Below are 69750 nucleotides of genomic sequence, written 5' to 3' on the forward strand. Positions count from 1 at the left end.
TTCAGCATCACAAGGACAGCGCGAGCGTCGGAGACGACATTTCCGGACGGCCGTGGCCCCGACGCTCCCGCGTACCGCACACGCGCTGTCACCCTCGGAGGCGCCACCATCCTGGCGAGGTCCCCACGAGGTCGCGGGGGCCGGGGGTGGGGGCGGGGAGGCAAACAGGACCCCTCCGCCGGGGATGCCGGGGCTTTCTGCAGGGGCCACACCTCCTCCTGACCCCTCGCGTCAGGCCCACGGAGAAGCCGCCCCGTTACTCAGACCCGCGGGACGAGCCCGTAGCTAAGGTCACGCTGAGCACACTGCCCTTGGCCCTCGCCCCGCGGTGCTGACGCCCGCGATGGGGAGGCCGGCGCCGCGTCGGGCTCCACACGCTCCAGCCCGACCCGGTCCGGGCGCCCAGGCCGCACAGCAGCAGAGGGTTCGGACGACACCAGAGCCTCAGCTCTCGACCCCGCTCTGAACGCCCTCCTCGCGGATTTCGGGGGGCGGTCACCTCCGCGCCACGTAGGAGGACGGCGGGTGGGGCCCAGCTCACGGCCAATCCTGTTCTTCCGGAAAGATCCGGGCTTACCTTCCCGTCTGCCCTGCAGGCCCCTCAGTGGCCCCGCCCCCCCGCTGATGCCCATTGATCTCAACAGGCCCAGAGGAGCCTGGGGGGAGCAAAGACCCTCAAGGCCCAGGGCCTTCTGTGAAGACGGGATGTGATGTCTCATATCTGGACGCGGGGCGCCTGGAGGGGTGACCCCAGGCCACCCCCACGCCAGCTGGGGCTTCCTAAAGGCTCGGTCCACCTGGGGGGTCAGCCCTGGGTTCTCCGCTCCCTGAACGCTGCCCCTCTTCCGGTGTTTGAGACGCTTCCTGTGACAAGAGCATAGGTGATTCTCCAAGTACCAATGGACGAGTACCCTAGGGAACCCCCCAGCCTGTAGGTCCCAAACCTGAGGGACTACAAACCCATTCCCCAAGCTGCAGATCAGACCATGGAGCAGGCAGGGTAGTTAGGTGGTTGTCCCTTCGCGGAACTATCAGTGACAAAGACTTGCCATCCACAGGTACCCACCCCCTCCTCAGGAACTGAACCCCCCGGAGAAGCCTCCACCTTCTACAGCAAGCATCGCCCTGACTGGTAGCTGGAACCTCGGCCCCTGGGGAGCATCACTGAAGGCAAGAAGGTGTTTATTACAGACAGGCTGGCCATCTCCACCCGACAGGTGGCTCAAGAGGTAGGTTTTTAGGACTCTGTGTGAAAGTGTGCGATTTCTTACTTGAACTAAAACAGTAGATGAGAAATATCCATCCATCCATCTACCTTGCCACCATACTTTCCATCCATCCATCCATCCACCCTACTGTCCACTCAGCCATCCATCCCCCTATCCATTCATCCACTCATCCAACCCACCCTACCGCCCACCCACCTACCAGCCACCAATTCATCCATCCATCCATCCATCCATCCACCCTACTGTCCACTCAGCCATCCATCCCCCTATCCATTCATCCACTCATCCAACCCACCCTACCGCCCACCCACCTACCAGCCACCAATTCATCCATCCATCCATCCATCCATCCACCCTACTGTCCACTCAGCCATCCATCCACCTATCCATTCATCCACTCATCCAACCCACCCTACCACCCACCCACCTACCAACCACCAATTCACCCACCCATCCATCCATCCATCCATCCACCCTACTGTCCACTCAGCCATCCATCCACCTATCCATTCATCCATTCATCCAACCCACCCACCTACCAACCACCAATTCACCTATCCATCCATCCATCCATCCATCCATCCATCCATCCACCCTACTGTCCACTCATCCATCATCCACCTATCCATTCACCCACTCATCCAACCCACCCTACCACCCACCCACCTACCAACCACCAATTCACCCATCCATCCATCCATCCACCCTACTGTCCACTCATCCATCATCCACCTATCCATTCACCCACTCATCCAACCCACCCTACCACCCACCCACCTACCAGGCACCAATTCACCTATCCATCTGTCCGTCCATCCATCCATCCATCCAACCATCCATCCATCCATCCATCCATCCACCCATCCGCCCTACTGTCCACTCAGCCATCCATCCCCCTATCCATTCACCCACTCATCCAACCCACCCTACCACCCACCCACCTACCAACCACCAATTCACCCATCTATCCATCCATCCATCCACCCTACTGTCCACTCAGCCGTCCATCCACCTATCCATTCATCCACTCATCCAACCCACCCACCTACCAACCACCAATTCACCTATCCATCCATCCATCCATCCATCCATCCATCCACCCTACTGTCCACTCATCCATCATCCACCTATCCATTCACCCACTCATCCAACCCACCCTACCACCCACCCACCTACCAACCACCAATTCACCCATCCATCCATCCATCCACCCTACTGTCCACTCATCCATCATCCACCTATCCATTCACCCACTCATCCAACCCACCCTACCACCCACCCACCTACCAGGCACCAATTCACCTATCCATCTGTCCGTCCATCCATCCATCCATCCAACCATCCATCCATCCATCCATCCACCCATCCACCCTACTGTCCACTCAGCCATCCATCCCCCTATCCATTCACCCACTCATCCAACCCACCCTACCACCCACCCACCTACCAACCACCAATTCACCCATCTATCCATCCATCCATCCACCCTACTGTCCACTCAGCCGTCCATCCACCTATCCATTCATCCACTCATCCAACCCACCCACCTACCAACCAGTTCACCTATCCATCCATCCATCCATCCATCCATCCAACAATCTATCGTTCTACCCATTTGCTCTTTTGGAATTCACTCAGCACCCCCAGTGTGTCTTATTATCCACTAGTCCCATAGGGTACAGATGCACCAACCTAGTGCCTGCTGATGACAGACAGACACAAAAACAAACTCTGATAAAACATGGTCGGAGGGGACGGGCATTCCCCATTGGTGGAACTTATCCGAAGGGACTACATGCGAGGTTGTGCACTGTCCCTGCACCACCTCATCAGGGGCTTCCTGAGGAGAGCCCCTTTGCAGCCCACCCTGACGCTTCGGACCCCCTTACTTTTGCATGTGCTAGAAGTAATACCCTGCCCTTTTGTCTGAATATTCAAATCCTACCCATCCTCAAGGCACAGCTCAAAGGCAAATTTCCCTGCGCTCCTGTGCTCCCGCCAAGGCGCTTGTCACACCGCATCCAAACAGCCTCATATGTCTGTGCTCCTCTAGACTGGGGGCTCCTTGGAGGGGCAGAGACTGGGTTCTGTTCACAGCCGCATCTGGGACAGAGTCTATCCAAGAACTGATGCTTTAGAGAAATGTTTCTGGGAGGGAGGGAGGGAGAAATGGCCAGAGCCCCCTTTGTGACCCACCCATCAGTGTCCTCAGGCTGCTCGTCCTTTGGGTCGGGAGAGCTGCCTTCCCTCCCCTCTGTGGACCCACTCGGGAAAACTGCTGCCTGCCTTGAAGACCACCCTCCTAGGCTTGGGAAAGATGCCCATGCTGCCCCAGCCCCCGGCCCAGCCGGTCCCCCTGTCCTCCCGTTCACCCCCAGGCCAGTCCCCCGGGTTGGCACTGAGCTAAGCCTTCCTGGGAAGGGGGCCTGCCAGGCTCGGCTTCTGGAATTTGAGGAGCCTTTGGAAAGCCCCTGGTCTAGCCCTACCCAGCCAGCTCCCCACCCCAGAGCTTCCTGCCCACCAGAGGCATTTGGGAATTTCTTGGAGGGACTGGCCCATTTCTGGGGCCCATCAGAGATCCCAGGAGACGGGGCTGCACGGCCATCACCTCTCAGAGAGGGTCACTTAGAGAGCCTGCCTGTCAGAGAACCCTAAAGCCCAGACCAACGGCCACAGCCTTGACCACCAGCCCTGGGCACGAAAGACCGAGTTGCCCAGCATACACACCCTGCTTAATGTTTAACTTCCTGAGAGATTTTTCACCCACTAATGACACGACATCAACTTTGCACAGATAAGAATGTTCCGAGGAGCCTACCTGAAAATCCACCAGGCATCAGCCAACGTGCCACACGCCCTCCGGCCACGAGGCTCTCGTCTTGCCCGGTCCGGGGACTGGCGGTAAAGGGCCGTGCTGGGTCGAGGGTGCGGCGGGGATCTCAGGGGCACAGAGCCCCCTTCTGACTTCCCCTTCCTCAGTTGTTTCTAGCCTGCACTCAAAGCGTGGCTCCCCTCCCAGCTTGCACGGGCATCAGCACTTGCTGAGTTGGTCCCTGGGTACTGCCCTGTGGCCGTCGCCCTCCTGCGGGCCTGGGTGATAGATCAGCAACCGTCTTTCTGAGCCAGGCCCCCCTTAAAGCAGATCTGGGGACAGTCGAGGATGTAGGCGCAAGCACGTTACCAGGAGCGCAGTGGGGAGTGCCGAAGACAGGCAGGAAGAGGGCCGTCACGAGTGGGTTTCTGTGCAGGTGCTGAGGGCTGGGCTCCCCGGGGGCTCTGAGAGACTGCAGGTGCCCTGAGAGGGGGGCACCTACCCCTATCCTCCAACACCCTGGCTGAGGGGCATCTGTGGCATTAACCCCTCGGCACCGCTAGCCGGCCTCACCTGCAACCAAAGTTACGGGACGACCCCCCCACCCCCGCCACTGTGGACCCTCCACAGGCCAGCCTCCGTGCAGGTGAACCCGCACGCCCCCCGCTCCTGGGTTCGCCCTGCCAACTCGGGATAGTTCTGCCAGGAGAGGTGACCATCCCCGTTTTAGAGATTGGGACACAGAGGCCCAGACTGGTCACGTGGCCCTGTCAGGTGGCCCGGCCAGTGGGTGGTGGGGCTGGGTTTGCACAGGGTGCTCTGAACCTGTGGGCCACGCTCCCTGAATCTCCAGCCACGCAAGCCCGGCCGCGTGCAGGCCTCGGGGCTCAGAGTCAGGAAGAAGCCCAAGGTGGCCGCCTTCTCCTGAGCTGCGTCCAAGGAGGCCACCCGTGGGGGCGGGAGACCTGGCGTGGCCAGCCCTCCCTCCGCCGCCGTGGGACCTCAGCCGACACGGAAACCCTCCCTTTTTCCATCCGTAAACGGAGGGAGGGGGCTGGGGGCTGATGAATGCAGGCACAAACCCACATGGAAATTCTGAGAACATTCCTGAGGACGGCCAGGCTGACCAGGTTCTCTGGAGAGTCTCGGACAGAAAGTCCAGCGCTTTACCGAGTGCCGGTGATGAGGCCAAAACACGCTCAGAGTAACTGGCAGGGAGGCCGGGAGCCCAGGGCCCTGCCTGCCAACCAGACTCGGTTCCCTCTCTTCCCGCCAGGCTCCTGGACTTGGCCCGACGGAGCCCGGGAGAGAAAACGCCCCCCAGAGGCGTTACCGTCCTTCACCCCTCGGCTGCACCACCATGGGGGCCGAGCGTGCAGCGTGAAAACGAGCCCTCCTTCCCTCTCCTGGCTCTCGGCCACCCGCAGTCATTTCTGGAGCGACGCCCAGCTCCCCAGCCCTCCGTGTCGCCTGGCCCAGAGCTTGCAGAAGCCCCCGGAAAAGGGGAGCGGGCGGGGGGGCGGGGTGCGCAGAAGCTGGAGTGTAGACTGCAGACCCTCTCACTCAGAGTCGTGATGTGACGGGCGGGGCTCCCGGAGACGGTGACTTTTGCGCAGGAACCTCGACGTCAGCCCGTCCGGCTTCGTGGAGCACCTGGGGTGCCAGCCAGGCACGAGGACACCCTCGGAGGCGAGGCCGCCACTGTGCTAAGCAGCTCCCGACATGCGCTTGTGGTCCGCGGGGGGGGCGACACAGACACGGGCCCTTCCCCAGTTCCCACGGGGGTCTCCGAGACTGTCCCCGGGCCCTCAGGGCTCAGCGTCCAGTCAGAGGGGAAGCGGACAGCCAGGGTCAACGCCGCACATGCCGAGGGTCCCGAGCCAGCTTCCTCCACGCGGAAGGAGATGGGGTTCTTTCAGGCTGTTTGAGGCTCATCTCCACGGACGGACACCTTGCTTGTCCGCGCTCGGCTCTGGCCACGCGGGGTGGCTGCGACGCGTGCTTCTACATCGAGGTGGCTTCTCGGCAGAGCCCCACCCCTGCCTGGGCCTCCACCGGCAGCCACACACCCAGGAGGGGCCAGCTTCACCCCCACCTGCCAGGGCACTGGCAGCTGCCAGCCTTGATTCCTTCTAGACTCAGAGGCCAGCCGTGCTCTCTCCCAGACGCTGGATTCCAGGATCAGAACGACAGGATTAAAATCCCAATCCCGACAACTTACTTAGTGTGCGCCCGGACACTAAGGCGGCTGAGGCTGTCAGTTTTTGTCTGGAAGAAGGAGATGCTAAATCGGACTTTGCGGTGAGACGCGCCCAGGGAAGGCAGGTGCCGTGCCCGGCGTGGCCAGCAAGAGTCGCGGTCAGTAGCGTCGTTTTAAGTTTTGTGTTTTTCATTGTGCGTCTCTCCAGCAGCCCGGCTGAGCACGCGGGATTCCCGGAGCCACCACCGTGGCCTTCCAGAACTCCCCGTGGCTTTGGTCTCTGCCCCACGGCGGGGGCGGGAACTGTCCCTCTAGGAGGGTCCTCAGGCGGTGCTTTGACCTCTGGCCCAGCCTGTTTGCCTGGGTCAAGGCGGTGCCCCAGTGGCCGGCTCACCTGGGGCGGTGGGGACCGCCAAGCGAGAGCCAGGGCGGGGTGGGGGCCTGGGGACGGCAGAGCCAGCGGCGGCCAGGACCAAGGTGGGGCTCTTTTGCCTCCTCCGGGCTGGCCCCCGGACTGTACCCCAGCCCCCTTCCGCAGATGGGAACACTGGGGCCTGGAGATGGGGCACCGGTACCCCTCACCGCCCAGCGGAAGCGGGGCCAGGGACGGAAGCCAGGTCTCCTGCCGGCTAAGGAAGCCTGAGGCTGGGGGGCCTGTCCTCCAACTACACGCCGACCTGGCCCCACTTCACCCACAACTCAAGGTCTAGCGGCTGTTGTCCAAACAGCTCTGGAGGGAGACTTGGTTCAATACCATGGTGGTTCTGCCACGAGCTTCCTCTCCGCTAGGCACCGTGCTAGACCCTCCAGAAACTTCCGGGGAAACGGAGACCCAGGCCAGCCCCTCTGGCCACCACGGGGTGGGGGTGAGGGGTGCACATGGGCTCACAAATGGCTCTAATTCCAGAGGAATTCATGTGGTTTGTGGCAGAGGGACGAGCCCAGTGCCCCGGAGAGAGGACCCTCTCCCCTCCCCACCGAGCCAGGAGGGGCTGGCCCAGCCTCCCGCACTGCTCGTCGCCCGCTGAAGACGGCTGTGGAATCTGGGGCGAGCTGGGGCCCCGGTTGCCAGGTGGCAGGGGAAGTGAAGGCCTGGCCTACAAGATGGCCCGAGCCCACCCCGCCCCACCTGACCGGTATTCACACGCCAGGCACCTGCAGCCCGTGCCTCAGCTCAGGGGAGGCACAGCCCCCGAGCGCCCCACGTCCACCCTCCTAGGCTCTCAGACCAACAGGGACCCTGTCCTCTCGTCTTGACCCGCCCAGCCAGACGCAGGGCCTGCGTGGGTCCTGCCCTGGAGGCTGCTGTCTGCTCTGAGTCCACGTGGGATTCCACAGCCGGGAAGTCGAGGCATCTGCTCAGCTACACCCACACCCCGCAGAAAAGCCTCAGCCTCTGTTGTGGACCCACGGGACAAAAAGCCCTTCGAAGGCATGGACCACACTCGTCCTCTTCCCTAAGGAGACATCTGACAAAGCAACCCCCCACTCTCCTCCAGGAAAACCAGTCCCCCAGGGGAGCGCTCTCTCACATTGGTCAGAACTGCAAACTCACCGGGCTTTCTCTTCTTGCAGTGGCTGCTAGGAAGCTCGGGCTCACGTTAACTGACGCGCAACACGTTCTCGGGTTCCCGAGGTGATGCTCTTTCCCCTCCCTTCTAGATTATCCCTGAGCCTTTTCTTTCATTTCTGTGTTTAAGTTCTGTTTCAGTATTGTTTTTTCTAGAAGATTCCCAACTTAGGTGCAGAAAATGTCTAATTGTGAACTGTAGCCAGCCACCTGACCCTGTGTAATACATACATATAATAACACACAGATGCGCGCAAGCCTCAGAGCCCTCCCCACAGCCCTCTGTCCTGGACGCACCACACCCTAAAGGCTCAACGTGTGAACACGCTGGTGTGTGAACAGTCGCGTAGTGCTCGTGCCCAGGGCCACGCAGCGCAGTCAAGAAGACCGGCGTAAGGGAGGGAGGGAGGGAAGGACAGAGCCCCTGCTGAGTGGCTTCTCCAGGACTGGAGGACGCTCCAGGGCAGGGGACAGGTGGGGTGGGACAGGGAAGCGCTGGGGCGAGCTGGGATCCAGAGAGGGAAGAGAGAGGCAGCACTGCCCTCTGTTATAACAGCCCCTCCGTGTCTGCGGACGCGGGCGGGTTAGGGCCCCTCACCCAGGGAAGCGGCGGCCGCCCCTGTTCCGCCCACAGAGGACGAAACTGAGGCCCAAACAGGCCTTCAACAGACTGGTGGACCCCCCAGAAGGCAGGACCTCCTCCCAGGTGCCCCAGCCCCACCACGTCGCTCCCCGGCCAGCACGCCTTGTAAGTATTAACGCAGGTCCTCTCATCCCCGGGGAGGCTGGCCACCCTGCTCTCAATGCACACATCCTCTGCACGCTGCCGGGGCTCGGGCCTGGCAGACAGAGGCCCGGGGCCTGCTTTGCCCTGAGAACGTGCAGACTTAAGGGGTCTCTTCCCGGCCCCCGGTTGTGGACCTGGAAGACGGGAGTTAGTGACTGTTGCTCTCAGAGAGGAGAGAGGGGGCACAGAAACGACCCAGGGGCATGGCCTGTGGCAGGTGCTATCACTTCCCTGCCTCTGGGATCCCACCCTGTGGACTCCGACCCCCACGAAGAGCAGGCCGAGCCAGACGCCTCACTCCGGGAACCGTGAGGGACCCACACCGGCCATTCCCTCCTTTTCCCTCCACACTCACGGCTCATCGAAGGGCTGGGGCCTGCCCTTCACCCCACGGGCAAACCCCGCACCGGGAGACATCGGCGCCGTGGGACTGGCCCGACCCCGTGCCCCTCACGGCACCCCGACCCAAGCCCCCGAGGTCACGGGCTCCCCTGCCCACAACCTGTGCGGCTGAAGAGCCCGCTCACGTGGGGACCGTGACGGGGAGCCAGACCTCGGCAAGTTCCCACCGAGGACGGAGGGGCCGCAGGCGTCCGGCCACACAGCCCGCACGTCCTACGTGCCCCGGGAAAGCTGCCCGCGCGGCACTGTGGAGCCCCCTCGGCTAAGCCTCAAAAACAATGCATCCCCACTGCAGAGGGCAATAAAGAAAGGATAATCAGTGTTAATATTACTTATTGTTATTGATTTCAGCTTTAAAGAATTGATTTCCAGTCTGGGCCCCTTTAATGAGGTTCTTTGCAGAAGACGCATGGACGTGGCCGCCACCGTTTGTGGGGGCCTGCCGTCCCTGCTCGCCAGGCGGGGGCTGCAAACCCCACGCCCTCGCCGAGGGGAAAGCGGGGACACCGGGAAAGTGACACGTCCCTGCTCTGTCCTCCACCGGGTGCCAACATCAGGGCCTGGGAGGACCCTCGCTCGTCCAGGGACCACCTGCCCTTTCTCTGCACTCACCCCCCTCGGGACCGTCCGTAAGATTTGTGGAGGCTGATGGCCCTGAAAATGAACCTTGCTTCCTGGGCCCTCTGCTGAGCTCTCCCCAGCCAGACGCCCTCCCCCGCCCACCCAGACCCTCCGGTGTGCACCACCCCCCCCACCCCGTTTCTTCTGGAATCTTCAGGGACCGTGGAGGTGCTGGTCCAGCCTCCCAGGGCTCCGGGGCTCCTGCCCCCCACAGCCCCGCCGAGCACCCACGGAGAAGCCTGGGTCTCACTCGACGTTGCCCACAGGCACGTGCTCCGAACCTGGCTACGGCACACGCGGGTTTGTTGAGTGACTGCAGGACCACAAGCGCTCCTGAGCACCAGCTACGTGCCCAGTCGTAGGATCCTAGAACATCAGATTTTAAAAAAACTTTTTTTTACAGAGACAGAGCCCAGTGGGGGAGGGGCAGAGAGAGAAGAGAGAGAGGGAGACACGGAACCCGAAGCAGGCTCCAGGCTCCGAGCCGTCAGCACAGAAGCCCGACGCGGGGCTCGAACTCACAAACCGTGAGATGGTGCCCTGAGCCGAAGTCGGACGCTTAACCGACGGAGCCACCCAGGTGCCCCTAGAACGTCAGATTTAGAGGACAACGTGACAATTTAGAGACAAGTTCGAGATGGGGAGATGGAACCAGGAGGGGAAGGGGCTTTCCCGAAGCCACTTGGCCCCTCACGGGTGCTCTCCGGGCAGACCACTCTGTTCTGCCAGAGGCAGGGGCAGGAGCGAGACCGAGAGCCCGTCTTCACGTGGGATCTTTTTATCTATGAGCAAAGCTCTCCCTCCCAGCCGCCTGCCCGCTCTCCCCCCAGGCTGGCCTCCTGGGAGGGACGAGGAGCTCTCTCTCTCTCTCTCTCTCTCTCCCCCTCCCCAGCATCAACTGCTCGAGGTTCAGGAAAAGCCAAGAACTCAGACTTCTGGTTGTCTCCAAAGAACTATTTCTTGCAAGTGATGTAACACCAGGAGCCCCTCCCTCCAGGATTCGCTTACTTGCTCAAGTGTTTACCGGGCACCGGCACCAGGAATCGCCAACAAAGGCCAAGATGCTAAACCGGACAAACCCAGGCATTTTAGAAAGATGTTGCAGGAAGAAGAGCACAGCCCTGAGCAGGTGTAGAGCAGGGCGGGAGCCTTCGAGCCCCGCAGAGGCGCAGTGAAGCGGGCCATTCGTGTACGTGCTGCCCCGGTGCGCGTAGGTCCCCCCGGGGTGCAGATTCCAGGAACCACTTTGGGGGGCGAGGTCCCCGGGGGGTGCCAGGCACCCAGCCCACCCCAAGCCCGCCCTCGGCCCTGGCGATGCCCTCGTCTCTGTGACCACCAGGCCCTGTGAGAATCTGGCGGAACCCCCCGAGTCCCCTCGGAAGTTGTGGGAGATGTCGGGGGCTGGGGACCCTGCAGCCCTCCCGCTGCCCTCCGGGGGGTTCAGGCACAGGCGGGCGCCCCTCCTGCATGCCCCCAGCATGGCCTGCGGAAGTTTCCAGAGATTCTCGAGTTGCAGCGCTGGAGGCAAAGCTGGAACCCGCCCCGGCTGATTTCAAAGCTCAGATCCTTCCCCAGCGAGGCCGCATCCCCCTGGCCAGGCCCCCAGAGACGGTGCTGGGCCTGGGGGGGGGGGGGTGGTGGTGGACATTTAAGGGCTCCCGGCATGCCGTGCAGGTGTTCTCCAGACACGGAGCAGACAGCTTCCCCTTCGCCCCGGCAATGTCCCGTGACACCCCATCCACCAGACCCCCTCCTCCACCCCTGTGCCCTCCTTCCGGTTTCCAGGCCACTCCGTGAGCTGTCTCAGAATCGACCCCAGGGGAGATAAAGAGGCCCAGGGACAGTTGCCAGCCTGACCGAGGTGGGACGCCTCGGTGCTGTTGTGCGTGGGTCTCCAAGGTGACAGTGACCGTCCCCTTCCCGCCACGGCTGAGCCACAAAGACAGACTAAGCTGCCTCCACTCCCCAACCCCCCTGCGTTTCACCCAATGCACCGTCCCCGCCCAGGAGCGGGGTGGGGGGTGCGGCCAGACATCCTCCCCTGCCCCTCGGGCCTCGGAACCTCGCCTCCCGAGTGGCCAAGGAACTCTGGCCTGACTCAGTTAGCGACAGGCCGGCGGGACCAGCTGCTGTCCTCCGCGGGTGCCCACCCTGATCGGGACCCACGTGCTTCCGCCAACCTGGGGCCGCGAGGAGCCGGCATGGGGCAACGACGACGGCCTGGGGGTGTGGAGAGCGGGGCTGACCGCTGGTGAGGCCAGGGGCCCCAGGGGAGCAGCTGGTGATAAAATGGGCCTCCTTATAATTATTATCTCGATTCCTCCCTAAAAGCTACACAGGGCAAAATGACTCTAAATATTGTTTTAGCCTATTACCGGCCTATAAATTAATCGCTCACGGCACACAGAGGCATCGTGACGGGCGGCGGGGAGAGTGATTCCGCACGAGGCGGGAAAGTCCCCCGAAGAGGCACATTTTACACTTAAATTATAATTAAATTCAGAGAAATCCCCTCCACCCAGCGCACAGATAGAATCCGCGTCAGCCTCCCTGAGAAGCTGCGACTCTAAACAGTGTATTTATTTGCCGTGGGAAGAGGCGGAGTCCCTAGCCCTCGGGTCTGCACATCACTGACAGGCTTGGGACAAATGCGGGACGAGGCCCCTGCAGAAACTCCCCGGACCCAGTCGCGGTTATTAACCCTGAAGGTCCAGCACCCAGCCCGCCGCCCGCAGGGGGAGAGCACGGCGGTCCTGCCGGGCGCTGGGCCTGGGAGCCAAGCGCTGGGCACTTCTGGGGTCGGGACCAGCGAGGGTCTGCGAGCGGGAGGTAGAAGGCCCAGCGGGCAGGTGAGGCAAGGGGGCTGGCAGCCCGCCCCCCACCCGGAGCAGGCAGGACTCCACCCAGGAAGGTCCGCGGACATGCCCAGCCCAGCCGAGAGCCCGGAACGTCCCGCCAGGGTCAGCCCTGCGCCTCACAGCTCTCCTTGCGATGGTTTTTGCTGCCTCCCCCAAGATGTGCCAGTGACCCATTTGAGAGCAGGGAGCAGAAGACAGTGCATCATTTCTTCCCCCCTTCAGACCCCGGGGCATTGCGGCCGGTTTCAAGCCCGGACGGTGACACGTGCTGCCTCGGTCCTCTGTCACGAGTCTAGACTCCTCCCTCCTAAACCAGCCCCTCTGCTGGTCTGGGAGGCTCCCCTGTGGGCTGAGCCGGCCCCCCATCCCTGACGGTCCTGAGCCCCTGCTCAGGCTGTGGCTGTTGCTTGCTGGGCTTACTGAGAACTGGGCAGAGAGACACCAACAGACGCCTCCAGTGGATAATCCAGGGGCCGGAAGTGCCCCCTGCTAGAATGTCGCGGCAGCCCTGCTGTCTCCTGATGCTCCGGGCCAACTACCCCTGCCAGGGTGGCCTCGGGACCAAAAGTAGCCTCAAGCGGCCGGCTGACAGGTGCGAGTTCACGTTTAATGGGGTTCTCACGGTGTCCCCTGGGGGAAGTGTCCCCTTCTGGGAGGCAGGACCTCTGGACCACAGAGCCCAGAGTCGTGGGATGGAGAATACAAGTTTCCCGAGTGGGCCACCCGGCGTGATGGTGAGCGGGACCGCTCCTACAGGATCCTGACCCCCACCGCCCCGTCCCGAGCAGAGCATCCGACGCCCGAGAAAATGGCGCCACATGGTCCCTGGTGGCATCTCCAAGCCAGCGTGCTGGCACCACCTTCACAAGGCCGCTCGGTGCAGCGGCTACAGCACGTGACACGATTACGGATGCCCACCGCCACCCCTCCTCTGCTGTCATGTTTGTTCTCCTGTTTCTAGTCTCGCTGAGGTTTCCTTTCTTTTCGGAGGCGCGCACTGACCGCCATAAATCCTGCCCCGAGCGCCCCACTCATTGCACCCCTCGTCCTGGGTCTTCATCCTCCTCAAACCTTCTAGTGTCCCTTGTGTCCCTTGTGTTTTGACCCACTGGCTCCATCGCAGCGTGGTGTTAAGTTCCCGTATTTGAATTTCCAAATTCCCTCTAAATTAGAATGAATTTCCAATTTCATTAGCTTGTGGCCAGAGAACACATTTTGTATGATTTCAATCTTTTAAAAAAAATTTAATGTTTATTTATTTTTGAGAGGGAGAGACAGCAAGAGTGAGGGAGGGCGGAGAGAGGGAGACACAGAATCCGAAGTAGGTTCCAGGCTCTGAGCTGTCAGCACAGAGCCCTGCACAGGCCTCGAACCCACGAATCGCAAGATCATGAACTGAGCCAAAGTCGGACGCTTAACCAACTGAGGCACCCAGGCACCCCCGATTTCAATCTTTTTAAATGTGCTGAGACTTGTTTTATGCTGTAACATATGGTCTATGCCAGAGAATATTCCACAAGTACCGCAGAAGAATGTGTGTTCTGCTGCTGCTGGATGGAATGTTCTATAGATATCTGTTCCATCTCATTGGTAGTTTTGCTTGAAGTTTTAGGTTTCCTTACTCATTTTCTGTCTGTCATGTCCATTACTGAAATGGGACATTAAAGTCACCAACCATTAGAGTTGAATTATCTAGATCTTCTTTCAAGTCTGTCATTTTTTTTTTTTTTTTTTGCTTCATGTATTTTCAGGCTCTATTGTTAGTTGCATATGTGTTTATAATTGTTAGATCTTCTTGATGGATTGGCCCTTTTAGCATTATAATCTTCTTGGTTTCTAATAACACTTTTTGTACTAAAGTCTATTTTGTCTGATGTTAGTAGAGCCACGCCAGCTCTCTTCTGAGTACAATTTGCATGCAATAACATTTTCCATTCTTTTACTTTCAACCTAGTGTGTCTTTGGTTCTAAAGTAAGTCTACTATAGGGGCGCTGCACTGGCTGACCCAGTCAGTAGAGTGTGTGACTCTTGATCTCAGAATTGTGAGTTTAAGCCCCATAGCGGGTGTGGAGACTACTTAAAAATAAAATCTTAAATAAAATAAGATAAACTGAGTCTGTTGTAAACAGCGTATCATCGGGTCAAGTTGTTTTATCTAACCTGCTAATTTCTGGCTTTTAATTAAAGAGTTTAATCTATTTACACTTACTATATTTATAAGAAAGAACTTCTGTCATTTTGCTATTTATTTTGTGTAGATGTTTTTTCCTCTTCTGTCCCTCCATTACTGCCTACTTTTGTATCAAATAGGTATTTTCTAGTGCACCATTTTAATACCATTGTAATTTCCTTTACCATACATTTTTTTAGTTATTTTCTTGCAGTTGCAATTAGAACTAACATCTTAATTCATAACAATGTAGTTCAGATTAATACCAATTTAATTCATTTAAAAAACATTTTTTTAATGTTTATTTATTTCTGAGAGAGAGAGAGAGAAAGAGACGGAGTGCAAGTGGAGACACAGAATCTGAAGCAGGCTCAAGGCTGTGAGCCATCAACACAGAGCCCAAGTCAGGGCTCAAACTAACAAGCTGTGAGATCACAACCTGAGCCAAAGTCCGAGGCTCCACTGACTGAGCCAGCCAGGCACTCCTGACATGGACTTTTTTTTTTAATGTTTATTTATTTTTGAGAGAGAGAGACACAGAGTACAAGTGGGGGAGGGGCAGAGTAGAGAGGGAGACACGGAATCCGAAGCAAGCTCCAGGAGCCGAGCTGTCGGCACAGAGCCCGACGCGGGGCTCGAACTCACAAACTGCGAGATCATGGCCCGAGCCAGAGTTGGACACTTGGCAGACTTGAGTCACCTAGGCACCCCAGTACCAATTTAGTTTCAATGGTATATAAAAACTCTGCCCCTGGGGGCGCCTGGGTGGCTCAGTCGGTTGAGCGTCCGACTTCGGCTCAGGTCATGATCTCGCGGTCTGTGAGTTCGAGCCCCGCGTCGGGCCCTGTGCTGACGGCTCGGAGCCCGGAGCCCGCTTCGGAATCTGTGTCTCCCTCTGTCTCTGCCCCTCCCCCACTTACGCTCTGCTCTGTCTCTCAAAATATGAATAAACGTTAAAAAAACTTAAAATAAAACAAAAAAAAAAACAAAATAAAATAGAACTTTGCCCCTGTGTATCTCCATCCTACCATTACGCAATTATTGTCATCCAACCTACATCTCGATACATTGTGTGCCCATCAACCTAGGCTTATAATGGCTACTTTATGCAGCTTTTCTTAATTATTAAAGCATAATTAGCACTGCTGTATCAGTTTCAGGTGTGCATACATCGCTGCAATGATTCTATACATCACACAGGGCTCGTTGACGTAGTGTAGCCACTGTCTGTCCCCGTGCAAGGCCATTACAATATCACTGACTATATTCCCTGTGCTGTGCCTTCCGTCTCCTTGACTTATTTATTTTAGAATCGGTAGTTTGGATCTCCTAATCCCCTTTATTTATTTATATGCACTTGTCTTTTAAATCAGATATTTTTGTAAAGGGAGTTACAAACTAAAAGCACATCATCTGTTAAGGGTATTGAAGATTGCCTGTGCACTCAGGTCACTGCTCTCTCGCTCGCTGCTTTCGAGATCGTCACTTTGTCTTCGCCATTTGACGGTTTGATTGTGATGTTTCTAGGTGTGAATCTCTGAGTCCTTTGAGCCTCCTCGATGTGGACATTAATATTTCTCATCAAATTGGGGACGTTTGGGGCCGCTATTTCCTCTGATCGGCCTTCTTTCCTTTCCTTTCGCTCCTCTCCTTCTGGAACTCCCACGACATGTATTTTGATGCGTCTGCTGCTATCCCACAGACTTCTGAGGCTCTGTTCATTTCTCTTCATTCCTTTTTCTATTTCTGAGACTGGATCATTTTCTTTTTTGCATTTATTTATTATTGAGAGACAGAGCGTGAACAGGGGAGGGACAGAGAGAGATAGAGACACAGAATCCAAAGCAGGCTCCCGGCTCCAAGCTGTCAGCACAGAGCCCGACGTGGGGCTCGAACTCACAAACCGTGAGATCGTGACCCGAGCCAAAGCTGGACGCTCAACTGACTAAGCCACCCAGGCGCCCCAAGACTGGATCATCTTAACTGACTTACCTTCAAGTTTGCTGACTCCACTCCCTCAAATCTGCTGTTGAACTGCTCTAGGGACTTTCTTTTTTTTTTTTTTTTTTCATGTCAGTTACTGTGCTTTTCAATTCCAAAATTTCTATTTCTTTGTTATACTTTCTGTCTCTCTCGATATCCTCAGTTGGATGAAACCTTCAGTTCTTTTGACAAAGTATCCTTAGCTCACTGAACATATTTAAAGTTGTTGGTTTACAGCCTTTTCTAGAAAGTCCAATGTCTGGACTTCTTTGGGGACAGTTTCTACTGGTTTCTCTTTCTCTTGGATAGAGCCCACGCTTTCTCGTTTCTTTGCGTGCCTTGCAACTTTTCGTTGGAAACCGGGCATTTTGAATATGATCATGTGGCGATCCTGAAGACCAGAGTCTCCCTCCTCCCCGGGATCTGTTTTTGCTGTAACTCTTGGGTTCTTTGCTGTTGTCGTTGTCGTCGTTTTTGGCGATTTCCCTGAACGAAATCTGTAAAGGGTATTCTGTGTCATGTATGTCCCCAAAGCCTCTGTTTTGTTAGCTTATGGTCCGCTCCTGATTGGACAGAGACTGCCTTAAAGGCTTAGTGCCAAAAAGAAATCTTCCAGTCTTTGCCAAGAGGCTCTGTGTACATTTGCAGCAAACCTTCAACACTCAGCTGGCAGTTTCCAGCTCTGCCTTAGTCTTCATTTCCTGCTTCTTCTAAGCCTCAAGGTCAGCGGAAGGTGAGAGCTGAGGGCCCTCTCGGCCTTCCCTGAGCGTGCGTTCTTGAATGTGCACTTGACCTAGGAGTAACTCAGAGCTTTCCAAAGCCCTTCAGGACCCCTCGGTCCCCAGCCTTTCCTCCCAAACTCGATCAGTCCGTGGCTTGCCACAACTCTTGACCAGCAGCACTGGCAGCAGCCAGCAGAGGGTTTTAACAAGTGCCCTGGGTGTGCGTCTTTAGCACGAGGCCAGTTCTGAGTTAGGTGAGACGGAAACGAATCTTTCAGGCTGGTCTTCCAGAGACCACAAGACAAGTCAGGACAATGAATTAGGATGCCTTGTGAGCGAGGTCTGTTCTGCCTCCTCTGGCATTGCAGGCAGGCTGTTATTGTCACAGCTACTGCTGAGCTGAAGAGCGGCGAGGGGACTGGGGTGGTTAAAATGCCATAAAGCCCGCCGTTCTCACTGGGAATCCGCCGCGTTTCTTGAGCGAGCCCTCCCCGGGTTGCAGGGAGCCTCCGGTTAATTTCCAGAGTGTGGCGGGGCGCAGCGCGGGGGAGGACATACCAACAGCTTCTGCCCATTTTTCTCTCTGTTGTATAGAGGGGCAGAGTTTGGAGTCCACGATTTTTGCTGACATCTCCCCGCCCTTGATCTTAAATTGCCGAATAGGCGTGCTCGGGCTTTCGCTGTGCTTTCCCCGTCCACCGATGACACCCGAGGCCACGCGTCGTCTTGGCGATGACCGCTTCTCCCCCAAACAGCGAACGCCTGAGAGATCGCCTTCCCTTCTACCAGTCCGCCGTCCCGGTCCAGCACTGGATACGGTGCTAACAGTCACGCCGCCGTCACCTACCGGGTACGGTCACCACCTCACGTACGACCCAAACCCCACTTTAGAACTTGCTTCCTGGAGCCACGTCCAACTTCCCTCCGTCAGATCCTCCGGGGACCAGACTCTGAAGTGGACATCCGCGTGCAGGTGGCTTCCCGGCGGGCAGCACCCATCGCGGGGGAGGGGTACAGGACTGGCCAGAGCGAAGCCCGCGGCAGCCAAGGCTCTGAGGCCGCGATGGCCCCTCGCCGTTAAGGGGGCTGAGACTCTGTGCCCCACACCCGCCGGTCTGGGATGCAGGCTGCGCTTGCGTGAGGCGGCCGCCCTCCACCCAGGCGATTCCTGGAAAAGGACTCAGCTGCGAGCTGTCGGCAGGTGGCCCGCCCAGCAGCTGGGAGAACGGGTACCTCCGTCCCGGAGCGGGGATTTGGGCTGCGTGTCTCAGCGGCCACCTCTGTGGTTCAGCCCCTGCCAGGGGCCCCTTCTTCCACGGGGGACCATGGAACACCCTTGGCCCCCCGAGTGCTCGTCTCTAGGCGCCTCCCATCTGGCCTCTCCAGCGCCTTTCGGACAGTTCTGCACACTAAACTCTCTCTGTTGATCCTCCTGACGTGGGCTCTGGTGTCCTTCGTGGCCCCTGGCTCACAACTAGGTGACTGCTAAGGTGACCGATGCTCTCACCTGGGGTTGCCCAGTGAGTGGGTGGCAGGGCGGAGATGAAAAGCCAGACCAACCGGCTCCCAGCCCGGGTGCTCTCTCACGGTCGGGGCGGGACCCACATCTGCTCGGCCCCTAAGCGGGGTCACCACCCCTGACCTGCATGGACCACTGGGACACCCGATGGCCGGGGAGGTGCAAAACCTAAAAGCCCTCGAGACGAGGGGCGACCTGGACGGCTCCGTCGGTTAAGCGTCCGACTTCAGCTCAGGTCGTGATCTCGTGTTCGTGGGTTCGAGCCCCGCGTCGGGCTCCGTGCCGACGGCTTGGGGCCTGGAGCCTGCTTGGGACGCTGTGTCTCCCTCGCTCTCTGCCCCTCCCCCGCTGGCACTCTGTGTGTGCGGATCGAGAAGAACTGATCCCACAGGCAGATGTTGTTCTCTCCCTCTGAGATGGGTGTGTGGGAACCCGGCCCTCCCGCCCTCACGCCCCAGAGAGGCTGCGCGGGCAGCCGGGATAAAGATGCCCGGCTTGGGTTCCACGCTTCCGCCAAGAACAGAAATTCTGGGGCTGGGCTTCTGAAACCCTCCTCCTACAGGGGGAGATGGAAAGCGGGCACGTCCGAGAGCGAGGGGGGCCCCGGGGTCTTTCTCCGTCCTTTCCGCAACCCAACTAGCTTTGCTGATGATAAAGGCAACACGTGCTCGCTGCAGAAACGTAAATACTACATCGGAGCCAGACGTGACGTGTGAGTGACAGCGTGTCACCGCCCCACCGGCCCCCAGCCCTGGGGAGGGCCCGGGGGACACTGGCACGTGGCCACCAGGGTTTTCAGGGCGTCTGCAAAGGTGCCGTTTCGGCAGCCGTCCTTCCCCACCGGCAGGGACGGGGAGAGCTGGCGGAGCGCCGGGCTTTCCAGTGAGGAGACCTGGCCGGGACTCCCGGCCCTGTCACCCTGTCACCGGCGCACCTCGGGCCTCTCACAGCCGCGGGACGGAGACAGCAGCACTCGCCTCCTCGGGCAGCAAAATCCGATGTGAGCGCGCAGGTAGGACGCTAAGCAGCGAACCAGGCACTGGCCAGCGTCCCCGTGACGTTCGAGCTCAAGTCCCTCTGCCTCTGCTTCCCGAGCTCTGCCTTTCGTTTCCAAGGGGCTCGGGGCGCACCGGCCAGCCTCGCCCAGGGGAGGGCAGGGGCGAAGCGGGGGTCCGGCTGCCGAGTCAGGAAAGAGGGGTGTCCATCAGGATCCGCCCCCTGCTTTCACCCTTCCGTGGCTCCCCATCGCCCCAGGCAGGACACGCCCAGATTCCTCACGGCCTGCGGTGATGAGGCCTCCCCGCCGTCCCCTGCTGTGCCTTCTGTGGGGACACCCCAAGGTACCAGCAGCTGCCTCGGGGAACCCCAAACCTCCACCACGCGAACGATTCTCACTGCGGTCTTTTTAAGCTTTTATTTAGTCTTGAGAGAGAGCGCGAGCGTGAGCGGGGAAGGCGCAGAGAGACAGAAGAGAGAGGATCCCAAGCAGGCTCCGCACCGTCGGCAGCTGTCGGCATCCAGCCCAACGCGGGGCTTGAACACACGAACCGTGAGATCCCGAGCCGAACCAAAACCAAGAGTCGGCGTTTCGCCAACCGAGCCCCCCAGGCGCCCCGCTCACCGCCGTGCCCACCAAAGGGCTGGGCTTCCAGAATGGGACACAGCCACGAGGGCTCAGCCCAGCTTTGGGGCCGCGCCACTGCGGGTGCGTTAAATGGCTACGCCTCGTCCAGATGAGGAAACTGAGGCCTGGTGCGCGGGCCCAGCAAGGGCACACAGCCCAGAGTGGCCAGGCGGGCTCCGCGGAGGCCCCGAAGCCACCAGCCCGGGCTCCAGGCCCCCAACCTGCACTGTGCGCCCCCTCCCTGCCCCCGCCCTCCGTCTTCTGAACCCAGAGGTGAGCTTTAAGAGAGATGGCCGGGGGCCCGTCCTCTGGCTTTTCTTCTGGCAGGATTCTCAGCTTCCTGTTTGCCAGATGAAAGACGCGAGTCCAGGCCGTCAGACGGGGGGCAAAGTCCTTCTGAGGAGCTTTGTGTGAATAGAAACCAGGTGGAGAAGCCCCTACCGTCCTGACACCCCGGCATGAAAACGCAGGGAAACGTGTTAAGGACAAAACTCCAGGGCCCGCAAAGTTCCCAGGCCCCAGCGAGTTCTGGGGACCCAGCAGCGTGTGGGGCGGAGGCAGGACGGGGCGCAGCCAGCTTGGCCCGTGGTGCCCATCGGATGAGTCGCCCTCAGAGACAACCCCAGCAGGCCGCAGCCCAGAGCCACTCTCTGAGTCCCCCCGGGCCTCGGTTCACCTGCCTGTCAGATGGGCGTGCGAGCACTTCCTGGACCACCCCCAGCGGGGCCGCACAGAGGCCAGCCATTCGGAGTGGGCACGTCCTCCTCGGGGAAGGCCAGGGTCGCCAGTCCTCCCCAGGGGGCTGGTTACCCATCGTCTCCAGCCCCCAGCAACTCACCACAAACCCGTTTTTCGGGGACTTGGAAGCCAAGCAATTTGTACCTGCCTCTGTGGGCACCGCAAAGAGCAGACACCCCTCAAAACTTCTGGGCGCTCCGTCCCCACACCTGCACCCGCACCGACCTGGCAGGGCAGGTGCAAGGCCAGCCGGAAAACGCGTCACCTCCCTGGGCCTGGCCTGGACTGGCCGCCCTGTTTTCAGGCTGGGGTCACTGATCCGTGGGCTGCAGGCAGGCAGGGGGAGGACGGGGGCTCCAGGGCACCGGGCAGGTGGGCAACAGGAGGAGGGAAGGAGAGGGGGCGAGGCTACCTAGGTGGTGGGGAATTAGGGAAAGAATGGGGTGATTGCGGCCAAGAGAAAGGGACAGGGAAGCACTGGGCAGGGCCAGGATCAGACCCAGGGTCCGCAGACGCCATCCCTCAGGTCGCCGGGCACAGGCCCCGGGCTCCCCAGTCCCCAGCGAGGGCGGTGGGGCCGTGGGAGGAGAGGCTTCAGAGAGGACACGGCGGCCCGGGGGCGGGCACCCCGGCTCTGCTGGAGCACCCAGTGGATACGGAGCACCCGCTGGAGACCCTGTCGGGTACAGAGCACCTGCTGGGGCATCCCGCCAGGTGCAGCCACAGGAACACGAACAGGAATCACAGCCATCCGCACGGGTCCGGGGAAGCCTGAGGTGCGCCGTGAGCGATTCCCAGACCCCGGGAAGGAGCCCACCCTCCCAGCACAAGAGTGACCATCGCTGAGGGCCCTGAGACCCTCGAGGGCTGGGCACGCCCACCATGGAGGGGCCTCTCTCCGTGGCTGGGAGTTAGTAACCTCAGGTCTCAGAGCCAGGTGGGAAGGAAGACCTGTGGCTTCCGTGGGTCATCCTGCGGCCCAGGGCCTCACCGTGATCCCTGGCCAGTGTCGGCTCGGGCACTGGAAAAGTTTCCCAGGTCGCGGGGCAAGCCGGTGGCCCCTGGGGACGGGGTCAGGGTGGCATTAGCTGCGTCCGCTCGGTCACTGAGTGCTTCACCCCCTCAGCCTAGGCTCCCCACCCCGTCTCACACCCTGGGGAGCAGAGGCCCAGGAGGTGAACAGCACACACGCATCACGGGGGTTCTCCAGCTTGTGTTGAGCCCAAAGCCCCCCGTGACCTCTGGCCTGAGGCCCCCTGGCCAGAGCCTCTGCCCTCTGCTGGGGCCTGGACACGCTGGGTGAAGGTCAAGGTCCCCTGTGACCACGGCAAGCAGAGTAAGGTAGGAAGAGACTGGAGGGAGCCCAAGAAGCGAGAGCCCCAGAAGGAATACAGGCTGCACCTTCTCCAGCCCACCTGCCCCTCCAGGCGTGGATTAAGGATCCTCCAAATGATGTCATAAGAGGCTTCTCTCTTGAACAGAAAGAGCCTCTCTTTGGTCATATTTCCCTTTTCGCCATGTCCGCCAGGAAGCTCACCACGGCACTCAGGACGACCACGTGGTCCCTGTGCTTGCTTCGCCACCCAACCACGCCCCCTGGAGTTGGCTTTGCTTTTCCATCTGTCTTCTTTGAAACGCGTGTGTCCCTGGCAAGCCTCCTCAGACCTCGGAGGAGAGAGGTGGACTCTGCCTTCTTTTGCCTAAAGTCACGTGCCAACAAGGCTGATGTCCAAAGGGGCCTCGAGCTCAGGAAGCAGTGAGGCCTGGGTACAGGTCCCGGAGCGAGAAGGGGTGAAGGGGAAGGTTCCGCGGGGGGTCACTCAGGAGCCCTGCTGGACGTCAAAGGGCAGTCGCTGTGGGGGCTGGAACCTAGTAGGGCCGGAGGGAGGTGCCGGGCAGGGAAGGGGGTCCGGGAAGAGGCCATCTGGGAAGACAAAGACCGAGGTCATGCTCCAAATCAGCAACGGCTGGGGGATTGGGGGGGTGGGGGGGGGCGCTGGGGAACTGGTCCCTAGGGGGCCCACCCACCCTACAGACCAGGACCCTCCCACACCTCCCCTGCACGGTGGGCCCTGTGCTTGCCCCGGGACAGTGCAGCTGCCTAGACTGCGTCCAGCCCCACGTGTCCTGCTCCGGGGCGCACCCAGCTGTCCCTTTAAGGAGCTGGGGGCTGCTGCTGGCACAGCGCACGGCCGGCCAGAGCAGAGACGGGCACGTTCCTGATGCTTCTGGAAGGCTGGCTCGCAGAGGAGACAAAATGTTCTTGCTCAGCTCAGTAAACAAGCCTGAAGTGCTTTGAAAGCCTCTGCCGACACAAAGGACTGGAAAACACACAAGCCTGGCAAAAGGAGGCCCAGCTGCGGGAGGAGTGCGTGTGGGAGGGCATCCGGGCTGCCCCCCGCCCCAGCTCCCGCTGGGTCACCTCAGAGGCCACCACGGGTGTGCCCGGGCTCCCGACCGCGGCCTGAGCGTACTGGGTTCTGTATGTGAGCCGGCAGGTGGGAGCCCGGGGCGGGGGGCGGGGGGGCGGGCGCCCGGGGGGTGGGGGGTGCCGTGTCTGTGCGTGTCGCTTGCCACGCGTGTGGGTACGCACGGCTCCCGGCTCATCCCAGCACTTCCTGGGAACCCAGCAGGAGGAGACCCGGGTCAGCACCGCCCTTGGACGGGAGCAGGGAGCCCCGCTCCCCGGGGAGCTAATTAAGGGCCCGTGGAACGAGGCGACCCCGCGTCTGGAGGCAGGGCGTCTGCAGGAGCCGGCGGCCGAGGCGAGCGGGGCGGGCAGGCGAGCCTGGGGCCCATCCAGGAGTGCTGTGCGCAGCAGTAGTGCGGAGGGCACAGGAGCCCCTGTGGGGCCGCCCCAGGCGCGGGGAGAGGCGGGCCCTTGCGTGGTCCGGACGCCGAAGCCTGGCCTTCCCGGCGAAGGCCGGGCTCTCGAGCCACCTCAGCCGCTCCCGGCTCTGTCGACCTGAGGCAAGTGGTCACTTGCCTTGTCTGTAAAATGGGCAGAGCCCCACCTGCCTGCCAGGGCAGATGTGAAGTCCGCCCGACAGACCGCGCTGCCCAGCAAGGTGCCCGCAACGGGGCACCACGGCCGCCACCGCCCACCTCTGCATCGTAGGCAGGAGGCGTGCGGCCACGTCCGGGCCCTGCTCGGTGACTGGGTCAGGGCGCTCGGCCTCGCCCGGCGGAGGGGCCAGAGGCTGTCACCTCCCCCTGTAATCTGCTCCCCCACACCGCTAGACCCGGCCGTGTGTCCGACTCAGGGCCGGGTGCTGGAGGGACAGCACCGTACTCAGGCCGGCTCACCCTGCTGGAGGGACACGCACAGACCGGGGCCTGGCCGGGTGAGGCGTGCCACGCTGTGCGAGAGACACACGTGTGGCCTCGGGCCATCAGCCTGGCCTGGGGGGGGTGGGGGGAAGATAATGTATGAGGCCTGCAGGCAGGGGCAGCAGGAGAACTGGGCAGAATAGTGACAGGCACGTAGTAGGTGCTCAGTTAATGCTTGATGAGTAAGTGAAATGAACCCTGTGAAGCAGGAGAACACTGAAACCCAGGGGAACGTCCTTCTAAGGTCACGGGTGCCCCCTATTTGCCTGGCCCCAGAGCTGCGCCCCTCCCTGCCCGAGAGGCCAGGCCGGCACCCCCAGGGCTGCCCACAGAGCGAGGATGGGGCACACAGCTGGCACCCCTCCATGCGTCGAGGCCCCGGGGCTCATGCCCGGGAGCCCGCTCTGTCCTCTGTTTTGCTGGCGAGCCAAGCGGGGCAGGAACGGCCAATTCCCTGAATTCCTGCCCAAACCCGGGGGGCGGCTCCGGGCAGGCAGAGGAGCTCCCTGCGAGCCTGGCTGCTTCACGAGGCTTCCCCGCCAGGAGGCCCATTTAGGAAACGGGTGGCAGGGAGGGGCTGCGGGGGCGTGAGGGGTGACGGCTGCCAGCCAATGCCGGGGCCGCTAGCCGGTCCGCCCCTCGGGCTCCCAGCGGCTGGGGGCGGGGGGAGGGTGGCACTCCCCGGCAGGGCTGAGCCTCTGGGTACCTGTGGGCCAAAACCACTCAGAAACCACAGGCCAAATGAGTCCACTTTCTAAAGTGCCCAGGGACTGAGGGAGACACCCTCAGTGCTTTCTGTTCCAGCATCCAGGCCCGGTGAGGCGCGAGGCAGCGACACCACGGGAGGGACGGGGAACGTGCCCCGAGCTGCCCCCCGGGTCTTCAGGCTTGCGCTGACCGTGGGCCGCGGGACATGTGTTCGAGACACCCTCTGGTGTCTGACAGGTCTGCCGATGCCCGAGGTGTCCTCCCCCAGCTCCAGGAAAGCGACAAAGGCACCAGGCATGTCCCGGCAGGGAGGAAAGAGGCCAGGAGGGGCGACAGGGCCCAGCCGCCAAGACCGACGCACAGGGGACCGACCTCCTGGCCGCGGCAGTGTTCCTGCCGCAGTCTGGGTGCCCCCTCCCGGGGGTCAGGCTGGGTCACTCCCCTCCCTGGGCCCCAGTGTCCACATAGCACCTGCTGGCCCTGCCCTGGAGGCGGCAGACCCCGGGCTGGGTCCCCCCTGCACCACCTCCCCTCCCCGTCATCTGAGAACCGGGCCCCCGGACCACCCTGGGGGAGACGACTCCGGCCCACCCAGCACGCCCGGGGGCACACGGTAGGTAGAGCGACAGACCTTGGACCCAGGGCCTGCTGCCGTTCCTAAGGGCTAAATGGCTGGGTCACCAACCCCTGGCTGCCAAACCCCACCTTGGGGAGGGGAGAAGGGAGGGAGGGAGGAACAGGGCCCCCCAGCTCCGAGGGGCAGGGAGGGGGCAGGTGGGCGAGGCCAGAGAGCAAGTGAGCGTGCCACAGGAGAACACAGCGTGCCACCCTGTCGGGGGGAGGAGGCTGGGCAGGAGGACAGAGCCACCCCTCCCCGCCTGCGTGCAGGAGGAAGCCAGGGTGGGAGAATTCAGCGGAGGGTGCAGGGGGAGGGGGCAGGGGGTGGAACGATGGGGACTAGGAAGATTTGGGGTGGGGGAGGGGGCAGGCCACAGCGGCCACCGGCCGGGGGACCCTGAGCCCCTCGGCCCCTCCACGGCCCCCTTCCCCATCGTGAAAGGAGGAGAGGTTGCTGGAACAGGTCCCTTCTCGCCGGGGTCAGGGCAGCAGTGCGGGCACCCCGGCTCATCAGTCCCTCAGCGGACGGGGAAGCAGCCCCAGGCCCCGGGCCGGGCTCCGGGCTCTGTGCGACACCAGTCCCGCCTCAGAAGGAAGGACACGGGCCACGGGGAGGACTTCCTCCAGTGCCCGGTGTCCTCTAGGGTGCTCCCGTGGGTGGGGCCACCCTCCCTGGCCGGCGGAGCCCTGAGGGGTCCCCAACGCGGCCCTTGCCTTGTGGGGAGCAGAGCCGGCCGTGGCTGGACCCGTGCGGGCAGGTGGGGGCTCCCGGGCCTGTGGAAACAAACAGGCGCGTGTGGATCCCTGAGGAAATTCTCCAAACAAGGCCCCAGGGAGCTGCCGTGCAGAGAGAGAGAAGCGGTCCAAGCAGGAAGAGGAGACGAGAGAGGCACAGGATGGCCCTCTGGGGACCCAGGGGCATCTCAAAGATGCAGAGGGGGCGCCCAGCCCGCCAAGGAAAGCGGAAACAAAGCTGAGAGTCTTCTGGAAAGCAGAAACAGGCTTCCCTACCCCCGGGACTTCAGGGAGCGCCGAGAGGAGGGGGCCGTGGTCTGGAGCAAGAGGGGTGCTGGGTGGCGGGCAGGTCTGGTTAGAGGCTCCACCTCCCGCCTAGAGATGCCCTTTGACCTGCACCCGGGCTGTACCCGGCACTGTACCCCAGTGCCCTTTCCCCAGGGACACTGCTAACATGTCATGTCACAGAGCTTGTGTTCCAGGAGCAGCTTCCAGGAGCCCGGGAGCGGCCTCCCCCCTCCCCCACGCCTCCACCAAGCCCTGAGGTTCATCATCAGGGAGACAGGGGCCTTGAGGTCTGGGGGGAGCCCCATGCGACAGAGCCACCAACTCGGGCTGCCACATCAGCCGAAGGCTGGTGAGCTCTCCAACAGGCCGTGAGGGTCCCGGGTCCCCCCATCCCCAGCCTCCTCTGCCAGGTGTTTCTCAATGGGGTTTAGTGGATATTTAAGAGCTCGGAGCCCCGCCCCCACCTCTGCCACCAGCCGTCCACCACGCGCTCACTGCCAGCATCAGCGTCCCAAAAACGTGGGTGCCAGCCCATCACACACTTGCTAAACAGCCCTCCTCGGCTGCCCAGCCCCCCACAGGGAAAGCTGTCGCCATGCACGGGCTCCGTCACCCTGTGCCAGCCTCCCTTCCCCCGTGCAGTCCCCCAGCCTGAGGCCATACCTCCTCCCCCCGGGGCCCTCTTCCCAGGAACCCTCAGGATGTGCAGCTTCCCCAGAGGGGAAGCCTGCCCCGCTCCCCTCGCCACAAATGGCCTGCACCCTGTCCCCTCCCTCCCGGCTCTGCGTGCAGGCTGGCTGAAGAGCTAACTCAGACTAGAGTGGAAATGGCTGCAAAGTGGGCTGTCGAGTGACCTTGCCCTGGAGATGCATCACTGTTGACAAAGAAGTCAGCCTTTAGCCAAAGGGGTGGGGTTCCAGAGCAGAGAAAGACCCTGGGCTCCAAGGTGGGGTGCTGCCTAATTCACAGTCTGCTTTGCAGTTCTGACGGCTCCCCTCCCTTCTCAAGGCCCACAGTGGGATAGTGACTTGACCAGCCTCTCCCCCAGCCAGTGGCAGGGCTGGGTCAGGATCCCAGGGGTCTGGCCTGCACCAGACCCAGCCGAGAGCAGGAGGCGGAGAGCCCTCTGACCCCCAGAAGGGTCCCCCGGTCGTGAGACTCCAGGAATCGGAGAAAGGGTCCCACGGGAGCGGCCTGGTGGGGGTTGGATCCATGGCCCCAGTCGCCAGGCAGGCGGGGAGGCCACAGGCCTCCAAATTCCAGGCTAATTGGCATCTGGCAGACCACGTTCCTCCACAGCAGGCCTGACTTTCGCATCCTGTCCCACACTCCGACACGAGCCCCGGAACGCCCCCCCAACCCCCCGACATCCAAACTGACACGGCCCCGTCCCGCCTGGGCCGCCCCAGGAAGCCTCTGACCCGAGCCCTCTCTGAGCCCAGAGGCACCAGGGCGGCCGGGGCCACAGGCCTGGAAGGAATGTGTCCCTGACCCGCGGGCCTGAGCATTGCCGACACAGGCCCCAGAGGCTCAGGAGATCAGAGCCGGCCGCGTAAACAGTGATAGGGAGCCAGGGAACCGCGTCTGCTCTGATCCAGACCCCGGGATGAGGAAACCAAGCTCCGGGCAGAGCACGGCCCCACAGGAATTGCCCAACGGGTCTGTTGCAACGGGTTTGGATTCCGGGGTCAGCCCTCCCAGCCTCCCTGCCTCCCGGCTGCCCTGAGCGCCTGAGGTTTGGGGACACGGCTGCCGGGCAGGGAGGAAAGGTGTCCCTGGGCCCCCACACCCCGTTGTCTATGGACCGGACGTGACGGGGCAGAAATGGGGCCTCGGGGGCAAGAGTGGCTCAGGGCCGACCCTTCCCCTCCCGGAACAGTCCTGGCTGTCACCTGGGAAGCCGGGAAGGCAGTGAGGCCTGACAGACAGCCTGCCCACGGGCCCAGCCCCCAAGGGGCAACCCGACAGCTCACCAGCAGGAGGGCACTTCGCCCTGCCCCTGGGCTCACGGGGGCCCACCTAGGCGGCCTGGCCTCACGTTCCTGTCACACACGGGCTGCCAGGCCACCGTCAGCCTCCCCCCTGCTTTCTCCTCCCAGGAGAAGAGGCAAGGCTGACTGTCATTCACCGTCGTTCCCCAAAACTCTCCTTTTTTTCCCGCAGAATCTAATTTCTTTTCAGTGCAGCCCTTTCACGTGCAGGCGGCTGTGATGCCGTCTCCTCCCTGCACCCCACCATGAAGCGGGTGCCGTCACCCCATTCTGCGGGTGAGGACCCCGAGGCCGCAGGAGAAGGGATCGGCCAGGACCACACCCGGAGCCGTGGGTTTCACTTTATGGGGAGACAGCCCCTGGTGCGGCCCGAGGTCAGATAGACCCCCCCTGTGGCCTGTGCCTCCCTGGGCCTCTGTCCCCTCTCCAAGCTGGGGTCCCGGGAGGATTCGGGAGGACTGTCCACGGAGCAGCGGCTGCCTTCCCACAGTCTTCCGGGTCAGGGAGCGACCCCGCGGGAGAGCACCTCCACCGGCTAGGGGACCCCTCTTCTGCATCCATCCCCCTGGTGAGATGCCCACCACCCCGGGGCTCAGCCCCCCACCCCAGGGACACGCCTGGCCTGGCGTCCAGGGGCCAAGCATGTGGCTCACCAGTCAGGAGCCCGGACATCCTCTGAGAGCCTCAGGCTCGCCTCCCGAAAGGGAGGGGTGACTCACCCACCTGGAGAGCTAGCTCGGGGGACACACGTGTGACACGTGCTCGGCACACGGCAGGCCAGCACCGTCCTCCTTAGCAGGGTCCTCCCTCTCCCCCGCCTCCCGAGACAACCAGCACCCCCCCCACACACACATCCCTGCCCCGGTCCAGGCCGCCTGGTGTGGGGTCCTCGTCCCGCTCGGGAGGTCTCAGAGCCCCGTGTCCACACCAAGGCGCTGTCGTTGGGCTCCCGGCGGCCTTCTTGGCGGGCACCTCTGTGCCACGTGTTGGGCTCTGGGCCCCACCTCCAGCGCAATCCGCCTGGCCGTCGTGCAACCCCAGGCAGGAAGCAGCACCTTCAGGAAGGTTCGAGTGACCCTCCTGGGCCGGGAGCCCTGCCGTCCAGCTGTGGCCACGCTCGGGGCGCGTCCGGGCCACCGGCCGGCCGGTCCACTGCAGGACCCACGTAATCTGCCCAAAGCAGCACGGCTAGTTAGAAGTTTTATTGATTGAACACGATCGAGTGGAAATAGTAAAAAAGTTCTCCCCATGTAACCCACTTTTTCTTAATGGGTAATCTCAGACACTCGAGTTTGTATGTTAAAGGAGCTTTAGGACAATTTAATAGCTCATAAAATTTTATAGTCCCAGTTGAAATCAGAGTGATAACTCTGGCCTGCACAGCTATAGTTTGCTAAATGTCTCTCGTCTTTTTTTCTTTCTTTCCCTTCCATTTATTGGAGAGTTAACATCTGCTCGGCTATGGGGCGGTGGGGGGAGACGGAAAGGAAAGGAAAATAATCATCTGTTTCTCCAGAAGAGAGGGAAGACATTCGGGCTCTCCCGGCAACATCTTAGTTTCCAAGCACGTGGTTTTCCTTGAAGTCAGAAAGAGGTTGGATAAGCCGCCTGGCCCACCACTGCGAGGCATCGGGGCCCCTCCGGTGACCGCTGGTCCTGGTCTGCCCCGGGCCGCAGCCACGTCCTGGGGTGGGCCGCAACCGGGAGGGGCCCGTCGAGAGTCACAACCTGGCCACTTACAAAGCGCCCACTGTGCATACCGCCCAGAGGACCCACGGAGAAGGGCAACACGAGCTCACTGCCTGGGAGGTGCCCACGCTCAGAAGCCGAGGCTGAGGTCCTCACCCGGGCAGACGGGCCAGAGGGGTCCGCCCTTTGAAGGCTTCATGGAGGAGGCGGAGACGGGATGGGGAGCCCGGGGGCGGGCAAGAATCCTGGCTCCACCCGCACGGCCCGCAAGAGAAGAAGCAGGAAAAGGCGTATGCCACAGCACGGGGAGCCCCCGACGCGTCCTGTCGCGTGAGCGAAGGCAGACAGGAAAGGTCGCGTGGTGTCGGGTCCCTTTTACATGAAGCGTCGGGAGTCGGCGAATCCGCAGAGGCAAGAGGCAGGTTGGCGGTGGCTGGGGCTCGGGCTCGGGGCCGGGGCTCCTCCTGGGGTGGATGAAGAGGTTTCGGAACCGGGTAAAGAGGTGCTTAGCTGTGCCGCACCGTGACCGCGCTAAATGCCACTGGACTGCGCACTTTAAACTCGTTCCGTCCATCGCGTGTGAATTCCATCCCAATAAAACAAAAATCCTTGAAGGGAGGAAATTCGTACTGACAACGGGACACATGCAACACTCACCGGGGACAGGCCCCAGACACCGTGCCTCCTTTACCTCTCCAGCCTGTGCAGGGATCTGACCCCGGAAACTCGGGGCAGGGCAACCGGTCAGCGGGGCGGGACGAGGCAGGTTGAGGGCGCAGGCTGGCTGCTCCTCGAAGCGCGATGGCCTGGCTGTGTCCTGGGGGCCGTGGGAAGGGCTGCGTCCCATCGGAGCTCACTTACGGGAGGGCGGCTTTTCAAGAGCCCGGGTCAGACCTGGGGGTCAGAGCACGTGCTCCGCTGGAGAACCCACAGGGGTCAGAGCAGAGCCCCCACCCGCCCGGGACGCCCCAGGGAGCCTGCCTCTCTCCCCACCTCCCCGCCACACCCCTCTCCTGCCTTCTCTGGATCCCCCCAGATTTCCCGTTCCTAATTCCTGCCCGGGAGAGCCCTCCTCGGAGGCAGCCGGACCCTTGGCGTAAGGCTGGCTGCCCAGAGAGAGGGCCTGCCCCCCACAGCAGCCACGGAGAAGGCCCCGGCCACACGTGGCCACCTGTGAGGTGGGTCCTGGGCTCTCTCACTGAGCCACCACTCCCTGGACACCCTCCTGGGCTTTTGCCCAGCGGGGAAAAGGATAGAATGAGGCCACAGGACCTTTGTCTCCTGCCACGTGGAAGCACACATGGTGAGTCAACACTGTCACACAGACCTCGGACGCCAAAGAACAAAGCGGGTGTCCAGCCGGGTTCGTTTCGGCGGGACGGGCCCCCACTGCCTGGTGGGATTCGGGGATGAGGGGAGGCTGGGCTCATGCCCGAGGTCTGCCCTGGACAGGCTGGAGCAGCCACCCAGTACGTGAAACCTCGCTGGACCAGCAAGAAACGTACCTGCCAAGGAATCTGCAAAGCTTCGCTTTCGTCAGGGCCCTCGGGGGCCTGGCAACCCCGGGAACGCAGGCAGGCGTTAGGGAAAAGTGCACGGAACCGCCCTCCTTCTCACGATACTCCCACGTGACCAGGGGACTGGTTTTTCAGAGCGCTTGGCTCTCCTCATTTTTTTTTTAATTGTTTTAATGTTTATTCATTTTTGAAAGACAGAGGCAGAGCACGAGCAGGGGAGAGGCAGAGGGAGAGGGAGACACGGAATCCGAAGGAGGCTCCGGGCTCCGAGCTGTCAGCACAGAGCCCGACGCGGGGCTCGAACTCACAGACCGTGAGATCAGGACCTGAGCCGAAGTCAGACGCTTCACCGACTGAGCCCCCCAGGCGCCCCGACTTTTCTTGGGGCGGGCTCGGTGCTTTCTCTGACCAGCAGCCGTCATCCACCTGGGACACCTGTGCCCCTGAGGAGGGTCTGGATGTGGCAAGTGGGCGGGCGGCCCGTTGAGGGAGCCTCGCACTGGCCCCGGCACCCAGATCCCATCTGCAGCTGAGGCAGAGGGCGAGATCCACATCACAAGCCTACGTGGAAACCTTGCAAACGGCCGAAACAGCACAGGACTCTGCACAACACTCCCGGGCCCCCCCTCCAGCCCCCCGGCCTTTGCCGCCCCATCTGTCCAGAGCAGGCACCTGTCCCTATGCGTCTGCCCCATCTGGGTGGCCTCCTCCAGGCCGTCCTGACCCCGCACACAGAAGGCCCGGCCCCGGCCACCCAAGCAGCCCCCTGTGACCTTTCCTCGAAGCCCTTGGCCGCATTTAAGTCATGTGATCTGTGGTTTCATCCACCTGTCCTTTCTGCCGTGGCCTCCGTGGGGCCTGACGTGGTCCCTGCAGGCCCGCCCGAGCACTGAGCCTCGGAGGCAGGTAAATATTTGCCAGACGATGCCTGAGTATTGAAACGGAGAACACTCTCCGATCTGGACACCTGAGCTCGAATCCTAGCCCTGCTGCTGAATTGCATTGTGACCTTGGGCCGGTCACTCGGTCTTTCCCGTCTGTAAAATGGAGACAGCGGCACGGAGACGGCGGGCCAGCCTCTCCCAGCACTCCGCCGGCCCGGGGATCTTAAGAACGAAGGGGTCTTTTTAAGAGGTCTCGCTCGCACCCCCACCCCCACAGAGAGCGGCTGCCGTCCGAGCTCCTTATAGGGCTCCTTTGCTCTCAGGAGAGACTCCGATGTGTTGGCAAAGTGCATTGTGGGAGCCAAAATAATCAGATTGCAGACGAAGGGAGAGAGGGAAGGGGAAGATAATTGAATATCAGAGAGGAAGCTATTCTCAAGCCAGCCGTTTCATGGTTCCTTCTCGTATTTATGTTTTCGGGGAGGTCCCCCAAATAAAACAGCGCTATTATTTTATGACTCATAAAATATACGTTACGGTTACAACATATCATAGCCATAATCATAACCACACTTACTGAATACCTACTACGCGCCGTAAAACTCTCAAGGCGGGTCTGACCCTCTCACTTGGCAGCTGGGAAGACGGGGGGCCACGGGGCCACGCTGGTCTCCGCCCGGAGTCGAAGGCAGCGCTCTCCCGGCCCCGCCACCCGTCCAGAGCCCTTTCCGGGCTCCCCGGCCCCCGGGCTCAACCCTCTTCCATCACGGGGTGGCGTCACACCCTTTTCATTTCCAAGTCTCGTTACTACAGATGCAGCATGAAAAATGAGCCAATAACCCAGTAAATCCGAGCCACTCGGTGCGAAATGTAATAACAGCTGTGAGGCAGTGCCAGCCAGACAGATTGAGCAGGCTGCGCCTCCGAGAAGCTGCCCTCTAGGGCTCCGGGGGACGGCGTCGAGAGGGCACAGAAAGGTCTCAGCCCTCCAGACAGAGAGGGTCACGGCCCGGCGGGGGGCAGGTGCCCGGGACCCGCGCACACACGACCCGCGAGGGGCTCCGGGTGGCTGACTTTGCTCCTCTGTCCCTCAGCCTTCGGTTCTGCGAGATGGGGCGCCCGCCTGGGGTCCGCCCCGGGACGCGGAGAACACGCGCAGCTGGGGAGCCCCTGCGCAAGGTGAGGCCCCCCCGGCACGGGCTCACCCCGGGTCGCACGGCGGCATATGACCTGGCTCATCAGGAATCAACTGCTTCCCGAAAGAACAAGGTGGCGAAGGCGTTTCCAGAGGAAGACGTATGTAGTACAAGGTGCTAGGCCTTACCACGCTGCCTGTCCCCCCGCCCTGCTCCCACCCCTGACCCGGGAAGGGTCGGGGGCAGCCTGACGACAGCAGGCACCAGAGCAACTTACCCCCCTAGACTCACAGGTCCACTGGCTCTCACTCCCGGCTGAGCCTCCTGAGGTGGGTTCTAAACATTTCACGCCCAGGCCCAGGGACGATTTCACTGGCCTGGTGTGGCCAGCCGGCCAAGGACACTTGACCCCTGTGCCCCGCAGGGCACCCAGCAAGCGGGCTTCCCGCCTCTGTGCGCCCCTGAAGGGGACAGGAGACTGCAAAGCCCCCCGAGCAGGCCAGCACGGCCGGTCCCACACCAGCACCGGAGCCACGCGGCCTTTCGGGTGAAGTGACACCGCCCCGATGGACCTCACAGATGCCCACGGGGGCCCAAGAGCCCCTGAGTGCCCCAGTAGCCCTCAGAGGAGCGTGGCACCCAAGGGGCCATCACCCTGGCCTCCCGCCTCCCGTGCCAGGCCGCGGGGCTCTGAGTCTGCCAGACAGGGACCCAACAAGGCAGCAAAGTCAGGCCCCACCTTGATGGGTACTCGGCGGTGTGGCCACGAAGGGTCCGGAATGCTCTGAACATGACGGGGCCACGTGCCGTAGGGCCACCGCGAGCGGATGGGCCCCCTCTGCCAAGGAGACAGCCCTGAGCAGCCTGCCTCGCTGAGGCGAAAGGGAAGGAGAGCAGTTCTGACCCTCTTTTATTTATTTAATTAATTAATTTATTTTATTTTATTTTATTTTATTTTATTTTATTTTATTTTATTTTATTTTATTTTTTGGGTGTTTGGGGTGTTTTGTTCACTGTGGGTATTTTAAATTAATTATAACTTCTAAGAATATTCCACTAAAGCGTGATTTCTCTTGATTGTGGGGCTCCCTGGAGCCCGGATCGAGTGCCTGGCTTTCCACACCCCAGCCCCAGCCTCGAGTCTCCTGTGCTCTGTCCTGCTGGTGTCGCCCTGCCCACTCTCCGCGCCTCTGGAAACTCTGCCGGTGACGCGGGTGAGCCACCAGGCCCCCAGCAGGTGAAGGCGCCCTCTGTTCAGGCTCCTTGTTTCCCACAGACTACATCGTGATGGTTAAAAGTTCAGTGGCTTCAGGGGCGCCTGGGGGGCTCCGTCGGTGAAGCGTCTGCCTTTGGCTCAGGTCATGATCTCACGGTTTGTGGGTTCGAGCCCCGCGTCGGGCTCTGTGCCGACAGCTCGGAGTCTGGACCCTGCTTTGGATTCTGTGTCTCCCTCTCCCTCTGCCCATCCCCTGCTCATGCTCTGTCTCTCTGTGTCTCTCAATAATAAATAAACGTTAAAAAAAGGAAAGGAAAGGAAAGGAAAGGAAAGGAAAGGAAAGGAAAGGAAAGGAAAGGAAAGGAAAGGAAAGGAAAGGAAGGAAAGGAAAGAAAAGAAAGAAAAGGAAAGGAAAGGAAAGGAAAGGAAAGGAAAGGAAAGGAAAGGAAAGGAAAGGAAAGAAAAGAAAACAACAGCTTGGTGGCCTCGGCTCCAACGGGGTGTTTTGGAGTCAGGAAGTGCTCCCGGGGTCCTCACGACGAGCACGATGTGGCTCCGTGAGCAGTGAGGGGACCCCTCGTCGTGTAGACCCACGCCAACAGCACTGCCTGAGTCTCACCCCAGCTCTGGATGTCCCACGTGAAAGGCTGTTTGTGATTTACCCAAACTGGAGGCTCACAATCCGCGAGAGTGTTCAAAAGCCACTGGAAAGCACCTACCTGAGGGTAGGAGGCTTTGCTCTGTCGGGAACGTCACCGTTTGGGGAAGTCACGTCACAGACGCTGGCAACGGCGGCCCACGGTCTCCCGGGCACCTCCAGCTGCGGCCGGGACCGCGGATCCGGATCCGTGCCCCGGGGCCAGGCTTCCTGCTGGAGACGGGGCGGGCGCTCACATAGCCAAAGACAGTACTTGAGGATCACTGATTCCCCTTTAACCATGGTAATACACCCTTTATATTACACTCAGAACGTTATATTGACTTTTTTCGAAATCCTACGCGAAGTGAGTTTTATTTCCTGTGATTTTCATTTCAGGACAGTCAAGGGAGTGCGGCGGGGTCCATCCAGGGATCCAGGCCGCGCAGCAAATCGCCTGGGAACGTTACAAAATGCAGGATGCTCCTACACCTGGTCTGGGGAGGGGTGAGGGCAGGAGCGAGGGCAGGGGTCAGAAGGGATGCTCTCCTGTGCAGCCACAGTTGGGACGCTCCGAGTGCCCTCCCAACCCGGGCAGGTGGCCCCGGGCTCTCCTGGCCTCTGCTTCTGCATCTGTAAAATGAGAACGTTCCGGAAGCACCCAGAGCCGGGCACACGGACGCTGGAAAGCAGTTGCTGGCACTCTGATTCACGCCCTCCCGGCTGCACGGCAGTCTGTCTGTCTGGTGGCCTCGGCACCGCACAGCCCGGACCCTCCACACGGGGCTGGCACACAGTAGGTGCTCATCAAACGTGCGTCTCCACCAGAAGAGCCCCCCCTCCGGGGCCCACAAGGAGGTGAGAGACTCCCAATCCTCGAGGGGGGGCCGGTGGGGGCTCCCCTGCCCTGTGGGGGGACATACGTAGCACAGTTACGGGGGGCCAAGAGCACGATGCGACACTGCAGGCACAGGCGACCGTGAGAGCAGCCACGTGCTACGGGGGCCGAGGCAAAGCTTCGCGACTCCTGCAGACGGAGGGAGGGAGGGAGTCCCATCCGCAGTCGCTATTCCCATCGGCGCGCGATTCCCGCAGGGGGCTGTCGGTGGCCAGGGAGTGGGGGGCTCGGGGGGCGGGGCCCTGCATGTGGCTCTGGAGCTGGGGGGGGGGGGGCAGGGAGGCGGATGCCGGCGGGAAATGGGGGACACGCCCCTCCCGGGAGCCTCCCTATAATCTCAGTTACCCCTCTGGAAGGGCAAATGGGAAGCCCCCACCTTGGAAGGAGCCCCGATGCTTCATTAGCCCGTCAGCTTCCAGGCATGTGACCGGAATGGGAAAGCGGGCCCGGGAGCTGAGTAGCTGTGAGATATGCCAGCTCCGACCTCCACCCCCGTCCCCCACCCCGGCATCTTTTGGGGCGGGTTTGCTTTTGGGGTTTGGGGAAAGTCCCCAACAGGCCAGGGAGGCCAGGAGGCTGGGCCGGGGGTGGGCGGGGGGGAGGAGGGGCAGAGAGCCACCTGAGAGCCCAGAGAGGGACAGAGGGACAGGGTTTCCGAGCGGGGCGTCTGGCCCAGACCCGTCGCAGGCTGCCGACTGTGTCTGCAGCAAAGGAAAAGAATCCTTTTTGCTGTTTTGTTATCGTATAATTGACACGCGGCAAAGCTCACCCTTCTCCGCGTTCGGTGCTGAGAGTCTTACACACGCACGTGGTCGCGTAACCGCTGTGCGTCCCAACACCCCCAACTCCCCTGTGCGTCCAGCTCGCCCCCCACCCCCCAGCCACCGGCAGCATCCGCTGTGCTGTGCGTGGCCGTGGTTCGGCCACGGCGGTGGAACAGGCGGCGTGCCGTCTTTGGAGCCGGCACGTTGCCCGCGAGGCTCACCCACGGGGCCGCAGCCTTTGAATCGCCGGGCGCCACCCCTCGCAGGCACGGGCCTGGGCCGTTTATCTGTTTCCCAGTCGAAGGACAGCCGGGCCGTTTCTGGTTTTCGATTAGCCAAGTTCCAGAAAATAGTTTCTCAGCCCAGAACAGGCTTCCCAGCCACCAGCTCTGGAACTGAGCCCCTCCCACACGGGCGGCTACGTGCGGACATCCGGGCAATCATGAGAATTGCTGGGGAGCCGCGAGGCTCGGGGACCCCGCGTCATCAGACCCCCTCGCCCACCCGAGCACGCATGCGCTCAGCAGGTCAGTGTCGCTGCCGACTGCTGCCTACCACCCAGAGTCACGGGCCTTTTTCAAACCTGGGGTCCGGGGGGGGCTGGGCGTGGGCTCTACCCTCTCTGTGCACCCTCCCCGTGTGGGTGGCACCCAGGGGCTGTGCCTGCCCTCACCCGGCCGGCCCAGACATACCAGGCTCCAACTCAGCACGGCCGAGGGGGACAAGGGAGACCCGTGCTGCCGTTTCTCAGCCCAGCCAGCCACAAGGTGCATCCTTTTGTTCCCGAGGGAGGGCTGCTGGGCGGCCGGGCTCGCTGCCCCCTTGCGTCCCCGCCGCCCGCCAGCAAGGAGATCACTCAGGCACTGATACGATCGCCGCGGGACAGGCGGAAATTGGAGCGTCCCCGGTGCTTGATCGTGCCAGCCGCGGCCGCAGGGACATTAGAGGCCCGCGTAATGGCCCACATTCAGCTCCCCTCGCAGCCCCACCATGACCTTGGGCGGCTGGGAGCCCGCTGCTGTTTTAATGAAAAATCAGGACTTGGGGAATGGCTATGGCTTGGTGGGGGGCAGGAAGAGGGAGGGCTCTGTGCAGCTGCCCTCAGTCCATCTGTCCACGCCGGCCCCTCATGGGGGTTGGGGACCCCTGAAGACACAAAGAGAGCCCCACCTCGCGGAACGCTGGGTCTAACCTGTGAGCTGGGGAGAGGCCGGGATGGGGCGCAGTGGCGGGAGGGGGGTGGGGCAGACACAGGGGGAGGGGCCGCCGTGCGTTTGGACCCTCCGTGAAGGCTGGGCTCACCACCCACTCGCCAGCCTCAGTTTCCCCGTTGCAAACAGCTTGGCCCCTCCCACTCTCCCAGCGAGAACTGACAGCTTCGATGGAGCACCCACTGAGTGTGTCCCCACTGCCCCCAGAGCCCCCTGGGACCCTGGGCTACCATTCACCCCATTTTCAGATGGGGAGACAGAACTGACTGCCCAAGGTCATGCAGCAAAGGGAGGGCAAGCCGCCGGGGTGCCCTGGCCGGGTCCAGTGGCCCCCATGCACACCCTGGGCTGTTTCTCCCAGCTTTTTTCTAGAGACCAGACCCAGGCTGCCCTCCGCGGCCAGGGCCCTGCCCCCCACCGCCCACCCCCCAAACCCTTGCCAGTCCTCTGGGCTGACAGCACACCAGCCAGGTGGCCACCTGCCTCTCTGCAGCCAACTCCAGGCCCACAGGGAATTTAAGTGCCAAAATCAAGGCCAGGGCCGAATCGCCTCTGCTGGGGAGGCTCCTGACCCTCCTTCCCCTCCAGGGGCCTGGCAGGAAGGTCCACCAGGCGGCCGGCCACCCCCTTACAAGCCCCAGGCTGACCCCAGAGTATCGGAGTAGGGGTTCCCAGCCCAGCCCTGAACTGGGCAGGGCCCCCCGGCCACCACCGTCGGCCTGCTCTGCCCTGCCCGTGCTGATGGAATTGGGGGGCTGGGGAGGGTCCACTGCAAGTGGGCCACTCTTTCGGGCTGGGCTGGGGTGGGGGGAGCCCTCCTGCACCTCCCTCCCCTCCCCAGAGGTGCAGACATCATCGCTGGGCAGAGCAGAGAACAAGGCCCTGAAATTGGGTCGGCGAGGGGTTTCAGACTCGATGCCCCTAGCCGGACCCATGATGCTGGCTGGCTTCCCCGGGCAGTCCCCCCAAGACTGAGCCTCTCTGTTGGGGCTCCTCCTTCCCCCACTGCAGTCCAGGGCTAGCCCACTGGTACCAGGCCAGCTGCCTGCAGGAAATTTCCTGGAAGCCTTGGCCTTGACCCTCTCTTGCTGCCTCTTTGTTCTCTTCTCTCGCCTCCTTGGCCTCTCCTGGGGTTCGGGAAGGAGCCTGCCCTCATTAGCCTCAGCTGCTCCGAGCAGGCTCAGAAGGGCCCTTCTCGCCGCTCATAAGCCCCTCAGAACTCCAGGTCGGCCCCTCTCTCCGAGTGGCTTCCTCAGGGACATCAGCCCTGCTCTGAGGTCAGAGAGAAAACAAACTCCCAGTGCTGATGGCCAACAGGGACAGGGCCCTCCCCAGAGGCCGGCACACGCGAAGGGCCCCGTGTCTGTCCACGCTCGAAAATTCGCAGCAACCCCAGACGGCAGGGATCAGCATGACCCCCATTTTTCAAGCCAGAGCACGGAGGTACAGAGAGATAAGATGACTTGCCCAGGCTCACACAGCTGCCAGGTGGGGGTGGGGGTGGGGGGTCCAGGATGCAAACCCAGACAATGAGTTCCAGAATCTGTGCCCTGAACGGTCACAGTGACAGTTGCCTACAACCCGCCTTCCGCTGCCTTGTCGTCCTGTAACTTCCCACGCCTTTTTAGAAAGCCACGGAGTACTGGTTCTGTTTTCCTAACGTGGCCTCGCGGGAGCCTTCCTGGCCAACCACCACGCACATCCCACCTCCCTGCGTAGCCCCCAGAGCCCCTTCCCCAGCACGTGCAGTCACTTCCCCAAGAGGCCTTGGACGGGCCAACCCTCCCCCCAAGACGGCGCCCCCGGAACCGTGTCTCCTCCTGGCTCCTGGCACATGGCAGAGACTGCGCAGGGCAGGGGCTCGGAGATGCTGACTCAGTCCGGAACGTTGGAGTCACGGGAGACTGTGGCCCACAGGAGAGTGGAGACCCGGCGCCCACAGGTCCCCAGGGACCCGAGGCAGGAAGGAAGATCAAGGTGGGGGCGGGGGAGACACCACTTACTGAGCGCTCCCGGGGCCCGGCTGAGCCCGCTGGGCCGTCTGCAGCCCCCACGTAGCCTGTAAGAGCCTCGTGGCACCTCGGAGCCAGACGGCGCCTGCTCCCGGGTGAGGAAAACCGGGCTCCCGCAGGTGAACTCGCTTGGCCTGCACGAGGCAGGGCTGGCGCTGGAACCCGGCACTTCTCCCCGGTGCCGGGACCCACGGCAGGTGTCGAGGGCCACGGGAGCATAGAGAGCCCCCGCTGCGGACCCGCTCCTGCCGTGAATGCGGCCCGCAGCCACCCCACGGGGCGAGCCCGGGGCCCCCCGCGTCCCGGCATGGCCCGCGTTCAGAGCCCCGCGGGGTGTCCAATCAGTCCCCACACGGAGCGCAGATGGGACACGGCTGCCTCCACCCATCGGATTAACACAGGGTTTTGGTGGCACCCACCAGTGGCTGGCTTAGCTCACTGCGAGTGGCCCTGGACGATTCCCGCCACGAGCCAGCAGCAAAGAGCAGCCACGCCTTCCCCTTGCCGGGGGAGGGGGGACAACCTGGCCGTCTCAGGACCCGGAGGGGAGGGGGGCTGGGGGTCACTGCTGCTGCTCGTGGGGCAGTGACGCCGATCCTCCTCTGCGCTGGCCACTTGCCCAGCCGCACGCCCGGCCAGGTGGACTCAGGCTCTGAAGCCAGTGAGGGGCAGGAGGGCGGGGCTGGAGTGAGCCCCCCACAAGGAGGAGGGAGGCAAGGAAGGAGGAGGGAGGCAGGGAAGGAGGAGGGAGGCAGGGAGGGCCTGTCCTCACCAGCGCCTCCTTCCCAGTCCAGGCACTAAGAACGGCACCCTGTCCCCCAGCCTAGAGTCACCGGCACCCTGCAAGGACCCCCTGGTCCCCCCAGGCACCTCTGTGGTCACCTCTGACGCAGCCCCCCTCCTGAGTTACACCCCGGAGCCCACACTCCGCTAACAGCCAGCACCAGGTGGCATCACCTCTCTGAGCCTCAGTTTCCCCATCTCTAAAATGGGTGCCTACGCCACAAGGTCCTAGTATGTTTTCTGTGAGATAAGATGGGTCACCCAGTAGGTACAGAGCCTGGCTCGGGAAACGCCCTGCAACCAGGAGCCGTGACCATTGACGTTGTCCCTGGGGCCCCGTCCCCTCACCCGGCCGTCCTCCAGCCTCTCCCACCGTCCCATTCTCCTCCTGAGGCAGCGTGTTGCTTGCCTGGCTTCTCCACTCCAACACTCCGAGACTCATCCTCCCTTTGCAAGCTGGCTCCACTGCTCCCCAGCTTTCTGGGCCCTCCCAGAGCTGGCTTCTGCCCTGTGGCTGCTGGTCACCGGGGACCCCACGCTTTGCCCTGTTGGCCCAGGCCGCTCCCTGCAAGGGAGGCCCCACGGAGCTACGGCCTACTTGGCCGCAGGTCGGCCCAAGTGGTTGGGCTGGTTTGTGGTGGAAAGGACACCGGGCCAGGGCCCGGGGAGGGTCCGATGCCTCCCCGGAGCCCGACGACTTGGCTGGGCCGCCGCGGCGAGCGCGCCAGAGGCCCGGGGCCCACGGACACCCAGGCGCTCCAAGGATCTCTGCCCTGCTTGGAGACCAACGAGGCCAGCTTTATCCCTGCTACACAACTAGGCCAGCAGGCTTCGCAGAGAGGGCTGGTGGGGAGCGTTCAGGCTGCGTGGAAAGAAGGCAAAAGAAAGCGGAGAGTCAGCATTTGTCTGCCAGGCTGGCTTTCGCCCCTGGAGAGCATTTCAGGGCCACGAATGCCAATCACAGTGTGCTCGTGGGCGACAAGACCAGGAAAGTCGGGGCGGCGGTGGGGGGCTCCAGGCTCGGGTTCCAGCTCTACCGGGGACGCGCCCAGCCCCCGAAGTCCCGGTGAGCGCACGCGCACAGCCGCGGGAGGTCGTGAGGACGTGGCGCACGCGGGACCCCGCTGCCAGCCCCGGCCCCCCGCGCCTCTCGGAGGCTGAGCCGGAACCAAGACAGCACAAGCCCTGTCCCCACGCGGGTGGGGGTGACAGCGCCTGCCATCAGGGTCAAACGAGAGCGGGAAGCGTGACGGACCCTCCGCGTCTTCTGAGTTGACGTGGCTTCCGCTCTCCGGACGTTAAGGGGTCCTTTGGCCCCTGAAATCACGGTGACAGCGCATGGCTGGTGGGTTTTGTTTGCCTGAGTGTCTTCGGTCAGTAAAGGGAGAAGTTGGCAGCTCTGTGCCAGGCCCCGCGTGGGCTCTCTGGACCCGGTCCGGTCCAGGAGCCGAGGGACTGGAGCCCGAGGGAGCAGCACGTTCCGGGCCATCCTGGGCACCTTGCCTGTCACCACAACACCAGCTCCTTTCTTTGTTATTAATTCAACAAGTCCGCTTGGAATCTAGTCATGAGCAGGGCACAAAAATCCGCTGCTTTAACGGAACTTCCATTCTAGGGATGGAGACAAACAACTTGTGAGTAAAGAAAAAATGTAGTTTCTGATGAGCCGATGAATATGCTGGATGTTACACAGCAAACACGCAGGGTCAGGGACAAAGAGGGTGCAGAGAGGGAGTCAGGGCAGACCCCCAAGGATGGGACCCTCGAATTGAGAGCTCATGCAGTGAGGGAGTGAGCCTTAAGAACATGCGGGGAGGTACTCCAGCCAGGGGCACAGCAGGTGCAAAGGCCCTGAGGTAGGAAGGAACGTGGCCGGACGGCAGACACGCAGAGGACGGTGTCTCAGGGTGTCCAGGAGAGTCACGGGGTCAGCAGGGCCAGATGGAGAATAACGGGGCAGGCAGACGCGGGGAAGATCGCATCTCTGGTTTAGACACGCCAATTTTGAGCTGTTAGGTGATCTTAAAATTAAGGTGAAAGGTGTCACATTGGGGTGCTGAGTGGGTGGTTAGATGTTTAGAAGTATGGATCTCAGGGTGGAGGTCAGGGCTGGACAGACCCATGTGGAACCGCCACCACGGGTGACACTTAACAGGATGGGTCCGTGGGATGTCGAGGGGGAGGGGCATGGATGGGCTGAGCCGCGGCAGTTCGAGGACGAGGACGGGAGGCCATGAAGTTCCCAGGGCTCCTGGGAGGCAGGAGAAGGGCTTGGAGCGCTCCCGGGGGGCTGCTAGACTTTGGTGGGAAATGAGGAGTCTGGAATGAGAGGGTGTGTGGGGTCCGTGGGGTCAGCTTGTTGGAGGTTAGCAGGAATGAGCCTGCATGGGAGGAAGTGCGTGGCCAGGCCAGAAGGGCTTTGATGCTGTCCCCGTCCCCGCTCTAGAGACCCGGTGCCCATACCCCCAGCCCCGGGCATCCCCGCGGCCAGAGGAGGAGGGTTTTCAGGCAACGAGGAGCCACAAGCCTCCTCTGCTGGCGCCTACGGGCACCCCAGCACCCTCAGGGCAGAGGACGGGCTCTGGCCTTGCCCCTTTAAGGCCCCTCCAGGAAGCCCTCCCCTGTCCCGGGGCTCACTACTCGCTGGGGTCCACTCGCCTCCGCCCCTGAGACTGAGCTCCGGAGGCCCCAGCGGTGTGGCCAGCCGGGCTCGGAGAGGGCACTGAGCCACGGCCACAGAGCCACAGCGCGTTGCGGCTAGGGGGGACCGCGGTGGGCAGTGGGCCAACCGTGCACCCTGGCACCTCCCGCCCCTCTCTGCCTCTCCGCTCTCGTCATCCAGCTTCCCCTTGATTGCCCCTTGGGACGAGGCGCTCAGCACACTCAGGGCAACCCCGTCCCCACTCTGGTCATTCCGTCCCGGAGTCCGGTGGAGGCTGGAGCCGGGGGCCAGCCTGTCACGGCCATGGGTCGGGGTGCGCGCTCCCCGGCTCGGGGGCTCTGCCCCTCTGAGGCCCGGGCACCCATCCAGGGTGGGCGACTGCACTCCGCTGACCGAGCCCTCGGACGTGGGAACCCGTGTGACCCAGTGGAAATCCAGCACCGCCACCCGAGACAGTGTCACGCGGGTGCTGCCAAGTGCCCCTTCTCCGAGCCCTCGGAGGCCCGCCCCCCGTTCACACCCATCATCCGGGGGGAAAAGCGCGTCCTTTCTGTAACGCACACCCTCTCCGCGGAGGCGCTATAAATATGGCGAGATGACATCGCCAGCAGCGGCTCCCGTGAGTGATGTCATCCTGGGGGTTGCCTAGCAACCCCACAACGTTTGCGAGGCTCTAATTCTCGAGTAGGGTAAAGTCACATTTCTGCAGCTCAGTTAAATCAGCTTCCTGGCAACTCCACCACGATGATCTCATTTTATTCATGATTATTTTATGTGAGACGCACTTCTAGCTCTAAGAGAACACAAAGATTTAATTCAAAACCCACTATGGCGTTATGTTTCCAGGGTGCCGTTAACACGGCTTCCATGCAAATAACCATGGTAACACGCGGGTAATTAGAACGTGCAGCACGCAGCATTAACACGGAGCCGGGGCCAGCCCCCCAGTCAGCGCGCATTACCGCACGTTATTACCGGAGTAATTACCTGCAGCAACACGCAAATTGAACTAAATGGTCAATTGCAGTAAAGTGAGTGGCTTTTTATTCCAGTCCCTAAATAATGTGTCTGCTTGGCTGAGCCGTTCAAGGTAAGTAAAACTCTCAGACTGACGGCCTCCCCCAGCCCGGCCCCATCCTGGGTGGGGGGGCTGGCCCCGCCCGGACGGGTACTGGGGCTCCCCGCTCCCCCGCCACCCCCAAGCCGCCGCAGAGCCCGGCCCTTACGTGACAGCCCCGAGGACGAGGACGAGGACGGCTGTCCTCCCCGTCCCCCCAGGGAAGAGGGCACAGAACTTTCCAGAAAGAGGATGGGGTGAAAAGGCAACGGCCTTCCTCCCTGGGATGTTGTTCTCGCCCCTCTGGTAGGTGGGGCTTCCTGTCACAGGATGTGAGGGGGAGGGGAGGTCAAAGGTTACTTCTGCCTTATTAACAGAGCGTTTCTCAGATTCCGCACACTTACAAGATCTTCAAGCAGGAAGTCGCCCGGGCTCCTCCAGGATTCCGAGTGGAGCTGAGCTGCGTGGCCTCCCCTGGAGAGGGGAGAGCGGCGGGGAGGCAGGGAGGCCCCACAGCGGGTGGGAGGGGCCTGCTGTCCTGTCCTTCCCTGATGGGCGAGGCCCATCACCGTGGCGAGGGGGCCCGGGGGACTTTGGGCGGAAAGCTCCCAGTCCTTCCCGCGACCCATCCCCAGGGCCGGCCCTCAGCACGACGGCCACCACCCTGCGGGCCGCCCATCCAGGCGACGCGGAGCCGCGAGGACGCCAGGCGCCACGGAGGCAAAGGACAGGGCACCAGGAGCGCGACAGGGGCTCCCCGGAGGCAGTGAGCATGGTGGTGGCTGCGAGGGGGAGGCAGGGAGGAGGGAGGCCCCGAGTCAGAGGAACCGAAAGAAGGCCACCGATCTTATCACCACCTTGATGTGCCGCGGACGCAGAAATACTGAGGGAGATCGAGATGCAGAGAAAAGGAAAATGTGACTTCAAAACCCACAGCTATGCCTGCACCCCGTGGAGGTGGGGCAGATTCGCCTCGGGGAAAGCTGCTGTTTTCAGAAAACATTCTGAAAGGTTTTGGCGTTTGGGGTGAGGGCATCTCATCTACCCTGGATGGGAGGGGCCCAGACGGCCAAAGGCAAGAGATCTCACTCCAAATCAAAGGGGATTTCCAACCAAAATAGCTGGTGGCTGCACACCGCTGCTGGGGCAGCATAGAGGAGGTGACCCCAAACATACGGTGGGGCGAACAACACAGTGACCCCCACCCCCCAGAGACAGAGACAGAAGGAGGCGAGGCCAGCTGAGCCCAGGTCGCGGGCAGGTCTGGACTCAGCACCCCCTGCAGGGAAAGGGGGACCTAAATCCCGGTGGGGCCGGGAGGCAGGAATGAGAGCAGGGGAGCCCCCACAACAAGGCCGAGAGCAGACCGTCACTCACAGATGCTGAAACGCAAAACAAACGACTAGCAAACTGAACTCAGCCACGAAAAGGACAGCGCGTCACCAAAGAATTGCGTTTATGTCAGAAATGCAGGTTTGGCGATCCTCAGGAAGCCGATCCGTGTAAGTCACCGAAGTGACACACGAGGAAGAAAAATCAGACGCGAGTCCTACGACACGTGGCAAAGACACTTGTGAAAAACCAACATCTGCTCGTGATTAAAACAGCTCTCACAAACCCGGAGCCAAAAGGGGCCTCTGATGCCGTGGAAGGGGGCCTGCGGGAGGCCGGCGCAGTCGTCATGCTTCGTGGCAAAGCCTCGAAAGCTTTCCTTCCGAAACCAGAAGCGAGGCAAGACTTTCTCCCCTCGCCCTTTCCGCTCGACATGGTGACAGCTGCCTCCACCACTGCAATAAGGTAAGAAAACTAAATAAACGAGGGGCTCCCGGCTGGCTCGGTCAGAAGAGCATTCGACCCTTGACCTCGGGGTCGGGAGTTCCAGAGCCACGTCGGGTATAGAGATGACGTAAATCACCAAAACTTAAAAAGAAAAAGAAACAAACCAGAGGTGAAAAGACTAGAGAAGAAGAAACCAACCTGCCATTTTTCGCAAGGCAGGTGATTCCAAACACAGGAGGTCCGAAATGACCTACAGATCAATACTAACAGTTTACCAAGGTTGCTGGATGTAAAGTTAACACGAAAAATCAGATTTCTTTCTATGTAATGGGGGCAAATAGATAGAAAATGGGAATTTTTGAATGATACCACCTGTGATAACATCAAACAAGGTCAAGCGCCTGGAAATAAATCCAGTAACATACACACGAGACCTCTAGAGAAAAAAAAAAATATATGAAATTTTATCGACAGACATTCATGAAGACCTAAAGAGGGGACATATGTTTATGTTTATAGTTTATGGTTTATGAAGCGCTTCTGGTTTAGAAAATTCAACATTACGAAGATCTTAATTCTCCCAAATTGATTTATTTTCAAGTTGAGTTCATTAAAGTAACCTATCTAGAGTAAAATTCTTCCTTTTTTAGGGGCATCTGGGTGGTTCAGTAGGTTAAGCATCTGACTCTTGATCTCCGCTCAAGTCTTTATATTTAAAATGTTTTTAACATTTATTCATTTTTTGAGAGACAGAGAGACAGTGTGCAAGGTGGGGGCAGGGGGTGGGGGGCAGAGAGGGAGGGAGACAGAATCCCAAGCAGGCTCCGGGCTCTGAGCCGTCAGCACAGAGCCCGATGCGGGTCTTCAACCCACGAACCGTGAGATGACGACCTGAGCTGAAGTTGGACGCTTAACTGACCGAGCCACCCAGGCGCCCCAACCTCTGCTCAGGTCTTGGTCTTAGCATCATGAGTTCGAGCCCCTCCCCCCGCCATTGGGTTCTGTGCTGGGCTTGACGCCTACTTAAAAGAAAATCCTTTTTTACTGTACAGTTCTGTAAATCTCTACAAACTTAGTCAGGTAACTGCCATGGTAAAGAGTATATCCATCACCTCCCCAAATCCGTGCCTAGCAACCTTGATCTATGGCTCGTCCCGACAGTTTCTGTCTTTTCTAGGATGTAATTTAAATGAAATCAGACAGTATGCAACATTTTGAGCCTGACTTCCTTCGCTTAGCATAATTCGTTTGAAATTCAACCCCGTTCTCGCACGTGTCCATAGCTCGTTCATTTTTATTGCTGAAAAGTATTTCATTATATGGACGTACCGTGGTTGGAACAACACGCCAGTTGCTTCCAGCTTGGAACAAATACAAACTGAGCTGCTGTAGGCATCCACGCACAGATGGTTGGGTGATTTTCTTGGGGAAATATCCAGGAGTGAAATTGCTGGGGCATAGTGTAAGTGTATGTGAGAAACCACCAGACTGTTTTCCAGAACGGCTGGGCCACGTTGTGTCCCCACCAGCGATGTGTGTGAGTTCCAGGGCCTCTGCACCTTCACGTGGGGTTGTCGGTTTTTAAAAGCCATGACTAGGGGCGCCTGGGTGGCTCGGTCGGTTGAGCGGCCGACTTCGGCTCAGGTCACGATCTCGCGGTCCGTGAGTTCGAGCCCCGCGTCGGGCTCTGTGCTGACCGCTCAGAGCCTGGAGCCTGTTTCGGATTCTGTGTCTCCCTCTCTCTGACCCTCCCCCGTTCATGCTGTGTCTCTCTCTGTCTCAAAAATAAATAAACGTTAAAAAAAATTAAAAAACTACATAAATAAAAGCCATGACTACAGGTTGCAGTGGCTCGTTGACTGACATAATGACTGAGACCACTGAGCATCTTTTCATATGCTGATTTGACCTCCATATGTATCCTTTTGATGAAGCCTCTTGTAACCTCTTTGTCAGGTTTTGGTATCAGAGTAATGCTGACCTCATAAAAAGAGTTGATTCCTCCCTCCGCTTCCATTTCCTGGAAGAGGCTGAGTGTGGTTGGTATTATTTCTTTCTTAAGTGTTTGGTAGAATTTGCTGCAAAACTCACCTAAGTCTGGAGTTTATTGTTCTCAGAAGGTTGTTTTTTTTTTAATGTTTATTATGTATCTTTTGAGAGGGACACAGAGTGAGAGTGGGGGAGGGGCTGAGAGAGAGGGAGACACAGAATCCGAAGCAGGCTCCAGGCTCCGAGCCGTCAGCACAGAGCCCAACACGGGGCTCGAACCCACGAACCGTGAGATCATGACCTGAGCCAAAGTCAGATTCCCAACCGACTGAGCCACCCAGGCGCCCCTGTTTTGAGAAGATTTTAAACAACCAACTCTCTAATATATATGGGACTATTGGGGAGCCTGGGTGGCTCAGTCGGTTAAGCGACTTTGGCTCAGGTCATGATCTCACGGTTTGTGGGTTCAAGCCTTACGTCGGGCTCTGTGCTGACAGCTCGGAGCCTGGAGCCTGCTTCGGATTCTGTGTCTCCCCCTCTCTCTGCCCCTCCCCTGCTCACGCTCTGTGTCTCTCTGTCTCTCAATAATAAATAAACGTTAAAAAAAATTTTTTTTAATCTATATATACCGGACTATCACCTATTTTTTTCTTGAGTGAGTTTTGGTAGCTTATGTTTTTGAAGGAATTTGTCTATCATAAAATTGTTTGTAATATTATTTCTTAACATGTTAATATCCGCAAGATCTGTAGTGATGTCCCCTTTTCCATTCCTGATATTGGTAATCTGCGCCTTCTGTCTTTTTTTCTTTGTCAGTCTGCCTAGAGATTTGTCAGTCACGTACAATCTTTTCACGGAGGCAACTCTGGCTTCATTGATTACGCTTTCCTACAGCCCTTCTCTTTCCTATTTCATTGATTTCTGCTCATTACTGCTTCCTTCCTTCTGTTTGTTTTGAATTCAATTTGCTTCTTTTTCCAGTTTCTTAAGGTGGAATTTAGATCATTGATTTTCTTTTTCTTCTCTTCTTGTTTTTTTTTCTGTTTTTAGTGTAGCGGACACACGGTGTTACGTTACTTTCTGGCGCACAACCTAGCGATCGGACGAGTTCACACGGTTATGCACATTACACATTATTGTCACTGACTGTACCCCTTATGCCCTGGTTTGTATTCCCATGACTTACTCATCCCATAACTGAAGGCCTGTGTCTCCCTCTCCCCTTCCCCATTTTGCCCAACCTCCCACCCCCCTCCCCTCCGGCAACCATCAGTTTGTTCTCTGTATTTATAGTTTTGATTCCGCTTTTTGTTTGCTTTTGTAGATTCCAGTTATGATTAGATAATATGATATTTGTCTTTCTCTGCCTGACTTATTTCACTTAGCATAACGCCCTCTAGATCTATCCCCGCTGTCACAAATGGCATGATCTCGCCCTTGTTTGTGGCTGCGTAATATTCCACGGCATATGTCTACCACATCTTTATCCATTCGTCTGTCGATGGGACACTCAAGTTGCTTTCGTGTCTCGGCTACTCCAAATTATGCTGCAATAAACATAGGAGCGCATGTAGCTTTTCAAGTTAGGGTTTTCCCTGGATCAATACCCAGCAGCAGAATTACTGGATCGTACGGTGGTTCTGTTTTTTATCTTGTAAACAACCTCCATGACATACCGTTTCCCACACAGCGGCTACACCGGTCTGCATTCCCACCAACCGTGCGTGACGGTTCCCCTTCCTCCACACCCTCGCCAACGCCTGTTATCTCTTGTCCTTTTGTTTTAGCCATTCTGACAGGTGCGAGGTTGTTTGGATGTGCCTTTCCCCGATGATCAGTGACGGTGAGTATCTGGACATTTCCCGGGAGAAATGTCAATGCCCACTTTTTAACCAGACTGTCCACATTTTTTTTGGTGTTGCAATTTTCTCTTTCGGTGTGAGCCTTCAACGATGAGTTTTCCTTTGCAAATTTCCTATATGTAAATTGCCCACAAATCAATTTAAGCTATAATTTTCCCCTCAAATGTTGTCTTAGCCGATACGCCATGTTTTAATTTTCGGTCAGCTCGCGATAGTTGGTCATCGCCCCTGCTCTAACCTGTCCCCCACACTAGCCGCACGGCGCTGGGCAGCTGGGGCAGTCAGGGGTTGGGGACCCCCCGCGTGGAGGAGCGCCGAGGGACTCTGGGACTACGCGGGGGTCCGCCAGGGGAGACAGCGCAGGGCCCCAGGCCCATCCCAAAGGAGCTGTTCAAAGAAGAGAGAGAGCCGGGGCTCGCTGGCCGTCCCAGGCAGCCCAGCATCCAGGCCCCAGCCTTCCTGACACTTGGGAGCGGTTCACACCCGAAGGTCACTCACCCCATTCTCCGGGATGAGGGACCTTCACCCGTGTGTCCTGTGTCCACACGTGAGAACAGCCGTCGAGAAGTCCTCACTGTGCGCCAGGGGCCGCGGGCCAGCGCTGTCCGGTCGTTGTCCCCCAAGCCCACAATAGGCCTCTCAAGTGGGGGGGGTGTCATGGCTCCTCTCCTTGTTCTCCATGGTCACTGGGCCAGTGGGGTCCTGTGTCCACAGAAGCCGCAGGGCAGGGGGCTTGCCTGTGTGATGCACGGAGGCCCCCCCGCCCCAGAGTGTTGTCACAGGAAGGAACGAAGCAGGGAGCCGGGACAGGGGCTGGGGGGGAGAGCGCCCTACGGCCCTGCCCACAGGCCCCCTAGTTCCTTCCTTCCAGCCTAAAGGCTAGGTGGGTGTTTGTGTTTCTGAACCAAGGACACGGATGTTTTTGAGGAGAAATGCCAAGTCCTGAACCGGGAGCCTCGCCCCACAGCCAGCTGTGACCCGGGCACAGGCACCGGGGACCGTGCTACCGAGGGGCTGTGCCCACCCGGAGACACCCAACTAGGGAGCCGGCTCATCCCAGGCCGGGCAAAGGGGTGCTTCCCGGGTCCCGCGGGGTCCCTGCCAGGCCCGTCACACTACGCTCTCCCTGGATCTCCTGTCAGTCCCCACACAGGAGGGGCAGACTGAGGCGGGGAGCTTGTGGGACCCACCTGGGCGTGCTCAGGTGGCCCAGGGTGGCTCCCAGAGCCACTGGCAGGTGCAGACCTCGGCTCTGCCTTCGCCCTGGCCTGCGAAGGAAAGGCTCCCTTTTCCACCAGCGGTAGGTGCCCTGCCCCAGCGCCCTGGCTGAGGAAGAGGCTGGCGGGGCCTGAGCCCCCCCACTCGCCAGGCCTCTTAAGCAACAGCCCCCATTCTTGCTGCGTCTGGAACAGGCCTCATACCGTCCTGTTTCTTCAAGATGCAGAAATTGCCAGTGGCATCCGAGTTCTTGTACCAAATTAGCCACACCGACTCAAGCGCCTGCCTCCTGCCCCGGCCCGCCCGCCGCCCATCCTCCTGCCCACGCGCCCGAGCCCTCGGCGGGCCTGACTCACTGGCTCGATGCCACTTGAAGTCACAAGCGGTGAGTCGTGGGCTCTCACCCGTCCCCGCGTGATCACCAGCCTGTGATTACTGGCCTCCAGGCCCCGCTCCGCTCAGCTGCCGTGTGACTTGGGGCGGCGTGCCTCCCCTCTCCGGGCCTGGCTTCCCCCTGCATGAAACAGGGGCTGGGGCTACACCGGGCCTCTGTGCCCCCGCCGGGCCCACCTGCCCGGGAGGAGATAGGGCGCAGGCGGGATCCAGCAGCTAGAGCCCGCCTCACGGTGAGCCCCCCAGCAGCCCGGCGCGCAGCTCCTGGACCTCCTGTTGGGGACCGTGCCACGGGGGGGGGGGGGGGGCTGTGCCCTCCGGAGGACCCCCGAGGTCACTGTGGACAGTGGCAGAAGACATGCTGGTTGGGGCCAGACACGGAGGGGTGGAGGTTTAGGAAAGCGGGTTTGGAGGCTCTGGGCTGAGGCCCGCCAGAGCTCAGGCCCCCACCCCGCCGCTCTCTGGCGGTGACCTTGAGCAAGCCCGGCCCCCTCTCTGAGCTCCTCGTGTACAACGCGGGGCGCTGACGCCCGCGTCACCGGGTACGGCATCTGAAGGACGCGGCACACAGCCTGGCGCCCCCGGCAGGCTCTGGGGGTTCGCGAACGGCCGAAGAAAAGAGTACATGTGCGTGAGCCAGCCGACAGCACTCCGTGGGCTCTAGGCAGCAGGGCTCCGGGCTCAGGTCCTGGGCTGCTCCCTGGGGGAAGTGACCCGAGCCAGGGCGGGGCTGCAACAGGAGCACTGGGTTGAGGGTCCAGAGACCCGAGTCTGCGCCTGGCTTCGTGGCCCCCCACCCATGACTCTGTTGCCCCCCAATCCTGTCCCTTCCTCACCCGTTGACCCCAGAGAGTAACTCCAGGTGGGCAGGGGGGAAGGAGCCACACTCTCAGCCAACGGAGGCTACTCGGGGGCATTGGCTCCTTTTCTACCCGGCACAGCAGGGGGGGACTCAGGTGGCCTCTTTTTGCATTTAAAAAAATTATACATGAAAATGATGTCAAACCTCCTAGAGCTGTAGGCTCACCATTGGTGCACTTGACTGTACAGACGTTAACCTTACTTTTTTTAAGGTTCTAATTTTTTTCATGTTTATTTTTGAGAGGGAAAGAGGGGGGAAAGAGACAGAGCACGAGCAGGGGAGGGGCAGAGAGACAGGGAGACACAGAACCGGAAGCAGGCTCCAGGCTCCGAGCTGTCAGCACAGAGCCCGATGCGGGGCTTGAACCCACGAACCGCGAGATCATGACTTGAGCCGAAGTCGGACGCTTCACCGACAGAGCCACCCAGGCACCCCTAAAAAGTAGTTTTTAAATCAAAACACTAATTCAGCTTATTGGACACAAAGCCATCACTCCAGAGACAGCTCATTGTCTCGGCCTACCCGCTCCCCATTCCCCAGGGGTAACCAGGGTCAAAGGGAGTCAGGGAGGCCGGCTCCCGAGGTCCGGAGGTGTCAGACAGGCCCTCGATCCTCTTGCTGGACACCCCTCCCTGCTGGGGCGCTGGGGACGTGCCACAGGGCTGCCCAGCAGGAGGATCGCGGCCTCCAGGAAGGAGGAAGTCCCGGCGGTGAAGGCAGGTGGGCAGAGCAGAGGGAGGCCCGCCGAGCCTGGAAAGGAGAGGCAGGCCGTCCGAGCCCACACAGCGGCCCCGGAGCCGCCCCTCCCTCACGACAGCCTCTTCTCGCTGGGAACGTGTTCTTGTACGTGAAGTGAGAGTCCAGAGAAAGCACTCGGCCTGGGCGGCCCTGGGGTGGGGGTGGGGGTAGATGACGCAAAAGATACACAGCCCCCCCGGTCCCCGATTCCAGGAAGCCCCCCGAAGGCCCGCTGCTATTCTCGATCCCCAGCCCTTCTCTTCCATCAGCAGCAGGCTCGGGGCTTCAAGATGCCAAAGGAGGAGGGAGAACAGCACAGGGGAGACGGCAAGGGCACCTTTCTGGAAGGTTCCGGTGCAATGCCACAGCCAAAATCGAGGGGAGCTCTCCAAAGGGTAGAAGAGACACCAGCCTCCTCCTTGACTTTGCCACCACAGTCCAGCCCTTTCCTCGTCCGGCGCCCTCCCACCCACCCTTCTGCTTCCTTGGTCCCCCTGGCCCAGCGCCCGTCAACCATGGGTGCCCCCCCCACCTCGGCCTTCAGCCCCCTGCCCACAGCCCACCTGCAGCTCCGACCCCCTTGCCTGTCACCTGCAAGTTTCTGTGCCTCGTTCCTTCCCCCAGTAACACCCACTCAACCTGCAGGAGCTCCCGGCTCAGGGTCCTGTCTGGACATCGCAGGGCCCAGTGCTCGGAGCCCTCAGGAAACCTTTGTCAAAGTGACAGGCAGTCACTTGTGAAGGAAGAAGGAGCAGCCTTGGCGGAGGCCAAGTCCCCTGTGGGGTCTAAGGGCACTGGAGAGCCATGGAGGGCTTGAAGCAGGGGAGGGCCGGATCAGAGCAGGTAGCAGCTCCTCCTGAAAACCCACCTCCCCACCCCTTCATCCCCACCCCCCCTCCCCCCAGGCCGGATCTCCAGGCTTTGCCTCGGGGTGGGGGCCTCTTGTAATTCAGACAGCATCCAGTGGACAGACAGGTTGCTTCAGGGCCAGCTACGGTCGCCACGCCCTTCCACCCCAAGGACTGGACAGGACTAAACAGGGCACCCGCACTCATGCACCAGGGCCCCCTCGCCACACTGGCCGCCGGGCACCCCGCCGTGGCCGGCCCAGACCCAGACGGCACACATACGAAACACACTCCTGGTCGCAAAGACCAGCACGAGAACCAAAACACGCACACATCCTTGTTTTTCCATCGCATGTTGGGATGTCCACGCGTGGAGTACGTTAGGTCACCCAAAATAGATCGTTGGAATGATTTCACCAGTTTCTTTTTGGTTTGTTTTCTGTGGCTACTAGAAAATTTTAAATTTTGTTCATGGCTCCCACACGTGGGGGTTGTCGTGGCTCCTCGGATGCAAGGGACCTGGGAGTGGAGACACGGAGACGCCGAGGGGGGCAGAGGGCCCAGGCCGGGAAGGGAGGGGACCGGCGGGCGGGGACGCGCCCCGGTGGGCACCAAACGGGCCTGGTTACAGCCAAGGGGTGTGGCCGCGGGGATCAGCTTCCTGGGCTCTGGGCCCCCATCCCCACCGCTCCGGGGTCCGGGTCCCCGAGCCTGGACGCGGCTTCCCTTCCTGTCTCCCTGCTCTGGGCTGTGGCCCTCCCGGCCTCCCCCTGCACTGGATGGAATCAGGGAGGGTCCAGACCACCCTCCTCGCTGCAGCCACTGGGCCAGCAGCTCCCACCCTCGGCTGCCAGAGGAGAGAAGAACCAATTCGCACCTCCCTCCCCGAGACCCTGCGACCTGCGCCCGTTCCTCTGGTTTTCTCCTCTCCCTGACCTCCTCTGCCTGCCTGCCCCCTGCCTCTCCCTCCCGCCCGCCCGCCCCTGCCCACCCTCTCCCTCCAGCACCAGCGGAGTGGGAAACCACAGCACCCACACACGGTAACAAATCTTCTGCCTCACCCCCCTCCTTTATTTACACCGGGCGCCCAGTAGCAATTCAATCTGAAAAAGTGCCGTGTTTTCGGAGGCGTGCAGCCCGAGAAATTGATGTTTGTGTTAATCAATCTTGTAGGAGCCTGCGGGGCTCAGAGAGGTACCACACGAGAGATTTCTTCTATTGATTAATTGGATTCCGAGCGGGCAGGGGTGGGGAGGAAATCAAATGCTCCAAGCGCCTGAAAGCTTAGGAGATGGGTCGGGGCTCTGTCCCCGACCCTGCACCGCCCGAGGTGTGTTTGGGGGCCCCTGGGCCCTGGGTTCCCGTAACTTCCTCCCCACTCAGCATCCAGCACCGGCTGGGGGTCAGGACCCCCAGCATCGGGGTCAGCTCTGCCTGACTCGCGAGACTCGGGGACTCTGTGCTGTCCGGAAACATCCCTGCTCACGCCGTCACCCGGGGTGATCTCACGCCTCCAGAAGCGCCAGGCCCCGTATTCTGAAAGGGACCCACGTGGCCCCATGGCCAGCACAGAGGGGACGGGGTTCTGGACAAGACCACATGTGCCACAGGGGAGGACCAAGCCCCACGCCGCATCGGTGGAAAGTCTCTGGGCCCTGGTCCAGAGCTGCCCGTTGCTGGCTGGGCCTGTGGCAACGAGGCTGGCACCCAGGTATTGGACCAGCCCGCGTTATCCGAGGCAGGCTGGCAGTGAATCCCGAGGGCGCAACGCCTCGATTCAGGAAGCCGAGGCCAAGCCTCTGCAGCCGGCTTCAGGGGCATCAGCTGTCCCTCCCAGGGCCCGGGAGGGCCAGGAAGTGGCGGGCACGCAGTATGGGAAAAGTGTGGCAACGCCCTGTGTCCGATGAGGCTTGTAGGGCTAACACAGAGAAGGACCCCGCCCAGTGGTTCTCACCAACGGGGCGGGCTGGACAGACCCACTTTACAGACATGAACACCGAGGCTCCAGCTGGAGAAACACCGGGCCCTGCTCCCCAGGAGTCCGGCGACCCGCTGCCCGGATGCCATGCTCGTCACTCGGCTTGCTGGTGGGGACATGTGAGGCGGGCCCACTCCGGGGCGTCCCTGGGAGGCTGGCCATCTGACCACTTCCTGAACTCTACACATTTGGGGTGTAGGGGCGCCCACAGGGCCCATCAAGAGAGCCGCTGGATGCTTCCGCTCCGGGCCAACAGCCTCGTGGGACTCCTGGAAGCAAAGCTGTCACAGCAGAATCCAAACGCAGCCCTCTCTCGTCCGCCATCGCCATTGATTGAGTACCTACTGTATACCAGCACTGACCCTCATTATCTGATTCTATCCCTGCAATCATGACCCTTAAATGGGCGCCTCTTCCCCATCCCGTGGCCGTGAGACAGACCACACCTGAGCCGCAAACAGGTGTCTCAGCCGTCCCTGCAGTCGGAGGCCAGGCAGGAGCAGGAGAAGGGTCCCAGTCCTGCAGAGGCCTCTCACTCGCCGGGCCTCAGCCTTCCCATCTGCAAATGGGTCTGAAGAGAGACCTCAGCCATAGCCCCACCCAGGGCGTCGTGCTGGGAAAACTGTCGGCCGAGCAGGTCTTGTCCGGAACAACTGTGATCTCCAACCAACTGGATGGAAGGCACTGGAAAGAGCCCAGGGACCACCACCCCCCCGCCGCTGGCCTCTGGGGAGCCCCCGGGTGCGGGGTGGGGGGGAGCATCGGCTTGGACACCCTGGGATCCTGTCTTCCCTGCACTGCCACGTGCTAGAGCTCTCTCGCTCGCTGCGTCCCGTCCGGCGGGCTCTCCCGCGACGCCCGGACAGCCAGGAGCTCAGGGCAGGGGACCCGGCACTGCTCTGGACTGGAAAGGAAATGGATCTTTTAAAGACAGTCAAGCCTTTTTTTTTTTTTTTTTTACCGTCATTTGGGTGAGTCTTGCCCCATTTCCTACACACGCTTGTGCACACACGCTCACATACCTTTGATTTCCCAACAAACAAACAAAGCGTAATCTCTGTTACTGCCCAGAATGTCCTGTTTAGCTTGACGAGAGCCAAAAGGGATGACCCCAAGCCATCCCACCACGAGATGCATTTCCAGGAAGAGGCCGATGGCACGCGTGCGTGACCCCCACAAGAGAGCCCCCCCGTAGCGAGAGCCGCCCTCCAGCCCACCTCGGCCGCCTGGTGGCCGCACCCTCCCCAGGCTGCCCCCCCCCACACACCCCCAGCCTCGCTCTAAAATCAACACACACCAGGACCCCCGGACCAAGGACAGCAACTGGGCTACATTGAAAAAAAAGTTAAATGTTCCGCGAAAAAAGCAAATCAGAAAGGTAACGGACAAACGACAGATTTGGAAAATATGTGTAACATACACGGCTGACAAAGATTTCATGTAATTCACATATAAAGGGTTGCTTTCAAACTGTTTAACTTCACAAAATTCAAAGGTTGAAGGAGCAGTGACATCTCTTCACCTGTACCGAATTGGCAGTCAATTTTTTTTTTTTTTTGCTCACACCTAAAATTAACGAGACAAAGGGAAAAGGCACGCGGGGTCCCTCCCTATCGTCCCTGGCAATTTTCACACGCACGCAAAGTCGCACATGGCATGCCCTCTGACCCACGGCCTCACGTCTTGCTTTGTCCGTCAGGGACGTGGGCAAGGATGTTCGTCTGAACGCTGCGGTTTGTTTCAGCAAAACGAGTCAAAACGGTTCGTGGGGGACTTAGGGTAAATTAACTCCGCGTGTTTGCACGACGCGACGCCTCGCGGGCATTTAAGGTCCTGTGGTAGAAGGACCCCACCCCCCCACGCTGGGATCTCACAAGAAAAGGGACACCAGAGGCAGCAGTAAGGCATGATGCCGGTGAGGCTTACGTGGACACACGTGCACACACACACACACACACTTGTGCACACACACGCAGACGTACACGCAGGAAAACAGTGCAGAGATGGGCCCCCCAGTGCCGACCCCGTAGAGCTGGGTCTGCGGCTGGTGGAACTGATTTCTGCCTTTTCGCTTCCCCGTCCCTTCGGTTCTGTGTTGGATGAATCCGTTGGATTTTTTTCATGACAACAAAGTACGAGAACTTACCACTCCTCCGGGGCCCTGCATGGAGCCCGGAAAGGGGCCCTCGAAGGGCGCGGGAGGATGTGTCCGTATACCAGCTGCACTGCGTCCCGGGCCTCTTCCCTGTGAAGGGTGGCGACGCCGGACCCAGCCGCCCCGGGGTCTCTGAGGACCCAGCCGGACCGGAGCTGTGACCCGGCCCCCCAGTTACGGCAGCGGCCCCTGAAGCCACCTGCCGGCCCCTCTCACCAGGGGTGCTGGGACTCAGCCTTCAGTACCCACGGCCGGAACCCCACCCGCCACCCTGTGGCAGCACCCGTCTGGGAGCCCCTGCACAGAGAGGGGCTCACCCCCAGTGCCGCCGGGGCAGGCCACATGACTCTCCGTGACCCCCCAAGGGGGAGAGGCCTCCCGCGGAGAGCTGCGTGCTGAGGCGGGAGCCGAGTCCCCTGCCCATGGGGAGCCCACTCCCCCAACTTAGCAGCCCCAGAGTGGGCATGGAGCCGCTCTGTCCCCCCCGAGGCGGGACGGTGCGGCACAGACAGCGATGTGGGGTCCTCGGCCCGTAGAAGGAACAGGAGGCCTGGCCTGGAAGAAGCACTCACAGGCCAAGGACGGAAGGGGCAGCCCTCGGGGACGGAGAAGGGGCAGGGGTACCGGCCGGGAGGGGTCCCGCAGCCCACGGGGAGGAAGGAAGGAGGAGGAGGAGGAGCAGGGGTGACGGTGTGCAGGGTGGTGACGGCCCAGTTGGAGAACCGGGGTCTGCACCGCTGGCTGCGGTCACGTGGAGGTCACGGGTGACTCAGGAGGCGGAGCCCAGCTCGAGTGGAGGGGTTCGGGGAGCAGGCGGGGCCCCTCTCCGTAGCTCCGGCCTTGCTCATGCACACCTGCAGCCTGCCGCAGTCAGCGACTGGGGCCCCCGCCCCCAAGACCCGGGCCTGGAAGGAGGGCAGCTAGCAAACGAACCAGAATCCCAAGGGCGCAGGGCCAAGCGTGAGGGTGCTGAAGCCCAGCTGAGCAGAGGCCTGTGGAGGTGGGGGGGGGGGGGGAACGGGCAGCCTGCAGAGAGCCTGGGGCGGCACCGAGTTGGGGGGGGCGGGCACCCTGAGGAGAGCTGCAGCCTGTCCGCTCAGGCGACATCAGAACCTCCTGTGCCCTCTCAGCCCTGGGCACAGAGCCTGCCCACCTGGGCCACACCTGTGCTCCTGGTCAGGCCTCCCTCTCTGCGCCTGCCGCCCGGAGACCCTCTCCTTCTCCCTGCCTGCTGTCCCCAGCCCTTGCTTGTGAACTTGGCTGGAGCCCCGCCCCCCTCCCCTGGACTTGGGGCCTGTGGCCTCCAGAACTGGGAAGGACACATTCCTGTTGTCAGTCTCCAAGCCCGTAGTCCTTTGTTCCGGCAGCTGCAGGAACATCATTCGGAGGCCAAGCAGGGGTCCAGCCACGTGAGAGCGCACCAGCCCTGTGCCGCCCGGGACTAAGGGCCCCAGAAGAACGGGACGGCGCCCCTTCCTGCCCGATTTCGGGTCCCCGCCACCCCCCAGCACCAGCCCACACCTGGCTAGCGGGAGCTCCCGGGACCGCGTCGTCTGCAGCACGCCCAGGCGCCCAGCGCGGTCCGCTCCTTCAGGCGGACAGCAGGCCGGGCGTGGACCCTGCAGGGAGCTGGGGACGTGATCAGGCCCAGGCTCGGCGGGACCGGAAATAGCAGAGGCTGCTGGGGCACAGGGACACCAGGGTCACGGGGTCAGGGGAACCGAGGATGAGCCGGGCCAGGCCTCCTCCCGGGGCCGCCCCCTCCTGCCCCACCGCGAGACCTTCCCAGGCGGGCCTGCCTCTGGGGCTGTGCCCTCTGTGTCCACTAGAAGTCCAGATCGGGGCCCTGGGCACATGACCCGAAAGATACCCCCGAGCCGATCCTACTCTGTGCTTGCCACCTGGTCTGCCGTGGACGGGAGCACACCCCCTGTGTCCCCTGCGTGGACGGGAGCACACCCCCTGAGTTGTGGCTCGGGGAGGCCCAAGCCGGCACAGAGCCAGCCCTGAGAGTGCACGCCGCCCCCCACGACAGTCTCAGTGGAGGTGGGGCAGAAGGCCACCCCAGTGACCTCCCTGCCTCCCTCCCAGGGGCACCCTGGGCAGACGCCTCCTCCGCGGCCGTCCCCGGGGCTCCCTCGGAGCCTGGCACAGTGACGGTCCATGCCTGGACCAGACACAGCGTGCATATCTGGAACCGGGTCCCAGCCTATGCTGCCCTTCTCGCCTCCTCCACAGCGGCATTGCCTGCATCTGGGGCAGCTGGAGAGGGCTCTGGGCTGACCGCCTCCCCCGAGGAGCGCACGGGCACAGCACACCCCAGCCCCCTGAAGTGCCACACCCAGGGGCCCCGCACAAGAGGGATGGCTGGAAGCCTGGAGGGGCATCAGGGTGGGGAGTCAGCCAGCCCTCGACGAGCTGGACAACACAGTGATTCACTGGGCTGCCTCCTCCACGCTGCCCACCTTTGCCCTGTGGCATCTGATCCTGTCATCTGCCCCTACCCCTGCTCACCTGTGCAGCCTCCCAGACTCCCCCCCCCCCCCCACCCCCGCCCAACCTGGCCCCGGCTCCTAGCCTCTGGGCCTTCCTGTGCTTCCCTCCTCCTTCCAGTCCTGGGGCGGGTGCTGCTTTTTCCCGCCCCGGGGCCTTTGCACAGGCTGGGTCTTCTTCCCAGAGCCCTCCTCGCTCTCCCCGGACCCTGCAGGCCCTGTTCTTTCCTGCCCCCCCTGCCGACGAGTTCCCTTGGCTCCTGGAACTCACGGATCCAAGCCAGGGATCATTTGTTCACTGCTGGCTTTCCTCCCAGAGGGTGGGCCATGAGCCTTTGGGGGATGGTCTTCTTGCTGGGGGGCAGATGCCGAGCAAGACACACAGTCGGGTCTTCAGCAAGTAAGAGTTCCCTGGAAGAAGAGCGTGAACAACGTGCACTTAGCCGTGTCCCCCCAGCAACCCTGTCAGGTGGGCCTCGTTTCTCTCCCCCCTTCAAGGTTGAGACGAAGGTGAAGGGAGGAAGGGACTCGCCCCAGGGCCCTGCAGCTCATTCACAGCGGGACGTTCTGGACAGCCTGACCACAGCAGCTTACAGCAGCTTGTCCCCCACCAGGCCTGCCCTTACCCTGCCCCCCGCCCCCTCCGGTGGATGGGCCATACCCCAGTTTGGCAACCACTGGGTGAGCAGAGGGGAGCAGACTTCTTCCATGCGGGACTTCTCAGAGCCTTAGCTGCTCTGCACGCCGGCTCCCCGCCCACCCACCCCCCCCCCCCCCGGGAGGGAACTGTGAGCAGAATTTCCCAGACGTGTTTGGCCATGGGTGGCACTGTGGTGGGCGAGGGGCTGTGGCTTCTGAGGGAAATCTCCGTCTCTGCTGGAGGGTGGGTCTAGCCTGGGCAGTTACCCAGTGCAATCTTCAAATCCCTGTCTGGTCCCTTCTAGCTGGGGGTCCTCTCTGAACCTCGGCTTTCTCCTCTGTCACATGCAGAAGAGAGAGCCCAGGTCCCGGGGCAGACGTACTCTTGGAAGCACCTGGCTCCTGCAGGGCCCTGGAGGGCGGACAGAGGCAGCTTTGATGGGCCTGACTGGGAGAGAGCCGACAGCCGGGTGGGGATGGGGGGTCCGCCTTCCTCCTGAGAGCCAGGTGCTCTGCAGCGGCATTTTTTACACGAAACCCTTTCCAGTGCTTTTTTGAGGATGGGTTTTGCTGTCCTATGCGAAGGATTTGTAAACGCTTCATCACGAGCCCCCCACCATCCCTGCCAAGCCGGGCCCACCAGGGCCAAGAACCAGGAGGGGCTGTGTCCCCTCCCAGGTCCTGGGCCCACGGTGCTGGGAACGCCCGGTCCCTCCTCCAGCATGAGTTTCTCTGGGTTCCAGCGGGAGGGACCAGAACCCGCAGCCTTTCCAGAACATCCAGGGGACCGTGGTGGGATTTACCCACCGTGTGGCCTGCAGTGGCCTTGGCGTCTCACCTATGCGTGCCGGGCAGCCCGGCTGTGTGCGGACAAGGCGAGGGAACAGAGGCAGAGTTCCCAGCACAGCGCCAGGCTGGGCTGGGCGAGGTGTGAGACGTTCAGGGCCGCCACCCGCCGAACACGCCGGCCCTTTCGGGCCTTAGTCACTCGTCTCCCCCTCCCGGAACCCCGAGGCCCGAGGCCCCGGAGGGGCGCCCACAGGTGTAGATAAAACTAGGCTGCGTATTGCCCCCGTCACACCCTCCCTATGTCTCCGGGCACAGGCAGGGCCCCCCCCCTCTGTCCCAGCCCCCGTCCGTCCACTTCCAGCAGAGAAGCGAAGCAGGGCCCCGTGGCCAGCTGCCCCGGGGGCCTGCAGACAAAGCCGGACGGCGGGGAGGCCCTGAGCCAGCTCCTGGAGGGCCATGACCCTCCTTCCCTCCCCGGCCCTCTCGGGAGGCTGCAGGAGGCCAGTCCTGGGATATTTATATCCCAGAGGAAGGGCAGCCCCCGCACTGGGTCCACACAGAGCTTCCGGTCCACAGAGGCCACGGGGCCAGGGCAGAACCAGAGCGCTCTGGAGGCCTCCCAGTCACGCAAGGAAGGCCTCGGGCCAGACGCCAGGCCTGGGAACGCTCCGTCCCCACCTCCCTCCCCACGTCCGGGGGTCAGCGGTCACTTTATTAATAGCAGCCCCCGAGGAGAGGCCTCACCCCTGGACGGTCATCGCCCTCCCTGCAGGCATGGCCGAGTGACCTGGGGCATCCCTGGGAGGGATCCAGGGAGCCCCTGGGAGTGCCGGCCAGGGGACGTCACCAGCCTGCCTGGAGGCTCCACAGAGGCGCCGGAGAGAAAAGAAAAGCGGGTTTCAAAGATCCTGCCACTAGCCGCAAGACATTAGTTCCGTCACACGGCTCTTGGGGGTAACAAGAAAGTGCACTGATGTTGTACTTTGGCAGGGGAATGTCCCCCCGTCCTCGGCATGAGAGGGAAGCGTGTCCGCACCACGAGGAACGTCCCCTTTTCAGACCATCTGGGCCCATTAATACACAGAGAAAAATCTGGGAAGTTATGCACCAAAAGGCCCTATCTGCACCCCACCTCCCTCCCCTGCACGTCCAGCCCGGGTCTCCGCCCACCGAAGTCAGCTGTCAGCTCGAGGCTGTGCGACTCTGCAACTTACAGGAAATAGGAAACTGATAATAACGCAAATCGTTCCGTAGAAATGCAAAAAAACGTGCCCATCGAATGGAATTTGTTGCTTGGTAAGGTTAGGGCCATTTGCTCGGTGTGGTTTTAAATGCACAAGCAATGAGCATTGTAGAATACAGGGAAAATGGACTTCTGAGAAACCAAGGCCAGGAGAAGTGTCCAGGCTATGCCTGACGGGGCATTTCCGTGTCAGGCTCGTTCCAGGAACCCCACAAACCCTCCAGCCCACCGTGGCACCTGCCAGCCCCAGCCGGTGCCTCTGGGGTCTCAAGAGCCTCGAGTGCAGACCCCACCGCCTGCCAACCTGGGGTACCACCTTCAGGCATCCTGTAAACAAACGCTCAGAGCCTCAGTTTCTCTACCTGGAAAATGGGACGGGAATGGCCAGCCTCTGCTGCGCCTTCCCTGAAGCCAAGCCCTGAGCTCTGGTCCCGCCGGTGCCCCGAGGCACCGGGCAGTTAAGTGACTTTTCCCAAGGCCACAGAGAGCCAGACTGTGCGCCAAGGAGGCGGGTCCACCCACACCGGCCGCGCGGACCCTGAGAGGTGCAGCCCCGCCCCCTGGTGGACACTTCTGGAATTGCCCGGCGAGGTGCCCCTCCACAGATGGCACAGTGCAGGACAGGGGCAGGAACCCGCTGCCTAAGCAGGCAGCCCACCAGCCACTCCTAGGCCAGCAGGTCAAGAGCCAGAGGATGGGGGGGTGGGGGGTTATCCACAGGCCCTTGGATTCAAAAGGCCCCCGGTCTGTTTGGTGGCCATTAGCAGTGGCCTTGAAGCTGACCCTCCAGGCCCCAGCGTTCACGCCAAAAGGCTCATGACAGCCCCACTCGGGCCCTGAGTCACCAAGGCCTTCCGTTCCAGAACGCAATGAGTCCTCAGGGCCTGTCGCTTTTCCTGGGAATGTCACCACTCTCCCCTCCCGGTGGAGAACCTCCCAGGAACGGGCCTTTGGGGCCGGCTGGACAGTATGCAGAGGAGGTGAGCAGGGCAGGGGACCAGGCTACCCAAGGGCCCCGCCACACAGCTCACAGGCGCGGTCAGCACGATGTGTCTCCAGGAGAAATTCCCTGAATCCAGATGTGGCTCTCATCCCACCACCGAGCCCTTCATTCTGCAGGATTGTGCTGGGGCGGTGGGTGTTTTCACCGTGCCTGGCTCTCCCCTTCCTCGGGGGCCCAAGGACTCTCAGCTGTGGGAGCCAGCAGACCTGGCCACGCGGCTGGGTTTCTGGGGGGGGAGGGGGCGGAAGGGCCCCACGCAGGGGCCCCAGTGGCCACAGACTTGCCACCTGAGTCCTGATTCTTCCCTCCTCCAGATCTGATGCAGAGACTTTGTTGAGGCTGGGAAAATTCAAGTTCTCCAAAGCCACAGGGGCCTGGAGATAAGAGTACGGGAGGCAGGGCCGAAGCAGGGTTTCTGCTCTGAATAACGGCGACCCCTGCCTGAGGCCATCTGTCCCACCTTGTTGAGTCCTGACCGACTGGACACGGCCTGGGTCTGCAGAGCCAATGGTCAAGGACAAAGCACTGTGCCTGCAAACCCGGCGTTTGCCACCAGGAGGCACTCCGGGTGAGCCCTAGTGGGTCCGGATCAGCCCTGGGAACCTACCCCCCTCCTCCTCTTGGTGTCTGCGCCCCTTCCCCGGGCTCTCTTTTCTCCCTCCTGCGCAGACCTCCGTTCCACGGCCCATCCGCCGAAATACTGCGCCCCGGGCCTCGTTCTCACATTCCCACGATGCAGGCCCACCAGCCGGCCTTTCCTTCAAGGGGAAGGGAAGTCCTACAGTTTGGGTTCACACAGAATTCCCCACGTGAGCTTCTTCCCTTTTCTGCACAGGGACAGCTTGAGTGGTCACGTGGCACACACTATAGGAAATGCTGCCTCGTGGGCAAATGACAAAAGTCCCCTCCGCAGTCACCAGGGTCGCAGGACCTAGCAAATAAAACTGAGAGGCCGTCAGCTAGGTTTGAGCTGCAGGTGAACGGCAGAAACCTTTAGTATAAGTATATCCCATCAAATGTTTGGGACATACCTACACAGTAACATTGCTGCTGACTGGGCATCCTGGATGCAACTCCACAGGGCACTCAGGGAAGGGTCTACACAGGCCGGGGCCTCACCAGGGCCGGAAGGGAACCCACACCCCCACCCACTGCCACCATCCAGGGGTCGGAGGCTGGGTCCTCACCCCAAACACTCTAGCGACAACCTGCTGGGTGCCCTCGGGCAAGTGCCTCCCCTCTCTCAGTGTCGGCGGGTGCAAAATGGACAGGCCAGCAGAGTGAGCTCGCCTTCTCTTACTTCTCGAACTTTCTCTGGGTGTGGCCTGATTTCACGCGGGAGCCGATAGGGACGGCCCCTGGGGATGGCCCGGTGAGTTCTGCTCCTGGTGAGCTCAGGGGGAATGAAGGGCGAATTGCCCCCGCAGGCGATGACTCCCTGCGTCCAATCCTGCCCAGACTGGAGGCACGTGGCCAACTCTTCCTCTGGCCCAGAGCAACCTGCCAGCCCGGGAGGGCTTTCCCTGCCAGGGTCTCGCTGCTGAGGCGGGAACACGCCAGGACCACAGCAGAAGGCACGGGCCTCGCAGCAGCGACACCGATGCTGATCACGCACTTATTCAACATACACCATGGGGTGCCCTCCGGTTCAACGGTGAAAGGGACAGGAGGCACCGTGTGGCCTCGGGTCCTGGAGGCCCTGGCAGCCAACGCCCGGAGAAGCAGCCTCAGTAAATGCAGCCAACGGCCCCAGGTCCCGAGAGGGAGCTGCTGCCTCCTGGGTCCTTCCCGCCTGGTGCCCCCAACCTCGTGAAGACCCGATCCTACAGACCCTTCCCACACCTGTCACTACGGCTCTGTCCCCCGGGAGACACGGAGCCTCCCATCCTGTACCCAGAGCAGACAGCTGCTACGATGGGGGAGCTGATGTGCTTTGTGAATGCAGATTCCTCAGATTCAGACTCCGGGGGGGTGACCCCAGGTGGTTCCGATTCACCCTAAACCTCGCGAGGCCTGGCCCGGGGCTCCTGCGGGGCCAGCTGCGGCTCAGTTCCTAGCCCGGGGGGATCAGGAGCTTGAGAGCCCCAGGGACAGAGGCGGGCCCACGGGGCCTGGACATGGGCAGCAGGCATGACTGGGGCCCGGCTGCCCCTGACGGAGCCCCCCGTGTGCCCAGACCTGCGGTCCCGGCAGCCGGCCGTGGAGCACGAGAGCCGGGCACCAGCAGATGAGACCGAACAGACTCCCTACCGCAAAGCCAGTCCAAACGACCCAACCGCTTTGTCCTCTGCAGGTTCCGCTGTAAAAGAGGGATGCGGACAGCCTGTTCCTCTGCAAGCTGGGGAGCTGTGCCCAGGCCACACGGCTCGCCCTGACCAGGGCCCCTCCTTGCTCAGTGCCCGTGCCCTAGTCACGCCCGGCTCTTCTGTCCGGTAGGCGCTCTGCAGACGTGGGCAGAGTCCTCCCTCCCACCCTCAGCTCTGCAGACGTGGGCAGAGTCCTCCCTCCCACCCTCAGCTGGCTCTCCACCTGTAAGGATTCACCCCAACTTCTCATCGGAGTGCAGGGCGCCGGCAGGCAGGGTCTGCCCCAGCAGCCCCCTCCTCCCTTCATGGACCGACCCTCCACCCCTTCACAGCAGGTTTCCAGCGATGAGGGCATAGAAGAAACTTAAGAACTGCCTTAACCAACAAACTAAGTTTTGTTTGTTTCTAATTAACAATAGGACATTTTCTTTTTTTTTAATTCAGAAACTCTTTTTTTTTTTTTTTTTTTTTTTAATGTTTTGTGTATTTTTGAGATTGAGAATGCGAGCTGCGGTGGGACTGAGAGTGAGGGGGACACAGGACCCAAAGTGGGCTCTGGGCTGAAAGCAGACCCAAAGTGGGCTCTGGGCTGAACTCATGAACCGTGAGATCATGACCTGAGGCGAAGTCAGACGCTTAACCGACTGAGCCACCCAGGCGCCCCACCATTAGACGTTTTCTAATTTCAAGTTTTCTAACGCAGTTTGAGAAACGGGTATCCAAATGAGCACAGAGAAACGCCATACAGCTGTTCACAGCCACCCAGAGTGGCCCCTGCAGGTCTGTGTTCCTTCCTGTGACACATACATATGCGCTGACACCCGCACGTGCACGCGGGTGTCCATGCGTGTGGGAGCGCAGGATCACGTGCATGGTGAGCACACGTTATGCACACCGGTGCACGCGCACACGCGTGTACACCGTGCCACACGTGCACCCACACGTTCCGCGCACGCACGAGTCCATCCACCGCACACACGTGTACACAGCGCACACCGCCTCTCACACGTGCTTGCTGCACACGTGCACGCGTACGCACACACGCCCTTCCACGGCACGCGCGCCCGGGGCTAGGGCCCTTCGGGAGAGACAGGAGGGGAGCGTCGGCTTTAAATCTCCAAGCCCCTAGCGCGCAGCAGCCCGCTCCGGGGCTCGAACCTGAGACCCACGAATTGCGCGCAGCGCTCACGGAGCATGCGCGAAGTCGCGCAGAACCGACTCCGGGCATGCGCGGACCGCGCCCCGAGCGCCCCGCCCTCCCAACACCCACAGTTCCAAGCGCAGGGCCGTGTCCGGAAGTCCGTGGAGCGGATCTTCGTTCCTCGTCCTCTGATTCGCTTCAAACCACTGCCATTTCCGCAGGAAGTGCCGAGTCTCTGGCCCACAGTCCGCGGGGCGTGTCGCTTAGGAAGTGAGCGCCGGCCCTGTTTTGTTTCCGGGGGAATCTGGTTTTCTGAAGGACGCTCGGGACTTCCGCGCGTCCCTCCCAGCCTCTGATTGGCTGGTTTCATGAATATATTAGGGAAGGGGAGGCAAGTTTTTCCACGCGCGGCAGCGCCTGTGGGGATTTGAGCCGCAAGGTGTGAACACGGGTGGCTCCGCGATGAGGGCAGGCGCCTCCGCCGGAGTGTCTGCACGGGGCGCGCCGCGCCGAGTCGCCCTGAGCGAAAGGTGGCCAAGGCAGAGGCCTTTAAATGTCGCGCGGACGGGGGCAGAGCTGTGTTGTATGAAAGGAGAGAAGGTTAGCACTCCCCTTGACAAGGATGGAAGAGGCCCTCGGGCCTGACAACACGCATACGGTTAAGGCATTGCCACCTACTTCGTGGCATCTAACCAACGTTTTTTGGGGGGACCTGGGGCGGGGCCTCCTCCGCACGGTGCCAGGGCCGCAGGACCTGCTCCCCAATAGCGTGTACTGTGCTCCCTGCGGCACCCCCGCCACCGTCCGCGGGTCGGTGTCGCCCAGTCCCCCCGCCCAAGGCCGTCCTGAGCCCCTGCCCGTCAACCTGCCGGCGGAGCGCCGCGTTATCAGGACAAGGGGTGTGACGCTGACTTAGGCCGCCTCGAAGCTTCGGCGACGGCGC

The 69750-nt window shown here is 61.1% G+C and overlaps 2 long non-coding RNA genes and 1 other non-coding gene across 3 annotated transcripts; all 3 read left to right on the forward strand.

The window, feature by feature from the left end:
• The first annotated feature begins 24714 nt into the window (after window positions 1-24714).
• Window positions 24715-30290, forward strand: LOC128778661 (uncharacterized). The gene is made up of 2 exons (XR_008424391.1): window positions 24715-25887; window positions 29079-30290. It is a non-coding gene; the product is annotated as an uncharacterized LOC128778661 (long non-coding RNA).
• Window positions 30291-30999: 709 nt separating this feature from the next.
• LOC128778662 (uncharacterized) lies at window positions 31000-33545 on the forward strand. Its single transcript, XR_008424392.1, has 2 exons — window positions 31000-31902; window positions 32307-33545. It is a non-coding gene; the product is annotated as an uncharacterized LOC128778662 (long non-coding RNA).
• Window positions 33546-69385: 35840 nt separating this feature from the next.
• LOC128778740 (U6atac minor spliceosomal RNA) lies at window positions 69386-69511 on the forward strand. Its single transcript, XR_008424465.1, has one exon. It is a non-coding gene; the product is annotated as a U6atac minor spliceosomal RNA (small nuclear RNA).
• The last annotated feature ends 239 nt before the right edge of the window (window positions 69512-69750 follow it).

Source organism: Panthera pardus, unplaced genomic scaffold, assembly GCF_024362965.1.
Source record: "Panthera pardus isolate Hobbes unplaced genomic scaffold, ASM2436296v1 HiC_scaffold_20, whole genome shotgun sequence".
NCBI lineage: Eukaryota > Metazoa > Chordata > Mammalia > Carnivora > Felidae > Panthera > Panthera pardus.